The sequence below is a fragment of the Atractosteus spatula genome, chromosome 4 (assembly GCF_055471065.1).
Source record: "Atractosteus spatula isolate fAtrSpa1 chromosome 4, fAtrSpa1.hap1, whole genome shotgun sequence".
Classification (NCBI taxonomy): domain Eukaryota; kingdom Metazoa; phylum Chordata; class Actinopteri; order Semionotiformes; family Lepisosteidae; genus Atractosteus; species Atractosteus spatula.
Window position 1 is genome coordinate 47,630,169 of NC_142709.1, and position 72,089 is coordinate 47,702,257.

General features: G+C 42.9%; 1 protein-coding gene across 3 annotated transcripts; it reads left to right on the top strand.

Annotated features, from left to right (window-relative positions):
• The first annotated feature begins 432 nt into the window (after positions 1–432).
• traf3ip2l (TRAF3 interacting protein 2-like) lies at positions 433–39,825 on the top strand. Of its 3 annotated transcripts, none has more exons than XM_088914780.1 (10): positions 433–736; positions 17,593–17,690; positions 25,188–25,855; positions 28,225–28,267; positions 28,587–28,654; positions 29,459–29,556; positions 30,326–30,394; positions 31,183–31,299; positions 34,293–34,367; positions 37,724–39,825. In XM_088914780.1, exons 2-10 carry the CDS (start codon positions 17,650–17,652, stop codon positions 37,868–37,870), a joined length of 1,326 nt encoding a protein of 441 aa, XP_088770906.1. In that variant the 5' UTR covers positions 433–736; positions 17,593–17,649; the 3' UTR covers positions 37,871–39,825. The 3 variants fall into 3 exon arrangements, with proteins under 3 accessions (XP_088770906.1, XP_088770908.1, XP_088770905.1); XM_088914779.1 differs by lacking the exon at positions 433–736 and adding an exon at positions 8,383–8,447; XM_088914782.1 differs by lacking the exon at positions 17,593–17,690 and having other exon boundaries at positions 603–736.
• Positions 39,826–72,089: the final 32,264 nt, after the last annotated feature.

Genomic DNA, 72,089 nt, shown 5'->3' on the forward strand with positions numbered 1-72,089 from the left:
TTGCAATCGGTTGCAACAAGTTCGTCGACAACCCCAACACAGGGAGGAATGCCTTCTGTCCTGAAAAAAACGCGCTGCACGCAAAGCGAAATGAGTCGCTTTTTCCACCAGTCATTTGTATGGTCGGGTATTAGCGAAACCTTCTGGCACCATGGCACCCATGCCGTCTTCATGAAAGGCACAAATCTGCCTTAGTTATTAGATCTGGTTAGTATTTTTAAGAGTAACACTAACAGTTGTAATCTGCCACAATTAACAATGTTACATTTACGAAATTTGGGGAGGAACACTAATGATTTGGTGTCAGGTGTAAGACGGTTAAACTTCTCTAGCGCTCCGGGGAAATTCTGTCTAAAACGGTAGCTGTTGAGAAATCAACAAAGCACAGTCACGAAGGATGTGTATATTTGAGGGTGCACAGCTCTCACACGCCTAACACACTTGCACTGAGAGAGACGATTCACGGCGCTCGGAGGCCGGAGCAGTAAATCTCTCAGCTGAGTTTTTTTTTTATCTCTCAGCTGAGTTCCCAGCACAGTAGGTGTGGGCTTTACATAACTCCTCCCGCTGGTTGATAGTGATCTGACGGGCTCAAAGTCCTGTTGTCGACTAGGCTGGAGAGCGGTCACAAAGTACGGAGATCTGAAATCGGTGTGGCGCTTCACTAACCTGGACAACCGTATAAATTCGGACTTTAACCCCGGTTTCCCTTCTTGTCCTTTATCTACACGATGAAGTAAGTTTGTTTCTTTATATACACTTTTATTTAGAAAAATGGAATTATTTTGATGTACGCATGTTGCAGAAGTCTAGTCGGAGAAAGGCATTATCTACAACTCAAACAATACTTGATCTAGCGCGTCTGACATACAGCGAAACGCAAATACCTTTAGGTATTTCGATGCCAAAGGATCACAGAATTTAAACATACCTGCCTACCACAGTATCATACCTGCTCCTTTGCTACCGTAAATATCGAACCTTGTGTAGAAAGAAGTTGTGGCGCTATCGCATCCGTAGAGTTACATTATTGAGGTAAGGAGTCCAGAAGTTTTTATAAAGTATGTGATTTTCGAGTACTGGATGGGCATGAATGTACTGTATATACCTGCCTTGATTTCTGTTTTGCTGCTGATAAAGTTATTGCATTGGCAATAATTTTAACTTAGCAGGGAGGTCTGTGCGCTACAGCCCCGGAGTTGAAGACCCCGCAGGTTGGTAAATATGAAAACAAACTTCGGTTGCCGGCGAATAATAATAATAATAATAATAATAATAATAATAATTAGAGGCACAAATGCGAAACGTACTCTAGTTTCATGGAGAATTCTCTTGATTTTGATAGATTTTTGGTCACAGCGAATTTACGTAAAGAGGTACTATGACCCTGAGGATTTGACCACTTCAGTCCAGTTTTCTAATGAATTTTGAATATAAATACAATCGGAATATAGTAACTACCCGGGACTGAGTGAACGAGCAACCCAACACAGGAGACAGGTTAATGTTTGCCTGCTAAATGTTCAGCGTTATGTCTATTAGTAGTTTGTATAAATTAATGAATAAACAAATTTAATAGTTAAAAAAAAGTTATAAGCGACTGAACACCGCGGCCCCGAGGGCACACGAACAGGCGGGGACAGGCACAGTGCTCCGATTGACTGGCTCTGAAACCTGTTGGGTAACATTCTGAAAACCGCTCGAATACCTCGACTTCTCGCTCTCACTGTTTTCACAGTGTCTGGTTTGAACCAGTGTTTAGTGCTTACCGAGCGCTTGAAATTGGGTGCTCTCAAGTACAAAGTTTCGTTCTGTAATCGCCACAAACTCAATCACATCTCCTTTCACTTTATTCCCAGAACTTCCTGTGCATGAGGTTAGTCAACAGATTTGAGGTTAACACTAAAGCCTTTCCGTAATTTTGTATGATTTTAACTTTTAAATAGAAAGATTAACTGGAAGGGAACCCAGCACTGTGGTCAGAGGTTGCCGTTGTTGTGGTTGTCCTCTGTAAATAGCGCCTGGTTCATATTTAACCTGTCGGTTCTGTGTTTGTGTTTCTCTGGTGAGCTAACACCCCCTATTCGAACTAATCTCTTGCATTGAGGCACTTAATGTCCAATAGACCAGTGATTAAAGGGTGGAGTTCTTATGTGGTATAAGCTGTACAAATATTGCAATTACAAGTGATTACAGTTCACTGTGAGTTGCCAGGAAGTTTTTTTTGGAAAAATTGCATGAAGCTTAATGCATGGACATAACAATGTGTTCACTAATTCCTATTACAGGTCATATTGACTGACAACAATATTCAGTGGCCTGCTTATTAATATTTTGAGTGTTTCTGTGATTGTCTCTAGTACTGGAGTTATAATAACAGTCATTGTGTTGTGTGGTGTCAGGACAGAGGTTGTTGGGAAAATTGTGATTGACCTTGTCAAAGCACTGCTTCATTGCTTAAATAATCCTGGTGCTTATGAATGTTGATAATTCAGAATTAGCTGGAGTAAATACTTAAGAACGTGACAATGGCTGCCAACGATATCCAGCCCATCTAGCCCATTCGCTAGTTAGTGCTTAATTGATCCGTGAAACTCATCCTTTTAAGCCATTTTCTAAAAGAAACCAGGGTATCAGCTTTAACCACACATCTGGGTAACTTGTTCCATACTCCCACAACCCTCTGTGAAAAGGATAAGCCTCCCGCTCTCAGTTTTACGCATTTTCCTCTTGTGACCTCTGGTTAGTGTTTCAAGGTTCATTTGTAAGACGTCCGCTGGTCTGTCTCTGTCAGAGCCTTTGAGGATTGTGAATACTTGTATCGGGTCCCCTCGGAGTTGTTGCTGTTCCAGACTAAAGAGATCCCATTCCTTCAGCCTGCCAGTGTAGGAGCAGAAATGGAATGGAAAAGCCAAGGCTGATGCCTCATCTACAGTAGTTAGTAAAGAGAAAGGAATGTAGGGGGACAGAGGAGATTGGGGTTGAGGCAGAGACTGCTGACAGTACAAAGGAAGAGAGAGAAATCGAATACTCAGGTATGTCGCAACGGTCCTCTTTACAGGAACTGTATGAGGCACAAGAGCTTCACAGTTAGGCAATTTATTACCTCCCAGATCTTCCAAAAAACAAGTTCTTTTTGTGGAAGTAAGATTTAAAAAAAAATATTTGATTTGAATGAATCAAGGCCGCCACTTCTTTGACATTTACTGGGCTGGAGTGAAAGAAATTTGTGTTTTTTTTTTAATATTAGCAAATGGATTTGCTGTTTTTTTTTAAAGCAATTGAATTCAGTTGGGACAGACTCTAGTTGTGTTCACATGAGCACCAAGGGCAGGTTCATGTCTGTCCCAACACACCGCGGGCCAGGCTGTCATAGACTGCAGGCTGCCTCCCTCAGATTTAGAAACCTGATTTGCGGTTGCTGATGGTTATCCATACTGTGGGCGTAGAGAGAAAACTGGACACTTCTGTCCCTTTGAAAGGTTTTCTTTTTAAGGTGCCAGTCCTTTCTCCTTCTCACTCCGTCTCGCCACACTTGAACAGAACACTCCCTCTGAACTCCCTAACAGGGTTACAGTTTTTCAATCCAAAAAAATAATAATTTGATTTATCGATTTGTTAGGCAGACATCCGGATAGTGGGCAGCTTACTGTACATACATAGGTTACAGACGTGCGGTGCTGGGAAGAGCATTGATAATATGATAGTTGCAGGTATTTTATAATACAGTACCGTCCACGTAAGAGCACAGGGGCTCACCGTGCCTGATCTTAGCCTGCATGTAATCGCTTCCCTGTGTACGTGACTCTGGTCCGTCCATTGAACAAATCTCCCCCAGAAATGATGCTCCCCATTTAGCTCTCTCGAGGCACAACAGCAGTGTCTGGAGCAGGGACCCGGATCCACAGCCCACCAGTTACAGTATGAATCCAGAGGCTCACCATCTCCCGTGTGCCATCTCCAATTCACGCTCAATACAAAACAGTCACTTTTGGAAACGTCCCATCAGGGGAAATGCACAGTGAGGAATGAGGCTCGACGAGTCCAGAGGATTCAAATCGAAAGGTTGGCGCTGTAGCTGGTCAACATGAGGTAAAGCATGAGTTCTTGTTGACAGGGAAATTAGCTGGGGATCGTTGCTCTCAACCCTATTGAGAGGCGCTGCGATCCAGCAGTCCGCCGCTGAACAGCTCAGTCGTCTCTGGAAAGGTGCAGAGACGTGCAAGAGCCGGCTGTTTGTCAGCGATAACCATCTCAGCTGTTGATGTCAAGCAGGTTAAAAACCCTCAATTTGTGCTGCTGCAGCTGATCTGGTGTCAGATAAGGCCGGAGAGATCTGCTGTTAGGACTGCGTGTGTTGCGGAGGGGAGCGCTTTCGAACGGAGGGTGACCTAGCTTATGGAAAAAATGATCTTGCCTTCCTTTGCCTTTGATATGAGACTGCGTCTTCCGACACCCGGCTGGGCCTGCCAAAGACTGTGGGGGCCAGTTTTGAGCCATTCACTGGCTGTGCGCTCTGCGGACTAGGCCCAGTGAGAAAAAAAAGTGCTGACCATCTTAACCCCAAGGTGCACGGCCTTGCAGGAGATTCTATAGGTCACTTTGAATCAACAGTAGCCCATGGCCTTTGATCTTGCTTTCAGGTTTGGTATGCGGTAGGCTCCTATGTCTCATTTTTTATACAAATCTCTCCATTTGTGTTCTTTGTGAATTAGAATGGTGCAGATGCCTGCCCATAGCTGTCTATAATCGACTAGAATGATTGAAGGGAAATATTGCTCACTACTGATTTGTGCTTTTTACCTCAAAATTTATTTTTGCCACATTAAACGTGTTTAAAGGTGAGGGCATAGCTCACACTAGGTTGATACAGAGCTGACAGCTACTGTACTGTAGTTAAGATTTTTTACAGGACAGTGGAGTCACCTCTGTTGTTGACAACTGTGCAGGAGCTGATAACTGAGCCACTGACTTAGATGCCCAGTGAAACACGCAAACTGGCACACCCACACACACAGAGGCACCTGTGGGCGGTGCAGTTGGTGTTAAAATTAGCAAGCGGAGAGAAAACAAAGCCAAACGCGTTCTTCACCAGTTGCAGTCTGGGACAGAAGAAGAAATTTAAATTCTGAGAAGCCTTGTCAGCAATTTGATCCCAGGTGAATGTTTCAGACTGAAGAGTTAAGTTTTCTGATCTTTTTAGTAACAAGTTGCCCTCGAGACAGGTTCTGACACTTAACAAATTAAGCCGTTTGTTGTGAATTTTCTTGGCTCTTTTGCCACAATGGTCATTGATTAACAGAGTGCAGCTATTTGCTGACAAGTTAGCTGAACTGACATCAGCAATTGGTTTCCAAGAAAGACACCTAAGCTTTAAAAAAAACTGACACCGAAAAAGTGTTCTAGTTAAAATCTCAACAACGAGTGTGCAGGTCTGTGGTAGCGTACCGAGGGAGGTCTGCGTGTGATGAGGATGGCTGCTGGCTCAGTGGGGAATTCCGCTGTGGCAGCTGACGGTTTATTACAGTATGTTGTACTCAAAGCCTGCTTTTTCGGTTGGGCCCGGAGGCCGGTGATCCATAGTCACGGCTGGATGGCTTCACATGAAGGTCTGTGGATTTTTCCATTTAGTGCAACAACAGTACATTTTTTTTCCGACAATTGTGCACACACAAAAAAGTCTTTAGCCAGCTTTTCAGGGCATTTCTATGGTGTCATTTTTGAGCTTCAAAGGGGGAAAGGTCCTGTGGTCAGCCACGAAAGTGTTAGTCAGCGCTCGCAATGAAATCAGTGTTTGTTTGAGTATAAACTGTTGCTTTGGTATGTCATTCTGTTGCATCATGGGGATGAGGTGGGAAGGGGCTAATAATAAAATATATAGGGCTGATTCAGTGCTCGGAAAGGTTTTTATACCACCTCCTTCTTCTGTTCAGAGTGATCCCTAAGATTCTGTTTAGGAATAACCCATTGTGTGTTTTACATATCTAAGCTCACAGCTATTAACCCTGTGATTGCACACGGAGAGAAAATAAGGAAATGCAGACAGACTCCCCTTTGAGCCAATCGTCTTTCAACACATCACAGGTGTCACCGCCCAATGCAGGAGAGTCTGCGCTAATTGGAGGAGAGGCACAGCACTTGCCAACAGCACTGCGTGTCTGCAGGTGTGCAGGAGGCCAGAGGGGGCGCTGAGAGCTGAGAGCCCTGGCCAACTGATCCCACCCTAGTCCCCTCAGGGAAACCAAACGACAGCCGGCTAGTGAAGTGATCCAGGCTTGAGCCATAGAGCTCAGCCATGGCTTGAGTGAGTGTTTTTCCGTGTTCAGCCACGAGGACGGCGCCACTCTCCTTCTTTAAGAGACTGTTGGTGGCCACCCAGATTGACTCACACATGGACGCTTGCAAAAATTAATTAGAGCTGGTGACATCATGTTTAGTTTATTTTAAATGTTTCTTGCTTATCACAGTTAGTGACAGCCACACTGCAGAAAGAGCCCAGCCAGGCTGAGAGAACTGTTGAATGAGTTTGACTTGGCAGCATAAACTGAAACAGCATCAAAAGTCTTACATGTTGTCGACTGTGTTATCACCAAACATTATTCTTCAAGATAATTTCTGGTGATTTCATTCCTGCAGATAACCCCCCCCTCCCATTTATATATACATCTGCAAAAGCAATAAAAAAAGATGGATTTGTATCATGCTTAAGGATGATTTCTCTGTGCTTTACTGTTCTTTTGTGGGCTTTGACAGTGAATCTGGATATATTGTGCTGTCTTTTAGGGGGTAGTCTGCAAAAGATTCTGGGGTTGTGCGCTCTAGTTGAAAGATTGTTACTTGACCTGGCCTGATAGATCCTTTTATCCAGACTTTCCAGTAGGAGGGGCTTTAAAAAGCCCTGTGTGCTCTGTGCGGCCCTTGAAGAGTCTGGAGGGGCAGCCAGAAAAGCTTAATTAAACATTTAACCTGTTTTAAAACAGGGCTAACCTCTGTAAAATCAACACAGTTACAGGAGGATACAGGGAAGGTGTATTGAAAAATGCATGCAATTCCAGGTATACTAGTGCCTACAAAATATGTTCAAGACTTTGAACGGAAAGCTTTCCTAAAGATTCTGAATAATGAAATTTGTGACTGTCCAAGAATGAGACACCAACAAGACAGGTTATGAATTGATGAGGCTGTCTTGTTCAGTGGGTTTCTCTGTAGCTAATCCACGCAGGAAATCTCTTTTTCTTTTTCGCGTGTGTCTGTGAAATCCATCACTTAGTTTCATCATGATACAAGAGAGGCTGGTCTTGGGGAGCGCTCAAATGCTTGTGGTTCTTGAAGAATGTTTAATGAGTAACCCTTAGTTCATCACTGTCAGTTTACACCCTTCACAGGTGTTTCAGGTCCTAACCTGTAGAACGGGTTTAAATAAAAGCAGATTAAAAGCATGGTGTTTTTTTCTAATGATATTTGGTATGCAACAACGGGTATTATGGTTGGGCTACTTTAGGCTTGTTTTTGAAAAAGAGAGAGAAGTTTAAACAAATCAATAGGCAAATAATTCATGTTCGCTGGCTTAAATGGACCTATTGTTTCAGCACACTTGCTATGTACACTGATGAGTGAATGCGAGTCTCTTGCCTCCTCTTTGTGTTTTGGACTGAGGCGCCATTTACAGTATTTCCAAGGCTTCACTGATTGATTTCATGGACTGCTGTTCTCTGTGTCTCCCACCCTCCACCTCGATAAACTCTTTCAATTCTGAGCTGTGGTTGTGCTATTTCTGCTACTACTATTGAAGATCAAGAGGATACTGTCTTAAAGACAGTAATTTAAGATGGGCTAAGAGAAATTAAGTTAAAATAAACAGTAAAGAATAAAACCTAAATCAAGCAGCAAAAAAGACAACAGTTGTCTTTTTACTTTTTTGCAAAAGATCTATAATAGTAAGATAATACCCCTTATAATTCAGTGTAATATAAATGTGAAGGTTCCTCAAAGACAAAGCTCTGTGCTTTAATACAGAGTTTTGTTGTTTTGTAATGGGAAGGGTATTTGTTTTTGAAGAGGAGGTGTTTTGTTCACTGTACTTCCACAAGGGAAGGAAAAGGTTAATAGTTGTAAGTGTTGAGTAGACGCAGTGCCTCAATTAACATGTGGTGAAAAAGATGCCCCAAGTTATGAAAGAAAGTGCGCGTATTCTGAAACTACTCACTACACAACGCTGACAGAATATGAGTCAGTGGTTTGTGGTCCTCATTGAAGCTTCCATACTTTCTGTGCGGGAAACGTCAGAAATGTCCGTGTGTGGGATTCCAGCTTCTTGCTGCCACATGATCAACAGGATGGGTTCCTAGGAAGTGAGGTCACGGTGGTTCAGTCACAGAGATTGGTCAAGGAGGGCCAGGCTGTGCTCCATGGGCCGCTGTCCCTGTCCCGCCTTACTGCGACTGGAGGTAAGTGTGCACTGACAGACCGCAGACAATTGGAAAACAATACTAACACTAACAGGACATAATCCACAACAAAGTCCTCGACGCACCTCAGATGGCCTTTTGTCTACTCCTGTGTTGAAGACTCAGAAGGAGAGTTCTCATACAGGAGATAGGGCCGCTGTACCTTGAATATGAACTATGACCAACTTGTGAGCCAAATCTGTGCGCAGTGTGTCTGTCAGAGATGAGAATGAGTAAAGAACACTTTATTCATCTGGGGTGACAGGACAAAGCCTGTAGTTTCACTTTCCTGGAAGCAGTAGCGTCGGTGAAACAGCATGAAACTAGACTGAAATATGACACGTACTGTACACACGCCCAGTGCTGGCTGGACTTCTGTTTTTTTTCATCTTCTCATCAATGAGTGGCTCTGGCATTAGCTGAAGGGTGGGCGCGGGGAGCTGTGTGTGCCAATGGGTGTCGTGTGTACCCCAGGGTTGTGGCAGTGCTCGGTGCCCTGCGGTTATTCAATCCCCGGGTGTGAAACCGAAGCACTGTGGTGGAGGCAGGCGTGGGCTCACAAGCCTAAAGTGTTACATAGACTTCAGGAGGCGTTTTCACCCTAGACCTGAGTGTGTGCCGCCTCACAGAAGATCAGGAAACTCCTGCGTACATGCCCAGAAAAGTTTCTGCTTCATCAGATCAAGAAGCAGTCAGCTGATTTATTGGGCAGAGACGTCAGGCCTACAGTTTAAATGCGTTTTTAAATTGTACATAACTGGCAGCTTAAGGGGGGCCCGTTTCCCACTCTCCTGTGAGTCACAGGTGCAGAGCTGGAGCAGGTTAATGCCATGTAACTGTCGAGCTATTGAAGGATGTAAATCAAAGCAGAGGGGACAGGTACAGAGTCAAGTAGTCAAAGTGATGTTTGATAGCAGCAGTAGCTTTGATAGTTTCATTAGCTTTGGTGGAAATGTTGGCCAGATTTTATTTGGGGATGAAAAATGATAACAATCACTGGTGTGCCTGATTTGACCTGTCCTTTTTCTTTACTGTTGATTGATTGCTGAGTCAGACATGTTTTTTTTTAATGAGAGAGCTATACTGGTATACTGCTTTCACCCATTTTGTTCATTGACATATCTGCGCTTTCTTATTTTTAACAACTGTGAGAGACGCCTCCGCCAAAGCAACTTTCAGTATTATTTGGGTTAATTACCAAGTGGAGTGTGAAAGAAGTTGAGGCTAAAATATGTTTATTCTGCTGGCATTATAATGCAATTATAAACAGAAAAGTAAACCATTGGATCACCAATGCATAAGCAGAATCTATGAAATCCTAATTAATGGTGGATACAAACACAGTGTTGCCACAGCATGTATAATAACTCTGTGGAATAGATATTTTGTGTGTCTGTCAACAGTAGATTTAAAGAGTAGATAAACTGGATGTTTGTAATATACACACTAATGTACACTGGGAATGCTGTGAATAATAGCATAATGCTGTGAGATTCCTGTTCACACACCCATTATTCATGAAGAAATCTGCTGTTTAGGACAGAAAATGTACATTAGGAGCTAAACAATGGTGAAAAAAATTCCTCGAGTGTACATTATTGCTTCTGCTTTAGTTTCAGTCCCAGATGTACTTGCGTTGGTGTCATTACACCCCGATGCAACGTGTTTTATACAGAAAGGTTTTGTAAGGCTTTCAGTTCCAATAACCACAATGCCTCTTGAATCCAGAGAGAAAGTAGTGAGCCTTTGCTAGGAACAACCATGAATTTTTTCCTCCCTCTCAGCTAGCAAGTATTTTAGATAGTCCTAAATACATGACAGCACGGATAGTTTCACTGTGGGGTAGGGAATGTTTTTTTGCAACGTCGCTAGACTCTTTTTTTCGTTCGCATGTCTGGAAATGATTTTAAGAGACGGAATAGCTGAGATCATGTAATACACTTGCTGTTTCTGATTGAGTTAAAACACTTAGCCTACAAACTGGAATGATTTTGATTTCACTGGGACGTCTTGTAAGCTGGGCGGCACAGTGGCGCAGTGGTTATCAGCACTGCCTCTCAGCTCTGGGGCCCTGATTTCAGTTCCGTTCCTGGGATGCTGTCTGTGTGGAGTTTGTTTTGCCTGTGTTCATGCAGGTTTCCTCCATGTGCTCTGGTTTCCACCCACAGTTCATACTGGTAGGGTACCTGTCTTCTGGAAAAATCAGCCTTGGTATGAGTGTGTGGGTGTTTGTGTCTGGTGTGTACCTTATAATGTACTGTCTTGTCCAGGGTGAACCCTGCCTTGGGCCCATTGCTTTCTGGGATAGGCTCCAGCTAGGGCTGGGCGATATGGCCAAAAACATTATCACGATAAAAATGTTCATATCAGTCGATATCGATAATTATCACAATAAATGTCAAATCATTATTTCTTACAAGTTTAAAGGCAGATTTTTTCTCCTGAGTGAAAGTTGAAGAAACCAGACAGTTAATTGGTAAATTAAACAACTTTTTATTTTAAGAACACAACAAACACTTGCCAAACAGCAGAAACACTAAACAAATCTGTTAGCTGCTCGGTCTGCAACACGCACACGCACTCACGCAGTATTTTGTGCACATGCGCATATCATGCGCAAAGCATAAACATATATATCAAACATTTGTTAAAATTATATCGAGGAAAATTATATCACGATAATTATCGTTATCGAATTATCGCCCAGCTCTAGCTCCAGCTCCCCTGCAGTCCTGTAATGGATAAAGCAGATGGAAAATGGATGAACGGATCTATAACTCTACTAATGTCTCTGGTGGCAGGATTTGCTGTGCTCACATACTGGTGCTGCCTTCATGCGGCTCTTCAGAGATCACCAAAATAATCAGGAAAAGAAGTGAAAATCGTTTTCTGTATTTTCTGCATCTCACCTGGCTTTCTGTGATAACAATAGCGCAAACGACAATGACAAGTGCCAACGACAGCTTTTCAGATAGCCTTTAAAAAAAGGCATTGCATTAAAGTTATGTACAGTAAGAGGGAGGCCCTTCTGTGTACTCAAAGGGTAGTTGTGGGAGTGTGGAGCAAGTTGCCCAACCATGCCCACCTGAGATCCTTCAAAGAACATCATCAAAGGAATCAAATAGGATAGCCTGGTTTGCTGCTTTCTTTGTGTCTGTCCATATCTACAGGCAGCCCAGTCTTTAACTCTGGAAACAATGTGCCCCAGCTTCTTCTCTCTCTGTAGTACAATCCGTTCAGTGGTCATCAACTTCTAACACCTGGCTCGGTCACAAACATAAGTCAGATTCTCACTCTGCAATACAGGACAGATTCACTGGGATTTTCCATTGGCTTCTGGTTTTCTGTCTTTTGATGCCTCATCATCTACACAGATACCTGTCAGCACACAGAGGAAGCTACAGTCAAAACCACGAGTGAACAGGGCTTAGTGCCTGGTTACCCTTTAAAACAGTGGCTTGGGTTTTTTTTTCTCCTGAGTCATTTACAGAACCAGAGTAGAACCCAGGCTGCTTGAATCATTTTACAACTTTTTTTTCTTTTTAGGGTGAATATCCCCTTTAATGTCAAGCTAGTAAAATGATGCCTATCACTTCATCCCACCAACACGACCACTCATTTAGTTGTCCTTGAGAAAATGACCCATGTGCCTTCAACACGTTTCTGCTGATGCGCTGTGGAAAATGTTTAACGGTGTTTTGTACACAATAGTTTTTTTTTCTTTGCAAAACCCCCCCCTCCCCCACTTTATTCTGAATACTGTGGCAGGTTGGAAATGTCCGTGGCTGATGATGAAGGAAATCTCGTCATCTGGTACAAAGATGCTTCTTAGCTTATTAGATCCTTCTGTTTCTCTACTCCTTAAAGCTTCTTTCACTAAGAAGCTTTAGGGAGCAGAGAAACAGAAGGAAGAAGAGGGGAATGGGACATACGAAAGACCTTTTCGAACCTGAGCAGAAGTTCTGCTCTTGTTTTGCAGCAAGTCTTAGGTAGGCGCTCTGGTTTTGTGTATCCTAGACTCTCTGTCTGTAAGTGGGCCTGTGCGGCTCCAGTGTTCCTGCTTCCTGAGCGATGGGTTAGATGGGCCACTGTCCTCCTCTTGTCCTTGCGCTGTTCTGGAGCTGGGGTGACACTTCTGTATTTGCAGGCATGGTTCCTCCACTGACTCTGAGCTTGTGGATCAACATCGACCTGTCTGACAGTGCTGGGGTCCTGCATTCAGTTCCGGACCTGGGGTGCTATTTGCGTGGAGTTTGTACTGTATGTGCTCCCCATGTTCACGTGAGTTTCCTCTAGGTGCTCCGGTTTCCTCTCACAGTGGAAATGCCCCAGAGACAAACTGGTACAGTAGGTTAGTTGGCTCCTGGGAAAAATGAACCCTGGTGTGAGTGAGTGTGTGGCTGTGTCTGTCCTGCTGTGAACTGGCATCCCCATTCAGGAAGTACCCGGTCTTGCGCCCTTTGCTTGCCAGGTTAGGCTCCGGCTCCCCCGCGACCCTGAATTGGGAGAAGCAGTTAGAAAAAGGATGGATGGAGAAATGTAAAAGAACAGGGCCGCCCTTAAAAGCCACAGTGGCTAACATTTTGAGAAAACTCCGCACGGTTTTTCAGTTTAAAGGGAGTTCGTTTTTTTGTGTGCTGTTGTGTTTTAGAAAGTAGAATTTAGAGCCGCTTAATATTCAGTGCCAAACGTTTCATTTCTCTGAAATCACCACGCCCTTGACAGTCAACGTGCTGTGATTGAATATCTAAGGTTCTCAATTTGTGGTGTTTTGAAGAGACTTGAAAAGCAGCAGGCCCACCTAGTCTTCCAGAACCTGCACTGGAGATCCCTCTGGTCTAAACAGAGACTCCTGACCAGGGCTCTGAAGGGCTTCAGGCGGCGGTTCATTCCACCCTGAGGGGCAAGAAAGAAACAGGGGGTTACAGACAGCCTGGAGAAAGGAGACGAGGAGGGAGGGAAGAAGGTAGGGAGAGGCAATGAGAACAATGGTAGGCGAGATCAGAATGTGTGAATGAAGAGAAGATGGCAAATGAGTGCTTTTAATGTGTAATCAATTATTTTATTAGTTTATGATCAAAGTCAATACCTAAACCCAAATTTATTTTTTCTGTGCGCATAGCATTTATTGGGGCGTCTGTCCTGTGTTTTACTGAGTCTGATTGAAATTAGTAGTCACACCACAGCTTCTGAGCCACTGCACGACAAGAGTTTCAGATGTACTCCCAGTGTGTGCGTAAGAGAGAGGGTGTTTGAAAGTGAGCTTCCTGTGCAGATAGTTTTTCATCTTTCACCTTCTGCCTGGGTCACAGATTATGTCACTGTATTTTGTCTCCACTGGAAAATGTATTGGGTTGCTATAAAACTGACCTTTAAAGAGCAAAAATAAAGCTTTGTCGGTGGCAAAGGTGGTGGGTGTCTTCTCCAGTACCTTGTTTCCTCTTGGCTGGTCGTTTTCATGGCCTTCATTTTCGATCTGCGATTCTTGCTGATGAGTTCCGTCAGGTTGGTTCACAGAAAGCGTGTCTCATCTCTGACCGAAAGCTGTCCTGGATTAGAAATTGCTCTGTTTTTGTTTTGTGTAGTAAATTCAGGTTGACATTTGACAAATTTGACTCCTTTCACCACTCTTAAAAAGATTACTGAGCTGTGTCATGGAGAAAATATGGCAGCCCCTGCTGAAATGCAGTAATATCAACTGGGAGAAACTGTAGAACACTTTTACATTACTGGTCTGGGGTCATGGGAAAACAGACAAGTTTTAAAAGTGTGGGTCACGTTTCTATGGAAACCCATTCACCATAAGAAGAGTGCTTGTCATCTTACACAGGCAGTTCTCAGGTGTCACTTGTACAGGATTCAGCAGAAAGAATTATGCAAAATTAATTTTGGAGACAGCTCATGACATCCTTCATTAAAAAAAAACCTTAAAAGGCACTTAAAACTTTTACGAGTCATAACAAAAGGAGTTGGCAAAATCACATCACTGTATTCCCTCAATTATTGATTAGCTGAAGTGAAGTGTAAAAGTAGAGAAATTTGAAATGAAGACCGACTTTTTGATTGGTGGCATTTGAAACAGACTAATTGCCTCTTTGTGAAAGGAATTAGACTATGATGTGTTCACGTTCCTTATAGAGCTGTATTACAGCCAATTGAAATCCCAGTTCCTCGCAGTCTGATCCAGTCCAGGCTTCACAATGTTACCTATGCCAGTCAGACTCCTGACAAGAGCTGCATCCTTTGGTATGGGCTCAGTATGACTCACATGGAAGTGTGCCTGACTGGGGCTTTTTTCACACAACCAGGTTATCTGACTTTTAGGTTAGATGTAGCTCTTTAAATTTGGAACATACAGTGGACGCACAGAAGCCAGATTCCTTCTTGAGAGAAAACCCCGAGAACGAGGGAAAGTCTGTGGAAACAGATTGAGCAGACAAAAAAGTGACATGAAATGGGTGGGTGAGTGGAACATATTAGCAGTTCTTACTGGTAACAAGTCAACCTCTGTCCTTCAGTGTACAGTCCGATTGTAAAAGACTGAGGGCTCTGTGTTTAAATATGGAAACTACTTTTGCCAACAGAAATGCAAAAAGGAATACCAACTCCTTCCACCTTATGAGTTCTCAGTCTGGAGTTTATTTGTGAAATCAGCTTGTTTCATTTCTGTGTAAACACAAACACATTGTGATAGTTTGACTGATAAGGATTCCATCAAGGATCTTGTTAAAAGTCCCATGGGAGTCAGATTTGACATCATGGCTAAGGAGTTGTTTATGAACTCCTACAGTTCTCTGTGTTCAGAAGCATGTCCTGGATTCTGAATAATCCTTGTCTTAATTTGCACCTTCCATGTGTATTGATACTGGTCTTGAGAAGGTCTCATCTGTACTGACCAGGTCACTGACATTCAGGACTGGGAATGCCTAAATCAGTTCCCCCTGTAATCCTCTTTTCCAGGCTGAAGAGATTGAGTTCCCTTAATATGACTGAGTATTACTTTCCCTTTAAACAATAAATTAAGTGCAAGACGTATCCATACTGCCTAGTCTTAAATGACTTGCACTGGATTGGGCAGCCCCCTCTCCTGTTTTTGTGCTCCTTAATAAACATTGTCTAGATGTTCACAAGGTTTAATCACTAACAGGATAAAATGTGTTCTTGTTTTTCTTTCAGACAATGCAAAAACATTAAGGTGCACAGCTAGCCAAAAGTCATACAGGCTTGGTAGGGGAGATATTTGTTTTTTTCATTTTCATGGAATTCGGGAATTTTAGCCACTATTTTACAGTTGAGGCGGATACGGTCGGTCAAGAGCCTGCCTTCTCGCTGGCTCATGCAAAAATCAAACCGTGCGAGGGGCGAACTCTCGAGTCATCATCTTGATGGTCACGTACCATAGTAAAAGTAAAGTAATGAGCTGGAAAGGAGGGGGAAAATGTGGATTAACTCGTTAAGAATGACACCAAGTATTAAGCATGAGACAACCAAAGGGCTTTGATTAGACTATCCAGTTTTTATTTTTTGGAGACAGTGGCAGTTTTTAACTGAGACTCAAAAGCAACACCATCAACCTCACAACTTTTCTTGTTGAAGAGATTTCCATTCTCTTTGTCCACTATCGACTGCGAGTTTGATTGCTAGAATGAGAGCGAGTATTGATTTCTACTGGGATGCCATGGAGAAATGTGTCTGGGATCGGTCAGGAACACATGGTTACAGCCCTTAGTAAAACTGTCAGAATACAGTGTAAATCATCTTCTGTAAACTCAGAAAATGTTTGGATGCAACTGATACATCAGACTGTTTCTGCATGCCTCAACAAGAGACTTCAAGATCAGGGAATGTGGGGCTGGCTGACAATGATGGCAGGAAATTAAGAACACATTAGACTGCATTTTGAAAGTCCTTTCTTGCCTTAATGTGTCACCACTCTATGGCAGCAGTGGATATTTATTACTGTTGTTTATTCTTCTTTCTGAGTGAGGAGTACAAATGCACCTCATCAGTCCTGCTTTGAGTAAGTTTGAAACTACTCTGGTGTCATCAATAAATACCGAAGCTCCACCACACAACCCTCAGACCATTACCACAGGTAACGAGTGCTCACAGACGAGGAAAAAAAAAAAGAAAAACAAAAGATGTGTTGCTAAGCTATAAACTCTGCTGAAGGGCCTTATGCCCAAAACTTGCGTTCCTGGTTGAATTATGCCAAAAAAAACATTTGAAAACTTCTGCCATGTCCATTACAATCTACACTATGCTAGGTGCTATTGTAAAGTAGGTTGGTGGGACTTAACTGTAATTAATGGAAGCTTTTATATTTTACTTCCTTCTGTGGGTGTTAGGGGCTGAAGCCTTTCTTTGGAAACTGCTGAGCGTCATGTTTCCAATCCTGCTCTTGACTTTTTGACAGACCACCTTGCTGTTCTCAGTTCTGTATCAGCTGTGCTCCGACTCTTCTCATACTCAGCTCATACTGATTGTTTCTTTATCCTGCTGTCGGGTTTATCTTGTTATGCTCTCTTGAGTACATTCTGTTTCCCAGATAGTCTTACCCTCAGTGATGTTGTGGTTGGAAGAAACATTTTGGGCTTGAAAGGGCTTATCATACTGCACCATCTATTTGAAAGGCTGTGGAATCATAAAAAAAGGAATTTTCTCAAAGAAAAAATTGAAATCGTTGCAGATTTCTACCAAAAAGCACTGGGTTCCATTCTGGCGTGTAATGGTTTGGGTCAGGTCCAGGTTTGTGTTTGGTTCCTGTCCCGAGGAAGAAATCCAGAACTAGCAACTGCTCTGATGTGTTGTGAGCTCTGCTTTCTGTGTTGTTCCAAGCCAGGAAAGAAAACCTTAACTGCTTAACCTTTCACCTGCTTAATGGTGAAATCCCTCACACTGGAATCCACTGGAAACCCAGCCTTTGGTGTGAAACATGAACCTGAAACAAGAGCCACTGCTGTTGCAAATCCCTTTGCTTATTGTTAGTAAACACTCTGACGGAACCGTGATCTCGTTACAGTGCCAGCAGAAGCATCTCAGAGAAAGTGCAGGGCAGGGACTGCAAGAGGGTTAAACTGTGTCATGTGCCAAAACTGAGAGAAAAAATGGATTTCAGCCAGTTCTGCCCTTCTGTGTGTTGCAGGCCTCAGACTGTCCCCAGGGAGTAACGGTGACGGTGAGGGTTTCTGTGCAGTGGGCCATGATGATGTTACCCTCCCTTCAGCAGAGGACAGCAGAAAGGTAGTCCCCTTGTCCATTTTGTTGCCGAGACGGCACCGGTCTTCTCGCAAATCTGTCTTTACTCTCTGGAGGTCTCATTTCCAAAGGTGGGAGATTTTAAGGAAAACAGTGCCCAGAAAAAGTTTGCAGATTCCTTAGGTTGGTCTCTATTCCTGTATATTTTATTCTGGAAGGATTTTTGGGTTATTTAATTTACAGAAAGATCCAACAGTAAATATCCTTGTGTGAATAAATATGAAAGCCCGTAGATTCAGTAACTGATGGCACCTCCTGGAGCAGCAGTGACTTAAACCAGAACTGTCCCGTAACTGTTTATCAGTCTCTTGCATTGACTTTTATTAATTTTGGCCAATTCTACCTCACTGAATCATTTCAAGTCGATGATATTTGAGGGTTTTCTTGCATGAACAGCTTGCTTCAGGTTCTGTCAGAACATTTCAATGGGGTTCAGGTCCGGACTTTGACTTGCCAATCCAAAATGAGAAATTTCTTCTACTTCAGGTATTTTGTTATGGATCTGTTTGTATTTTTAGGATCACTGTCAGAAAAGCAGCCCCAAACCATGATCCCCCCACCAGCATGCTTGACAGTTAGGATGAGGTTCTTCTTGGAAAGTAGAGTTTGGCTTTTGACACACAAACCTTTTCTCTTTGTGGCCAAAAAGTTCCAGTTCTGATTTATCATTCCCAAGAACCTTCCTCCAGTAGTTTTGAGGATTTGTCCAGGTGCTCTTTAGTGAACACAAAACTTTTCTTTGACACTAAGTAGTATTTATGCATGTGGAGAAAACCACCCATTGTACTTAAGTGTTGTTTAAACATACAGTGTACAGAAAAAACAATACTAGATCTAGAGGCAGGTCTGGACTGGTTTGTTTTTTGTTTGATGACTCTAAAATATAATGCTGTCAGACAGCTGACATATCTAATTTAAATTGATTTAATGTGATTTAGTATAGAATAAGGTGGACATATTGACAGACCATGTTTCAGGGTGTTTGGAATCTTTACCAAAACAAATTGCATAACTATAGTTCATAATATTGACTGGTAAAAGAACACGTACCTCTCTCCACCTTAAATAGTTGTGGATAATAGTTATGCTATTAACTATAGTTAAGTAGTTAAATTTAAGTATATAGATACTGTGCAAAGCCTTAAAAATAGGACTCCAGTACAGTTCTTACCAGAAATAAGCAGTTTTCTGATCATGGACAAATAAATGCATACTCATAAATACACCTACTATCTAGAAATTAAAGGTTTTTATTAGACTTAAAAGGAGGAGCCATATATTTAAAGCCATATATTTAAAATAGGCTTATGGCACTACTACTACTACTACTACTACTACTACTACTACTACTAATAATAATAATATAGTATGTGTACTTTTCTGTCACCCTGTTTGGAGAAATTTATAAAAAATAAAGTGAAATCACACCTACAGTAGATTTTGCCCCAGTTGTCTCTGCTGTGTTTACTTTGGATTTGGCTGATTTTCCGGCCTGCAGGTTTGTAAGTTTGTGTTATCCTGTTTGCCCAACAAGAGCAAGAGTGCTCTCTCTGTCAGCTTGGGGTGAAGCTCGGCGCTAGGTTGCGCAACGCTCTGTAACATCAGTTGCACACACACAGGCGCTTGTGAAACAGAGCTACAGTGTGCGGCCTGTGTCTCGGGTCAGCCACGGTGGGGGTGCAGAGCGCACAGAGGAGCTTGACGGTAAAGTTAGTGAGAAATTGCTGTAATCTGTCGGTTTTTGGGTCTAGAATTACATTTCCTTTTCAGTTTAACCCGTCCTCCCTCCTTCTCCTTTCTTAAACAGTAAGACATGTTGCTCCACTATTTAGCAATCTTTTCTACTAGAAGAAAAACAGTTCATCGTTCCCATGAAGCTGTAGATGGTGCTTCACTGGTTCTGGCTAGTCTGGCTATTCTACATAATGCAGTGGCATGATGGCATTCTCCTGAACTGTACCCATCTTTTGCAGTCTGGTTCCTTTCTCCTTTTCTATCTGGTTCATTCCTCCTTTGCTATATTTCATTTATTAATTTACATAGATAGATAGATACTTTATTGATCCCGTGAGGGAAATTGCAGTGCAACAGCAGCTTAACACACACAACACAGCTACAGTGTAACGAATTATATAATAATAGTACAATACATACAATACAATACAAGAGTTACTCACAGTCCGACACACAAGAACAAACTAGAACAGAACAGTACACAGAAAATCGTATCACACATATGAATATAAATATAGATGTAACTATAGATATAAATATAAATGTATTGCACAGGTCCCTGGCATATATTGCACAAAAAGTGGTTGTAAACGGGAAAAAGAAAAAGAAAAAGAAAGAGAACAGATGTAGCAGTAGATGTGTAGATGCGTTTAGTCCAGAAACAGGTCACTGTCGATGTTGCCTCTGCCAAGACGCAAGGTGGATGCGTTGTACAGTCTTATGGCAGACGGCAAGAATGACCTCCTGTAGCGCTCCCTGTCGCACCGTGGATGAATCAGTCTATTGCTGAACGTGCTCTTCATTCCTGCAAGCCTGTCATAGAGGGGATGGGAGAAGTTGTCCATGATGGCCTCTAGTTTGGACATCATTCTCCTCTCAGCCACTACCTCCAAGGAGTCCAGGTCAGACCCAATGACAGAGCTTGCTCTCCTGATGAGCTTGTTCAGCCTTTTGGAATCTACTGCTCTAATCCCAGAGCCCCAGCACACCACAGCGCAGAAAATGGCACTCGCTACCACCGACTGATAGAACATGTGTAGCATCTTACTACACACATTGAAGGACCTGAGCCTCCTCAAGAAGTAGAGTCGGCTCTGTCCCTTCTTATACATGGCCTCGATGTTCTTAGACCATTCCAGTCTATCGTCGATGTGCACTCCCAGGTACTTGTACGAGTCCACCATCTCCACGCCACTCCCATGGATGTAGACAGGAGTAGGTTTGACCTTTTTCTTCCTGAAATCTACCACCAGTTCCTTTGTCTTTGTAACATTCAGTTCCAAGTGGTTCACCCCACACCACTCCACAAAGCTGCTGACCAGTCCTCTGTACTCCTCCTCCTGCCCACCCTTGATACATCCCACAATTGCAGAGTCATCTGAGAACTTCTGCAAGTGGCATGACTTTGAGTTGTACTTAAAGTCCGAAGTAAATTAATACTTAATAATAATAATAATAATAATAATAATAATAATAATAATTTAATAATACTTAAATTAGTTTAATGTGGAACTTTGCGTGTTCATTGTTATTAATAAAAGTATAAATTTAGTATGATGGTGAAAGTTCCATTTGGCTCCTATTTTCACAGCTGTGCTTTTGCATTGAGCAGATACAGGATCTGTTTGCTCTTAAGGCCTCCCTGAATTCAGACACTTAAAGCCAAGCTATAAGGAGATAAATGCTCGAACACTATTTTTATGTGCATGATCTTTTTATCTGTCTTTATCTGGACAGTTTGGTGCGCATTTAGGAACAGTAAGCAGTTTTCTGATCTCTGGCAGAGCAACACCTTTGAACCAATCATCTTTTAACACATCACAGGCGTCACCGCCCCATGTTGGAGGTTGAGTGCTGATTGGAGGAGAAGTGCGTCATTCATTAATAGTACCCAAGAGGCCTAAGTGGGTCCTGTGTCACTGAGAGCGGAGAGAGACCTGATGAGCTAGTACCACCCTACCCTTGCCAGCATGAAGATAACTGTGCGGCCAGCTAGTGGCATAAAGCAGGCTCAAACACGAAACTCCAGGATCGAAGAGCTCAATAGCCTGTTTGCAACAGAGCCACTTGGGAGGCCCTCAGTGAACTAATTTTACTCATGTTTATGTTACAACAGGGTGGGGGACTGAATCGTGTGTTCTGTAGGGATTAGATATTAATTAAAGAGAAACACTGTGTGATTATTGTGTCTGTGGTTAATGTTCATGGGTCCTGGGTGGGAAGCTATTCTTTTGTGCCTGGTGGTTTTTATGTTTTTTTTTTCTTTACAATCCTGTAGGGTCAATGGAGCAGTGTGTTACACAGATGTCATGTTATGTGGCAGGCTGTTTGAAAGAGCTGCTGTGTGATGTATCATAAAACCTATGAACAAATATGTGTTAGAACAGTATTAACACCAGCTACTCCACTACCTTATCAGTGTTAATATCCTGTGCCATGTGTTTGGTTTTCTGCGGTTTGGAGCTCGACTTTTAATTAATAACAGATATTTAGAGCTGAGACACTATTGTTCGCACCTCACACCTGTTCGCATGCCGTGATGGGGGGACTCAGTCTGACCCCCCTCCACAGGAAACATAATCATAAAACGTAAAACAAGGATCCTGCTAACACTGAGATCCCTCCATTTTCTAACCACTTCATCCAATTCAGGGTCTCGGGGGAGCAAGCTCCTATCCCAGCAAGCAACAGGTATAACACACACACCAGTCCCTCACAGGGCACGCTTGGGGAGAACATACAAACTCCACACAGACAGCAACCCCAGGTCCAGAATTGAACCCAGGGCCCCAGCACTGCAGATAGCAATGCTAACCAGTGCACTGCCGCCCAGCACTGAGAATCATTAGAGCAAAAGAATAGCCAAATTGATAGTAAATGAACAGATTTGTACAATGCAGAAAGGAGAAGAAAAGAGACACAACTCTTTCGGCTGTGGAGCCTTCTTCAGGTCTTCTTCTTTTCCTTTCAGCATGGAATAAACCTTTACCTGTTCCTTTGCAGCCTACGCATGCTGACACAGCTCCCTACTTGAACACGTTGATACAGTAGTAGCAGGTTTCACCTTTGTTTTGTACTTTGTCTGTAGGAAGAGAGATCCCTTTATCGGTGGAAGGGCAAAAAGGGTTAACGTGCATTTTGACACATTGTTTTCCTATTTGAGATGATACAATCCTTCCAGAGCTCTGACAAGAGTTTATTAGCAACCGGAACACACCCTTTTCCGACTTGGCACATTGTGTCATGACACTGAGCTCCAGAGCACGTCACAGCCCCCATAAACAAGAGGTATTGAACCTGATAAGAAAATGGAGAGGATTGTGTTCATACTTAAAGTTTATCTGATACAGTCTGGCACTCTGTAACCCCTTCAGTAGATTTGGGCTAGTCCATTTTTAGCCCTTGGCTCAAAAGGTTCCTAATTTCTTACCATGACACACCCTGTGACAAATAAAGGAAATGATCTGCGGGCTGGAAAAATAGATAAGACAAGACTTTATTGATCCCGAAGGGAAACTGATGTGAGAAAAACAAGAATTTTCTTGAAGTGCCTAAAGTACTAAAGTATCTCTTTAGCAAAACTGGTGTCAAATAGCAAACCAAATGGAATAAGGCTAATTATCTCGAAAATAAGAAATTGTTTATTTTCACAACAAAGCAAAAGAACATTCCTACCCTTAATTTAGGACCATGTTGTGTCAAACTCCAAATTTAGATTTCGTTAAGATTTCACATGCCAAAGACAAGTCATTGCTTGTGTTAGTTTTTCACATTAAAATCCTGAATTTCTTATCCAGTGGTTCTCATTTCCTCCCTGTCAGTTGATTGATTTTTTTTCACAATGTTTTGCTTACATTGTGACTTCCTCAGGTTTGTATTGTGAACTTGTGATTTCTTAACACACCCTGAAGGGTCAGATTTATGTTCTCAATGATGTCAGACTACCGGGGCTGTGTTGAATACTTTCCCCTTTCCCCCCCAACACCGTCTGACAACAGGTGTTCAGCAGGTGTGGTTCTAAGGGGTGGCTTATTTTTTAGCCTTTTTTCTTTTTTTAAATCTCATTAGTCTCCTTTTTCCCCATTTGGGAAAAAAAAACAAAATAACATCCCTGTGCATGAACAGCAGAACCTAAGCTGTGTCGTCAGATCTGAGCTTTGGAAAAATATTGCTGGAGACTTACGTATAAGATGTATTCCTGGTAGAAGTTCCTTCATCATTATCCTCTCATCAATCAAAGCATGATGGTTAATTCTTCTGCATTAGTCCAATCCATTCTTAATTTACATTCTGTGACTGTCAATTCCTTTCTGATGCATCCTTCAAAAATGAGCAATCTACATACTTGAACCACAAAGTGACTCATTTTCTTACTATTCTTCTGTAAGAAAAAGCGATATTAATAAATCATGCACAGGCCATGCACAGTGTCAGCGTATGGTATGATAGTCTAGTTAACTGATGAGGTTGTCTTAAAATAACTAAAACTGCTTGTTTTTTGTCTGCTTTTTGTTTTGTTGATGTGCTTTTGGCGACACAATACTGAGAAAACCTCAACCTACTACTGTATGTAGACTGGTGTGTGGACTAAAGTTTTTTTTAACAGGAGGTGTGTACTGTAGTTTGAGTTTCCAAAATGAAAGATCAAGCAATTAAGACATTCAGGTCTGTGTTTCGAGAAAAGACTGAGTTGCACTGAGTGGATGTTTGGCTTTGTGTAATATGCAGCACTAACTGTGGCCAAACTCTGCTCCTGAAAAGCAGTTCTGCAAAGAGAGGTGACTGTGGGGGTTAGTGGCAAACCTCTGTGGTTTTGGGACTTTTTGTTTTGAGACAAGCCTACCTCTCTGCAAGAGGCTCGTCAGACCTGAGCTCATGGAAAATTACGATGCACCGCAAAGATGCAAGGAGTCTTTATTTTATAAAACTCTTCACTCTATATGCATAAAGACTTACTCTAAACCCAACAAGCCTCAGCTACCACCATTTGTTAACACTGTCAGCTACAGTATATCACCCTGCAGGTCATAACTGGCAACATAGTGAAGCTAAGCAGGTGTGAGCCTGGTCAGTACCTGGATGGGAGACCTCCTGGGAATAATTAAGGTTGCTGCTGGAAGAGGTGTTAGTGGAATCAGTAGGGGGTGCTCATCCTGCAGCCTGTGTGGGTCCTAATGCCCCAATATACTGACAGAGGCACTTTACTGTAAGAAGGCGACATCATTCGGATGAGACATAAAACCGAAGTCCTGACTCTCATGTGGTCAATAAAAATTCCAAGGCATGTCTTGAAAAGCATAGGGGTGTTACCCTGGTGTCCTGGCCAAATTTCCCATTGGCCTTTACCAGTCATGTAAAGACTAATAATAATCCCCATCCCCATCTATGAATTGTCTTCATCACTCTGTTCCCCTCCCCACTGATAGCTGATGTGTGGTGAGCGTTCTGGAGCACTATGACTCTCGTCGCATCATCCAGGTGGCATTATTCATTGGTGGTGGTGGAGGGGAGTCCCCGTGTAAGGAATTATTAATTATCTGAAACCGTGTATTAATTAGTCAATTAATGCACCACAGGAGAACTTGCATACAGAAAACTGTCCTCGCTTCTGCTGCTCTGACACGGTGTGTTAGCGTTGCCAGGTTACCCAGCAGCACTTCTTGAGAAACGCAAAACAGGGAGAGGGCGCAATTCAAGTTCCTGCGGCGCCTGGGCTCACTTGCCGCTTTTTTCCTGCCCTGTTCCCAGGTACATGACTAACCTGAATGGCCACGGCCTCCCGGGGTTGGCGAACCGCCCCGAAGAGAACGACGAGACCGTGAGTGACGACTCCCTGCCCAGCACGCACTCGGACCCCTACGCCAGCCCTCAGAGCCACTCCCCCCTCAGCAGCCTGACGGGGATGGCGGAGGTGGGCCCGTGCAGGACAGCCGACGCGCTGCGGTGCCTCGGGCCCTGCCAGCAGCAGGACAGCCTGCCATCTGGGTACGACCAGCCGACCCCTTTCCCTAGCCAGGCCGGCGACCCCCATATGGGACACTGGTATCAGCCCAGCTTCACCAGCAGTGGGTGCTGCTCCGGCGGGGGATACCCCAACAGCCTGGCCTCCTGCCCGCCCTCTGGAGAATACCTCAGCTACTACAGGCAAGACTGCTATCCCCTCAGCGGGCATTCACCCTACTCATTTACCCCAGGCCGGCACAGCCCCAGCCCCAGCCTCAGCTGCCTGGAGCCACCCCAGTCGCTACGCTCTGTTCCTCCGCCATTGGCTGGGCACGGCCCTTTCTTGACCCCGTACCCCTGCTGGCCTGGGGGTGCTGGCTGCTGTCAGCAGTGCCCTAATGACAGGTATGGGATGGCCGCAGCACCTCACCATAGTCCGCGAGCTGGATACCCTCTGCCCTGCCACCCCCCAGGTGAGTGCATTCAGAGGCAGGGACTGGTCTCACTGGGGATGGGGAGGACGTGTCTTGGATTTCAGGGCTTGACTTGAGGAGGAACACGTGGGATAAGAGGCAAAGTCTAGATTCTTAACAAAGGAAAGAGGCACATTGTTTTCTAGGGCTTGCTTAAAGCAGTAAAAATGGGGAAAAAATTATTCCTAAAGCATCCGTACATAGAACACGAGTTGGCAGATCTTCCGCCACCCTCTTCTTTAAATTATGATTTAATTATGAGTCTTGTTAAACCCTTTTCTCAGTAAACCACATGACTCTGGTAGATCAAGCTGGAGATTTCTTTATTGCAATAAAAAAGTTAATTGTCGAAGTTACCTCATGTCTCACTCAATTTCCTAAGGACATTAACAGGCTTTTGTTCTTGAAGATGAGCAAAATTTCCACATAAAACACATACATTTGGTCAGTAGCAGTTTGTTACCATATAAGGTATAAACAAGGTCAGAAAGTTGGCAGTTAGGTCACCTTTGGGCAGTTAAGTCCCTAATTAGCTCAAACCCTGTTTCCTTTCACATTGCAGAGTTAAGCGTAGGATACATGAGTTATGCCTCCACTTGAAAGAAAAGACCTTGAAGAAACTTAGGCCAGCTGGGAAGGCACAAAATAGTTTTTGAGGGCCCTAATTGGTAACTCCTAACAGGCATAGGATCCTCCAGTCTCTACTATACACAGCTCATCTATCCATTTTCTAACTGCTTTCTGTGTTGCTGGGGAGGCGGAGGCTATCCTGGCAAGCAAAAGCCACAAGGCGGGATACACCCTGGACAGGACGCCAGTCCATCACAGGGCCACACACAGACACAGACACTCACCCCAGTTTTCCCAGAAGCCAATTAACCCACCAGTATGTTTTTGGACTGTGGGAGGAAACTGGAGCACGCTGAGAAAACACACGTGAACAATGGGGGAGAACATGCAAACTCCACACAGATTGCACCCTAGGGTGTAGAGCTGGTCTCAGTGCCCCAGTGCTGCGAGGCAGCAATGCTAACCACTGCGCATGTTGCAGCATTAAAAAAACCCTCTGGGTGTCTGTGTTTCAAGACAAGTTGGGGCTGCTGCTTTTGGGCCTCGCCTTCACTGATCAAACAGCTGTCCTCAGGTGACAATGCGTGGCTGTGGGAGCACTGCCAAAAACCACTGCCAGGGTATTAATTGGGCATTGTTAGTCCATGCCTACTTTGTCTCTTTGTTCTGTGTGTTTGTTGTTTTTGGAGGGTAGTTTATACACCAGTCAAACCTTTTCTGAGACCATAAAAATTACAGTTCGTTAAGGAGAAGAGAAACATGTAATGTAGATATATTTAAATACAATATGTGTAAGGACTTACATGGTATAATAATATTTTTAACACTAACACAGAATGTAGTTGCCACAGTTTTTGTTGCTCAGTTATATAAGTTATATAAGATCTTTGTTCGTCTAAAGTATACAGAAAGAAAGTGGGACATGCTGTCTGAGAGAGAACTTGTGTGATTTATGCAATGCAGATCTGATTGCTTGAGATTATAAACTGAACAGTTTTGTAGCAAAAAGTTGAAAATGCCACAGGCTGATTACCTCATTTTATAATTTCTAATAGCCATAGAAGATGTAAACATTGGATTAAACGTTTTCTCAAGTGCTGCACTTATTTTAAAATATACAGCACTTTGCAGAAGTCTTCAGCACCATCTGGAGTTCCCATATCTGTGTTTTATGAGCGTCAACAATTTCCTCAAAACCCCCGCTAAAATTGGAACATGTTTGTCTGTGCTTAATACAAAATCATTTGGCAGAGAAAACGACATGCTTGTCACTTGTCACAACTCAGGACAAGCTATACAGCAATAGTCGATATAAAGTATTATAGTAGCTAATTGATCACGTAAAGCAATCTAATCCAGTTAATTTATTATCCGATATTTGTTATAAATGTCACTTTTTCTTCTCTATATAAGCTTTATAATGAAAAGACTACTTTTGTTGTTCACAATTTGATGTATTACAGCAAGGGTCCCCGGCTCCTCAGCTGGCCCAGGTTAAGAGCCAGTTGGTGCGGCTGCTTTAAAGAGACTTAGAAACCCTGCAGATACACTGGCCCTCAGGGGCCCTGACATCACTCAAGCCTGTAGGCTCTTGGCAGGTTGCAAGAGTCTACAGGCTTTGCCTGAAAATCTAAATGATCCCTGACCGTCTTATATCAACCCCTGCTGGAGGAGCTTAGCCAATCATTTTGTTTCTTTTCAGAGGGGTGCAGTGAACCTTGCGTGTAATGCGCACTGTGCACCCACCCAGCTATGTGGCACTCATCTTCTCTCTCGCCTTCCTTCTCCCCCCTCGACAGGTCTTGCTGGCTGCACCCGACCTGGTACCAACTCCACGCAGAGGTATGCGAGCATGCTGGGCTCCTCTTTGACATCTGCTACTGTTTCGGAAGACAAGACATCTGAGGTTTAATCATTGGTGTTGATCCATCCATCCATTTTGGAACAGCTTCTTCCAATTCAGGGACTGGTGGCCTCTCCAGGGTGTTTCCTGCCTTGAGCCTGTTGCTTGCTGGGATAGGCTCCGGCTCCCCCCATATGACCCTGGGCTGGATGGATAAATGCTTGGATGGATAGTACAGTGCATTTTGGTTCTCCTGTAACAGTGCACCTAACATGCTGTAGATGTTTCAACTCACTTGATTTCCCTTTGTGATTTTAGCGCTTACACCCCCACAGACCCACGGAAGAGAAGTGTAACGAGTAGCTCCCCCCTGCCCCTGGAACAGCGTGAGTATATAGTCAGAATGACCCAGCTGAAGAGGGAAAAGATGGTTAATTGCCTCAGGGTTGTTTCTAGTTGTTGTGACAATGCACTCAAAAGTCTCCTGCATTTCACTTCCAAGTTCAATGTCTTCAAGAGTTTATCTCTGTGTGTATGCAATGGAGAAGCGACCTGCCTAAAATACCCTTTCATTTCCATGCAGAGGCCTGCCTTGGGTTGTAATGATATACATCAGGGCCTCATGTGACAGGACAGGATTTGGGGAAATGAAAAAGAGGATTTGAGTTTGTATTTATTAACCTGTTGGATCAATATTTAGGTCAGTGAAATAATCACAGAAACAGGCTTGCTTATCTGGGGGGTTTGGAGCTCTTTGTTTTGTGTTCATCTTATTCTAAAAGAAACAGTGTATTTGCTGACCTATATACAATGGTGGATATTGTTAAAAATCAACGTTGGAGCAGCAACAGCCTGTACATGCTGTGATGGCACATATCTTAGCTGGCACATATATTAGTTTTCATGTGCTTGTCATGCTCCTAGCTACCGTATACAGTATTTAAGAGGTGTTTCAGAGTAATAGTCCCTTATCAAGTAATGGTTTTATCTTCATGAATAAAAAGGCCTTTTGTAATGACAGCTAATGCAGCAATGTTCAGCTCAAATAAGATCAAGAGCTGTGGACAGCTGGTGTTCAGTTCGGAGATAAAAGGTGAACGCTGCCCTGACTGGAAGGAGGTGGGACTAACATCTGCCCTAACACCTAACATCCCTGCGCCGGGCTGAGGTTACTCCCTTGTCTCTTGCAGGCAAGGTGTTTGTCACGTATGAAGCCGACAGCGACAAGCACGTTCACGAGATCATCCAGTTTGTGGCCTTGCTGCGGCGCAATGGATTTGACACGCGCGTAAGTCGGCCTGCCCTGCTCTTGTCACCTCTTGTTCACAGTGTGGTCGGTGGCTTTCAGCGGTGACTGCGGAAGGGAAGCCGTTGTTGAAGGGTTTGCGAAAGTCGCTGAGGTTTTTATTTTCTGAGAACCTTCTTCTATTGTGTTGCTCATCGACTCCTCAACGTCGCCACTGCTTCTGGGTTCTGATCCTTAAATAGCACTGGGAAGACACAACTGGGCCATATCGATGCGTCTTTTTAAGACCGGAAACCACAGCTTCCTGGTGACATGAGCCGTCTTGATGCCACTGTCTCTGCTGGTTCACATTCCATCTGGGCTCTATATCACCAGTGCCAATTCATGACTTAATTGATCTGCTTGCTTGTTTAGGCCTTTATCTGCAGTCCTGAGCATGAAAAATACCTGATTTCAAGCATAGTGTTTCTCAAGAACTTCAGCACACAGAGCCTCTTCTCAGCTTGCTTATTTTACAACTTGCTCTCCTCAACTAGCCCTCATTTTTCACTAAACAGCTCTTACGATTCATTACGATTCATTTCATGATGAAGAGTCACAGATAGGAATGATGTTGTCTCAGACACTGGTAAAGTTTTATCCTGATGCAGGGATCAAAGTGATTATATTTCAGGCCACACAGCAGCCTGAGGGCAGTTCTCAAACTCAGAAATCTGTACAGCACTGATTCACCTGATTCACCTCTCCTACGCACTTCTCTTCTGCGTCCTCCTCAGCATACCAATCGTTTTTGTTCGTTTTTGTTTTTCAGATTGACGTGTTCGAGCAGCAGTTCAAAAGCATCAGCAAAATCGATTTCATGGAGAAGTATATCAGCGAGGTGCGGGCCGCCGGCAGCGCGCTGCTGTTTCTTTTGTTTGAAGAGTCGTGGGAGTTGTGTTTGATGGGCACATTTCACTTTGGTAGTGTTTGCACAGCCTTCGTGCTACAACCCAAAGAGCAGAAGGTTGCTGCTGTGCATAGATGTGGGCTAAGACATATAGGCCTTGTTTGCTGATAGGCCAGTTGTTATCTCATTATCGGGTGATCCCCAAATACCGATGGTGAAGCCTAGAGGGAAGATGGAAACAAGTAATAAGGTCACGCTTAACTAATGTTAGCCCCTTTTCTCAGTAAACCACATGACTCTGGTAAATCAAGCTGGCGATTTCTTTCTTGCACTAAAGAAAGGAGAACAGGCGAAGTTAACAGGTTGACCTCGTCTCTCACACACTTTCCTAAGACAAGCAACAGGTTTTTATTCTTGAAGATGAGCAAGACTTTCATACAAAAACATACATTTACTGTATGATTGCTCAGTAGCAGTGTCTTGCCATATAAGGTGTAAACAAGGTCTTAAAGTTGGCAGTTAGGTCACCCTTAGGCAGTTAACCAAAACCCCTGTTCCCATTCATGTTGCTAACTCATGCATAGAATACATGAGTTACACCTCCACTCGAAAGACCACTCGAGAAACTCAGGCCAGTTGCAAATGCACAAAACAGTAAAACAGTTCTTGAGGACCTAATTGTTAAATCTTTACAGGCATAGGTTCCTTCACTAACCCTGTGTGTTTTTTTCACCCTGCAGTCATTTAGTATCCATATTTGATCTTTTCCCTTATTGCAGAAAGACTACTTGATCATCATAGTCATCAGCCCCAAGTATTACGAGACAGTCACGCATTCTCACATTAGTATGGAAAATGACGAAAACACTTTGAACACGGTTTACATCCACAAGCAGGTAAGTTGCATTTGTAACGGGGCTCATTTGGCACTTAATCTATTACAGACGATGGCATCTCCTCACTTTGAACCTGAACAGAGGTGAATTCCCTCATGATGATGGTGGAAGTAGTCGTGGAGGGTGCGCCCTTTGGCATAGGGGAATTCACCACTGTCTGAGACATTGCTCTGTGTGGCTTTGCAGCTGGAGCTGCCCTTGAGCTGATGCGATTGAATCCTAGCAAGGACAGAGACACATTTGTCACACACTGGTTGCCCTGAGACATGTTTGGATGTGGGTGTTAGCTGTAAATAAACTGATGATTTAGGGCAAAGTATTGTGGCGTGTTGTGTTGTATAGGCTGAAACTAATGTTTCTGTTTTTGCTGAAATACAAAGGAAAGGCCGTAATAAAACATAATCTGTTTAATATAAGGGAATTTGCTCATATTACTATCTAAAACATGACTTATTAGCAAAAACATTATTATATACAATAAGATTATATTCAATGTTATGTTTACATCTGAACATTTTTAACAGGAGCAAAACATTAACATTTGGTAACAATTTCGGGAAAATTAGATAACTGCCATCTTTTCTCAAAATTAAAAATTAAAAACAGCTTTAATGTTAGGGTTAAGATAAACAAGGAAAATCAGACAGCTAGGTGATTGTCAGTAATTTGTAGAAGGATAAGATCCCAGACCTTTTGCAGAAGAATGCTTTTAGCAGGTGTCAAAGTAAGATGAAGTAAAAAAAAATTAAAATATTCAGATGAAAAGCCCTATAAATTGTAGTTGTAATTGTTTGTAATTGTACATCTTTCTGCTCCAGTGGTGTAAATACTGTATCAGTTTCTTTTGTATGAAGACCTGTACCAGAGTCACAAGGCCTGTTACAAGGCACAGGTTTTTGTTTGCTGATTTGTTTTATTGCAGGTGTGTTATCTCTCAGTCAGGCACCTCAGGGTTCTGTTTTCATTATTTACATTTTTCAAAACTACGTTTGGAATTTCTTTAATCCTCCTGTTTGTTCACTTGACAGAGAGGATTAAGAGGTCATTTCCCTGTTGTGACAGTGTTGACTGGAGGCTGGAAAACAAGATGGCTGTAGTAAACATTTTCCACCAGTGCTTGTAGAAAAAGAGCATTTCACTTTTTTTTTTTGGTCAGCCTTGAGTGCAGCAAAGATGGTGGTGGTTGCGTCATAAGACAGGCCCAGGCTTCAAGGACTTGGGCGTGTGTGCTTTTAACTGACAGCTGCTTCCTCTCTGTCAGGCCTCCTTGGCTCTTTCTGCTCTTTGGAAAGTTTCTTCACATTTCTAAAGCATGTGCTAATCTCCGTCATAGCAAATGTCCTTCAACTTCCAGCTCGCTTGGTAGTTCTGTCCATTCAGGGTAAATAATCATGCTCATGACCCCAGGCAGCTGCCAGAACAGATGAACAGTTGCCATGGAGATGGTGACCAGGACCATGGTTGACATTACTTTTTGCTAGGCTCACTCTTCTGACTAGTAAAAACAGGAGCTTCACAGGCCTGGGTTTCCAATTGGGCCAATTCGCATCAAGATTAACATGAACTCAAAAAGTTTCTCTTACCTGACAGAAAGTGAGTCATGATGAGAAACATCTGTTCCCATTTTGAAGAAACCTAGATATTTCAAATCTGTCTGAAGTCTGATAGATCTTTCGCTCGGCAGAAAAGTCGATGCTGGAAACCATACCCACAGATCTCTTCGTTTGTGAAATGCAAGAAATTGTAATAAACATAAAACAATAAACATAGGACAACTCTCAGAACTCTTCCATTTAAAATGCTCTGCTTTATCACATAACATGAGCCAATAAAAATTATTTGCTACTAAATTTGTATTTTAGCTGTTACAACAGTTGTACCAGTTTTGCAAGGGTAAAAGCCATGGAGAAGAGAAATATGTGTGAAGTTTTTCAGCGTGGCTGTTTTTTTAAGTTTGAAGCAAAGAGCGTTGAAGGTCTGCTGAGCAGCAGGTGAATGGGGAAGTTAAATGAGGGCGACCACTTGAGATCTTAACTCTCAAGGAAAAAGGGAAGTGAGTTTTGTCATGGGGCCCAACCAACAGCAACCTTTGGCAATCCCCTTGCCATGTTGAGACTCTTGTTTCCAAGCTTGAGGTTGCCTGGTTACGTCTTATGCCATGTTTCAATCGCAGCCCTCGACCTTTTGTGCCGAAGAGTGAGCACACAAGGACAGCCTGTCAGATAAAGCTATGGCAGTGGTTGGCAAACTTTTTAACCATACCCTGCTTCATGTTTTTCATCCTAAGAATGGATGGAGGAATTAATATTGCACATGTTTGTCCATGTGACTGTGACAGGCATGAAAAAGCCCCTCACACACAAGCTTTCCTGTTGACTGGTCGTTTCTATGCAAGATTTAGAGTATGTACATGTGCCCCGACGTCACTGACATCTGTCAGGGTGCTGTGCACAAAGCCGTTTATCACTTAACAGGACAAGGCTCCACTGCTATCGAGTCCACCTGCTGCATTGCTACAATCTATCAACGTCACCAACGTGTTGGTCTCTTGATAAAAGGGGCATGTCGGTTGCTTTCTGTGTTTTTTCATGTTTGATGTTTCCTGGTTCGATATTCAACAAGTCAGTGCACCTCATTCACCTGTACGCAGGCAACTGTTTGATTGACTCGTGATAATTTAGTTTCTGCAGCAGCCAATCTTGAATGATCAGTTAATCAAAATGAGGCCAGAAGCATTTAATCAATTTCCAAAATCTGCATACTTTATTTTTCTTAAAACGTAAATGCATAAATATATGCAGAAATGTATTTTGCTGCTCAGTATATGATACTACAATATTCAAAGATTATGTCCAAGGTCAAATATAACAGCTGCAGGGTAACTGCTCTTTCTTGGTTGTTGTACTGACTGGGAAAGCTGAGATTTGTAGGGAATTTGGATGGTTGAACTGTTTTGCAAATAGGCAGCTTTTCTCTTTCTCATCTTCCTACAGTTGCAGAATGAGTTCATCCAGAATGGGAGCAAGAATTTTCGCTTCATCCCCATTCTGTTTCCGGGGGCAAGAAAGGTGAGTTTTGAAGCCCCGCTTAAGGGTTTGTTTGTCACTGTTCACCTGTAAACACCGAAAAAATATACACATTAGGCCCTGGGCCACAGTCAGGTCATGGTTAATTTGGAAGGAAACATTTGCTTGTGTTTTTTTTAACCTGTGCTTTTGCCAGTGCAAGTTGTTCTTGTTGCTCGTCCTGCCTTTGGCCTAATTTTATCCCTCTTTCACTTGCCTCAGCAGTTCTTCACTCAGAGCTTCCCACAAGCCTCAACTCGGCCTTGCAGTAAGGCTTTCAGTTACTCTGACGCCGATACCTCCAGTTTCACGTGGGCCTTTCTCCCATCCATGTGCGTAACTAGCACAGGATTTTGCTGCAGTGTCGCAGGACTACTGCACTTTACCCTGCTTGCAAACTATGCAACTGAGCAAAGAAACTGCTTGCAACTCACATCTCATGCACTGAGGGTTTCTCACCCTGGCACTCTGCCCGGTTAATGATCTCATGGAGTCCTTCTAGGCTTAAACAAATTGGAAAAGGGGTTCAATTTAATGAGGGTTTTATGGATGGGAAAAATGGGCGGCTTCTCTTCAGTTTTTCTTTTTTTGCATGTTGTTTGCCTGAGAGATGTGCTCCAGGCCTGGGACACGGTGTGGGTGCTGGGCTGGGTGTAATTTCAGGACTGGCTGCATGCCTGAGTTATATATTACCTTCTCTTTCGGCTGTTCACCCAGAGAGCCGGTAGGAGCAGCACTGAAAGCACAACAGCATGAGGTTATGGCCTTTGAGGTATAAGGCTTGTGAAAACAACAGCAACCCTATTTGTGTAATACCTTGTTCTGGCACACAGGTTTTACCATTTTTACAGTCTTTTTTTGTGTGTTTTTAGTTTATCCATCCATTTTCTGGTTGCTATCCAGTACTGGGATGCAGGGAAGCCAGAGCCTATCCCAGCGGTCGGGGTACACTCCAGACCAGATGCCAGTCCGTCATAGGGCACACACACACACAGACATGCACACACTCACACCAGGGCCAATTTTCCCCAAAAGGAAATTAACCCACCAGTATGCCTTTTAACTGGGGCTTACTGTGAGGAAACCAGAACACCCCTGAGCAAACTCATGTGAACATGGGAAGAACATACAAACTCCACACAAATAGCACCCCAGGAATTGATAATTCCTGCAATAACCGCACAGGAGAATAAATCTCGTGATGAACCTGGAGGCTTGTTCTAGCAACCAGTCACAAGGAAGTTCATGCCAAGCGAGATGGCGTTTCTTTCCAAAGATAGGAATTAACACACCACACCATAAATGACTGCCAAATTCAACTGGTGCCCAACCACGGCAGCCAAGATGGAAGTAATTCTGCTTTCTTCACTGACTTCACTGCTTTCTTCTTCTTGCCTTCACTGACTTTACCAGTTCCATGTGGCGAATTCAGCTACAGCTAATCGGGGACAGCTAATCGGGGACTTTTTGAACACCAAAAAAAAATTGCCTCACAGGAACACTGTTGCAAAGGTCAATCATTTTGCAATAGACAACAGTGAAAACAAAATTGAAAGTACAAGCCATTGTTCACTTAAATAACTCAATGCCGAGTCTGACGAGGCGGCCGAACAGTTGAAGATCCCTGTTGACCATGCGGGTTGAGCCTCATGGTTCTGGTGTCTCTGGGCCGGGTCTGAGCTGTCTTCAGTCCAGAGGCAGGGACTACCTAGGGGATGTTCTGCCATTAGTGGACCAAACCCCAGGATTCTGGCAGTCAGTGTTAACTGTCCTGTCACACACTGTGGTGGCGCACTTGGAGGAGTATGATACTCCCACGTTTTCCTGTCAGGACTCTAGATTTGGATTGGCTGCTATATAATTGTACTTTAAAAGCAGAATACCACTCTCCCAGTCCCAGAACCGTGAACATACAGTAAGGCCAAGGAGAGTCACTTGGTCCTGGTATGAAATTGTTAATTATCGGTAGCCAGAAGGACTTTCGTGGTCGTTTCTTTGTTGAAAAAGAGGACATGTCCCGTGTTTCTGTCAGGAAAATTTCATGGGACCTTTGCTGAAAAACCCAGAGCACAAAGTATGACAAACACAATTGTTTGGAATACCAGCTGTTGTGGAACAGAGTGTGGGGCAGTCTTGATCCTGGACTCCTGATTAGATTACTGTAACCCCTTTCTTACTGGAGTGTCTCATCTAAACCGGCACCAATATGCCCCATTGCCCTGAAGCAGGTTTTCTGGTCTCTTTAAGGCAGCAGCACCCGAAGAGATGGAAGGAAAAGATTAAAGCCACTATGGAGCACATTTTAGCCATTAAGACCCAAGTTGGAATAAACACTTGTAGGATGGTCTGGCTGTTAGGCTATTTAGCATTGCAAAAATAGTAGCACTTTGTAGTAAGTGTATTTTTAAGATGTTTACATACAAAGTGATGCATAATCGGCAGTATTTATATGAAATGCCCCTTGAGTCACAAAGTGTTCATGGGCTATTCATATGACTTCCCAAATTCCCCATTAATTCATCCTGAACAGAAAACAGCACTCCCAGAGTGAAAATAGAGCAATACAAAGGCAGGACTGCAAGTCAAGACATACACCACAAGAAATAATAATACAAATGGATTTTTTTAAATTTTAGCAAGGAAAAAAATATTCATAATTATTGCATTGTCAGGGTCTAATGACGAAAGACTTAGAGAAACAGAGCAAGTTCACCCAGTTGCCACAGAATATGATTTTTTTTAATGGCAAGCGCAAGACAACCTTTAAAAGTGGTTTTTAAAACATGATCTGTATAACACAATCTTTTTAACTGTTTGGGCCGTTCATCCACGGCCTGGAAATATTTCAGAGGATCAGTCTGAATTCGAAACAGAAAAGATCTATGAAGCGGGGAAGTAACATGCTTATTCTCTTGTGAGAGAAAAATCTCACTTAAAAGTTCACAGTGAATGCATAATAAAAAGACAAGTTTGTGTCCAGAATCTATTAATAGTACATGAAGTAGTTCAGGAAATTCAGCAGAGGCTAGGAATTCTTCAGTTTGTATCATTTTTTACCTTGAGGGCAGTAGTAGACTTCATTGCATCTGTTGTCATTAAGTCATTAAGTGGGGGAGCTTGAGTTACTTATAAATTCTGCAGGGAAATGAACCCCCAGGATGAGGAGTGAACATCTTGGCTGCAGAGGATTAACTCCTGGCTGTATCATAACGTTGCAGTAGCCTTTGGGCGATTATAGGGGCATACGTGCAGACTTGCTGGCCAAATGGCATCACTTGGCATTCATTAAGAGTTTGCGGGTTGTTGTCGAAGCCCAGACTGGGGGATCTCATTGTCTTGATGTCTTTTCCTCCACCCAGTGTCACGTCCCCACCTGGCTGCAGAACACCCACATCTACTGGTGGCCCAAGGACCGTGACGACATTCTCCGCCGGCTGATGAGAGTGGAGAAGTACAACCCCCCACCCATCGGCGAGCTCCCCACCATCGTGTCCATCCCTATCTAAAGAGTGTGTGTGGGGGGGGGCGGGGGGGTGGGGCAGGTGTGTAAGGCAGCCTGTGTCTGAGCTCTTGGAGTAGGGTATGTGCGTACCCAGAGTGGTTAGGGAGGGGTACTGTACCTCACCTCTCCTCACCCTCTTTCCTCTACTGCGCCCACCCCTCCATTAGGACTGACAGCTAAAAAGTGCCAGGACGCCCACACAGACTGACCCAAGGGCCTCAGTAGACATGGACACTCACACACCTCTGCAGGTTTGCACAAAGGCAAAAGGCATCATGGGATGGGTCCCAGGAGACGGCACTCTTTGACTGTTCTGACTCGTTATGCGGTCCTATAGACGATGGCTATACTGCGGATACCACCAAACTGAAAACCCCATCAGCACAAGATCTGGATTGTCCTTCCAGATTTGTATTTTAAACAGAATGGGATGAACTGATAAACTGAATAGCCTGTAAATCTTCTCCCTAAGTGCTCTTAGGTTTGGGGTGTTTCTGTTTCCAGGTGAGAATTTCCTACTTGACTTACTGAAACAGAAATAATATTTTATCGATTTTATTTGAACTTTACATTATAATTGGATGTGGAATTTTTCTGTGTTTTTTTCATTGGAAAAGAGGGGGATTATTAATTTAAATTATTGAAAACTTTAAGAAATATTGAAAAATCTATTCGCATTATGCTGTATCTTGCGTGGATGGTGCAGATTGATGTAGAAAGTCTGTATCTTACCTTTGCATTGGGACTGTTAACTGCTCGCGCAACAGGATCACGTGCAAGAAACAGTTTTGTACATTACACTTTGTGAAACGGGAGTGAACTTGGAAATAAAACGTGTTTTGTTCAAGGACAAATAAGAGTATCAGAGGGCAAAGGGGTGAACCTTTTCTTCCTGTAGAAAATAATTTATCAGCTGGATGTAATAAAGTTGGGTCTTTTCATCACACCTCAGATCTGGAGAGTTCACTTGACACCTGGTCAAAGCTTGTTGATGGAGATGCAAGTATTTTTTAAACAATTTCTTTATTTTGTAACAAAACCCAACTTACAAAAAGTGAAAAAATGGATGAAGGGGTGAGGATCTGCCACCCATTAAAAGAAATAAGGAATAATTAAAGAAATCCTCAAATGGGAAAACACCCGACTGCACTGTGTGGGGATTTTCACGGGCTAAATATAATAGAGTCATGCAGTACTTCTTTCCACAAGACAAGTTTCTGTAAATGAAAACCACCAAGTCAGATTTAAGGGTGTATTGGTCTGGATCTGACCTGGGGAGATATAAATTATTTGTTTTGAGCTGGCTTGCTTGGTAAACGAGCCCCAACAGTCCCCCTCTCTTTGAAAGTTACTAAGGTCTCCTCTGACCAGGATTATAGTCACCCAGGCCTGTTGGGTTTGTATACAATCACAACAGATATTTTGGTTTTACTGTACATCTTGCAGAAAACTAGCAGGTGTGTGGTCATCAAGACCCGGGATTGGGAATTCCTGCAGTAGAACTTTGTAGAACAGCCCAGAGACAGGATTAAGCTGTCATTGCGGTATTTTAGAGATCAAAACTGCCGAAGTTCTATTCAGTGAATACATTGTTTTCCTTGAAAGAGCCGTGATGTGATTTTCTCACTGTTTTTGGCCTCTGAAAAGCAATAAAAGCACGTGCCCGTGCGTGTGACCCAGCTTGTGGAAATTCCACGGTTCTGCTGTGTGGAGGTTGTGGAAGGACCCTTTCTTCTGGGAGACTGCTTTCAGTTTCTGCAATGTTCTGCATTTTCATTTCAGTCGCAAAATCGGGTTTAGAGTTTTACTGTCCTAGTTTAGTGGGTCGGTTGTGCATTTGCAGACCAGTTAAAGGAGACACCTTATAGAACCGATACTGAAACCAGGTGCTGGAACCCACTCATTAAAAGATTTCTGTTTTGTATTTATTAACATTTCAATAAAGAGTTATTTTTTTAATTGAAAGCTTCATCTGCCTACTCATTGGACTTCGTCTGCCGCCCTTACTAACCTTGAAAGCAAGCACTCACAAACGCAGGTGAATATCACGTACAGTCAACATTTCTCTCATTGTTAAAATAAAACGAGTGAAATGTGAACAGTGTGTTTGGTTTGAGTCCGGGTTTCTGAAAGTAATGCAGAGTCAGCTGAAAAAGGAAAGATTTTTTTTGAGTGTTGCAAAGATCTGTGAGATGCAAACTGAAAGTGAAAACGCTGTGTGGAAAGTTTTCAGATTAATCAGATAGGATGATCGGAAGAGCTTCTGCCTGAAAGTGAGTTTTACTAATTTTGTGTGGAAAGAGCGGGCATTTTCTGGCCAATGTGCCTTGCTCTTTTCCATCTTCGTCGTTCCAGATGAAGCAAATTTCTGTGTAGCTGACACTGCAGAGCTGCTGAATGCGGATGCAGGTGTCTGTGTGGTGCTGTGGTGACTGAGCTGCTTTGCCTGTTGTGGAGGGAGAAGGCTGTGGTTTTCCCCTGACCCAGCCATTACTGACTCACTGTCACCGTGACAGTTTCCTGCAGTGATCGCAGAGGCATTTCGAAAAAGTGGGATAAAGGCACATGAGAAAAAAGCACCTTACCATGTGTTCCTATAGACAGCTTTACAGTACAAATCGAGTAAGAGAGATATCAGTCCTTAGGCTACCTTGCCTTGCTAAAAAATGTTAAAGCATCAAAGCTTTGGCTCCCTAAGCAAAGCTGGCTCTTCTTGTGAAAGCTTGGCAAAAAGTCATGAGACGCTTTTGGTGAGGAAGAGAGAAATGAGAGGGGTTTGGCTTGACTTAAAGCACAGTTTGAATGTAAAGTAGATTTTGTAGTCACTAGGAAGAGTTTTCCAAGTGTGTCCACTCTGGTAAGATGGCCTCAAGGTAGGACGGTCACAGAAAGACATTCTTTACTAGAGGAGCTGTGTAAAGAAATAGGCAAATAAATAAAGACTGGTGAGAGTTAATATGGGAGGTCGCTGGTCGCTACACAGATTTTGAATTGCTATAAATTAAAAAGTTTATAACAATTCTTTTTTGTGGAATATGATCAGTTTATGATATTCCTCAGTTATAGCAGGAACCTCCAAACCTGATCCTGAAGAGCCCCAGTCCAGTTAGTGTAAAAGGTCACCGTGAATTAGGGCTCTCTAACCCTGATCCTGGGGAGCCCCAGTTCAGCAAGTTACATAGGTTTGCCTAACATGCATTACAGCTCTGGACTTCTATCCCTAAGGATGTCAGAGAGTCACTGATTTTTTTGAGAATTTTTGTTTTCTGTAAAGAGCTTTGAGAAGCCAGTTTTAAAGGTGCGTTATTGAATATAGTTTATTATATTATGATTATTTCATTATTTCAATAAGGTACTGTAATGTTATAGGTTATATCTTGATGCGGTTATCCCTGCCTTTCAGGTTTTTTTTCAATATCACAGGCATATGTAAATTCAGAATGCACTCAAGTCAGAAATGAACCAGAGTCAGGTCGTTCAATGCAGCTCCCAGCCAAGGTGTGTTTGTAAAGGTGTGCTGTGTCCATCCATCCATTTTCTCACCGCTGTATCCATTACAGAGCTGAGGCGGAGCCGGAGTCTATCCTGGCAAGCACAAGGCGCGAGGCACACTGGATGGGACGCCAGTCCAAAGACACGCACACACTTTTCCCAGAAGCCAATTAACCTACCAAGTTTGACCAAGTCTTTGGACTGTGGGAGGAAACCGGAGCACCCAGGGAAAACCCACAGAAACACAGAGAACATACAAGCTCCATGCAGATAGCACCCTATCAGAATTGGAACACAGGGTGCCAACACTACAAGGCACCCATGCTCACCACTGTGCTGCCCAAGGGCGTGCTGTGTGTTAATTTGAAGTGCAGCTTTGGTTCAGGTGGGAGGAAGCAGGGGGTGGTGGATGGAACTTTATTTGAATTCTAGAGAATTTATGAATAACGGGTCCTGGTGAGCTGTAAGCAGCCTTAAACTGTGATTGACAGTGAGCACAGTGAGTGCAAGTGTAGGTGTGAGGGGGAAGTCCCTCCAGTTTGCCACCTGACGAGACAGTAAAGTCAGAACTGTAGCTTACTCACCCCGTTTAAAAACAAAAAATAAGAATTCCAGGCAGACAAGTGCTGCTTGCCACCAGGAGACATGTCATGCACACACACATTGAGGCCTTTGCCATAAGAACCATCTATCCATGTACTAACCACTTATTCCAATTTAGGGTCACAGGGGAGCTGGAGCCGATCCTGGTAAGCAAGGCAGGGTACACCCCGCACAAGACAGCAACCCATCCTGGGGCACACAACGACACAGACACACACAAGCTCACACCAGGACCAATTGTTTCAGAAGCCAATGAATCAATCATTTGGATTGTGGGAGGCAACTGGAGCACCTAGAGGAAATCCATGAGAACACAGGAGAACATACAAACTCCACACAGATAGCGCCCCAGAGCCAAAATTGAAAACAAGGCCCCAGCTCCACATATGGTTTTAGTTTATATGAAGTCAAAGAACAAAAGCGTCAGCTTCTGAAGCATTTCCCCCATGCACTTTGCTGTAAGGTGACAGACTTTCCATGTTCCGAGATCAAAACAAAGCATTTAAGCTTCCTTTTGACAGGTGTCCTCAAAAGGTCTGTTCTCTGCTATAATTGCTTTGTTTGTAGGAGTCAGAACAGAACACTTAGTGATTTTTATTTATGATCATAATGCAGTGTGCCAGAATTTCAGTTTCGAGTCTTACGTAAGGTTACAGCAACATGTCTGAACTGGAGTATGGTCTTTACATTTTGCTGATTTTAGTGAGAATCTTCCATCTCCAGCCCACTGAGCAGGGCAATGTGAACTGGCACAAGAACCAGTACTCTGTAAAGTATTTCTAGTAGGGAGCTGCGTCAGCATGTGTAGGCTGCAAAGGAACAAGTAAAGGTTTATTCTATGCTGAAAAGAGAAGAAAAGAAACCCAATGTTTCACACCTCGTGTCACACCTGAAGAAGACTCCACAGCTGAAACGTTGTTTCTTTTTTCTCTTTTCAGCATGGAATTAACCTTTACTTGTTCCTCTGTAAAGTATGTACAGTGAGGCCAAAGGGTTGAACTTCACTATCCTTGGCTGTTCCCTTGGATACAGTATTTGTAGTAATACTGCTGAGTATGACTTGAGGGGGTGACAATCTTTCACAGTCTTGCACACCTCCCAGTCCTGGCGTGCACAGAGAAGCATATTCTACAAGGTTGCTATGTCATAACAAGCCCATTACTGGGAGAAGGTAAACTAAATGTTCCAGTAAAGTTGAACCAAACCAGCTCCTCCCTTATCCACAGCATTATGACTAATGATGTAGAGATACTGTAGAAAACCTGCTGATTTCTGGGCCTTTAGGACTTTTAGTTCGGTACCTCAGGTCCACATTGTGGCTGATAACCTCCATGCATTTGACTTAAAGACTAATCGTCATAAAACTGTGTTTTCACATTCAAGTAGAAAATGCAATAAATTTAATAAAAGGCTTCTCTACTCTAAATATGTTTACTGTAAATATACAGAACTCGGCATTATAATGGAGTAGTTGTTTTTTTTGCTTTTCCTGGCCAAGAGGATAATATATAGCCTAACGTCATAAAAAATCTCCATATACATTTAACTTTTCAACTATATAACTACTGCATTTAATAAAGTGTTCTCTTGCTCTTGAGAAGTCAGTAAGACTCCATAGTTTTATTTGTCTGATTCGCAGCTAAGGAAACATTACTCTGAAAGTGCTACACAGTGCAAATAAGCCACAGATCCTGTTTGTCTAATGCAGTCATCTTTGATCGTTATCTGAGGAATTTACTCGAAGTGTGTGAATGGAAGAACAGCTTGTCAGAAATATGAAGAAATATCTGCACTGCTTTCATTCCAAATACTACGACCGGCTTCTGATCCAAACGGCACTTGACGGCTTCTTGTAACAACTTGTTTTGATTCGCATTTAATATAATAAACTAATGATCCAGGGACGGAATACTATGACGTCCGGTACAATTTTATATCCATATTTTTTTTCTTGTAGAGGTTTATATTCTGTAAAAGCTAATGGTTAATTAGATTGTGTGTTTTGTGTTTAATTGCCCTAGTGGTGGTGGATATTTCCATTTGTATTGAAGATGCCTCAATTCTGGATGACACAGTGACGCCGAATTTAGCATTGTTGCCTCAAAGCGCTGGGGCCCTGGGCTCAATTCTGAACCTAGGGTGCTATCTGTGTGGAGTTTGTACGTCTTGTGTTTGTGTGGGTGTCCTATGGGTGCTTCGGTTTCCTCCTGCAGTTCAAAGACATACTGGTATTTTAATTGTCTTCTGGGAAAATTGGCCCAAGTGTTAGTGTTCTACCATGCTGATCGAATATCCTTCACTTGCAACCAAAACTTAACAAAGACTGGCAGCTCCAACATGAGCGACAGGGAATCACAGCCCCTCTGAGGGACAGAGGTGTGTCAGGGTTTGTAACCTGAGGAACAGGAGAGGCACAGACAGAACAACAAGCTCAGCCACAAGCCACAGCTGGCGTCCTGGCCAAATTTCAAATTGGCCCTTACCAGTCATGGCCTCCTAATAATCCCCATCTATGAATTGGCTTCATTACTCTGCTCTCCTCCCCACTGATAGCTGATGTGTGGTGAGCGTTCTGGCGCACTATGGCTGCCGTCGCATCATCCAAGTGGATGCTGCACATTGGTGGTGGTGGAGGGGAGTCCCCATTACCTGTAAAGCGCTTTGAGTGGAGTGTCCAGAAAAGTGCTATATACAGTAAGTGTAAGCAATTCTTAATTATTATTATAAGAATCATTGTGGATCCACAGCAACAGGCGACAGGAAAAGCACGGCAACAAAATATTCAATATAATTAGGAATAAGAGCAATCTAATAACAACACGGAGGAGAGTATTAATAATGTGGTTTTCTTTGTACAGCATCTACTGTGGGATGATGGACAATGATGCATCAGCAATATGAAACAGGTAAGTAAACTTTAAATGTGAATGGTCTCATAGGAGGTGAAGTGACGCAGACATGATACAACCCTTTGGTAACTGACGGCGTTGCATCAGTCAATCAATCAAGGTTTATTTATCAATGCACGAACAGTACAGCATACAGCGGTGTTGTTACAAAAACAATTTACAGATTGTGTCGAAAAGATCTGTCTTGTGCAGTTCCACTGATCCATGTCGTCATTTAGACATCTTTGTTCTCTGTTGTCAAGTTGTCTGTCACCACTCTAACTCTTTTAAACTGAAAACAGGTTATTTAAAAGCATTGGAATTCCAAGCCAAAAGAATTAAGCTCTTTTGATGAGTAGTATATTATTAGTAGTATAATTAGTATTATATTAAGAGTTATCAAAATATTCTTATAGGATTCCAGCGATAATGGTGTATGATTTCATTGCTTAACTGATATACTGTGGTTTTAGACAACTTCCCCTTCTTAATTAAAGCCTTAAAGTAGGTTCACACATGCTGGCTTATTTGTTACAAAATGGTCTGAATGTGATGATACTATTTACCAATGTGATCAGGCAGGTGTCTTTGCAGATTCCTGGTCCAATTTAATGCCTGCGACAAATATGACAAATATGCAATCCTGCACAAACAAATGATCAGTGTCACATTTCTGATACTTCTGAGGTAGTGCTGCTGTCACCTGATATGTTTATAGTGCAGTTACAACAGGGCTCACTGGATCCCACACTGAGCCTGTGATAAAAGGTAATGTCACTCTCCTTGAGTGCTGGATAGCAATGGCATTAAATTCTTCCTCAACAGGAGGCTTGGTCCTTCTGCATCTGCAGACAGAAACTGATAAAGTCTGGTAAAGTCTTTATTGATAAAGTCAAGCACTAATTATACATATTCAGCCTGTTCAGGTTTAAGGAAAACACTCTTTCATGAGTGTGAAAATCAGCTAGAATATACTTGTATGTTCCCGTAACAAAATTCAGCATTTTTTAACTATTTTTGAAAAATGAATCTCATACGTGTTCAAATTTGTAATTGTCCTATGTTACCTAGTAGCTATACACTGCATTTCAATCACGTTAATATTTTTGAGGCCACTAACACTACAGTAAATGCATGTATCATTTTTAGTTGCTTTTCAGAATTTTCTATCTTTGGCTAGAATGCTTAGAATAGATTTTATGCTAAAAGGCACAGAATGTTTTTTAAATCTTTTTGTGTGAATACATTTGACATCTTTCACCATTTTATCATCTACAATGGCTTGAATTAAAGCGTGAATAGAAGTTAAACACCAAAAGGTCCAATCCTTTGTTATATCATTTTTGTATATTTGGTCAAAGTGATTTACGGACTTGGAATTGGGGATTTTTTTTAATATTCAGATTCAAAGAGCTTTATTGGCATGACCGATGAATTACAGTGCTGTCAAAGCAGAAACTATTAAATAACAGTTTACAGTAAAGACATAGTACTGGGCATTTACAGACATCACATAAACCACTATCGTGAGACAGGCTCAATGGCGGTTTCTCAGGCTGTTTTAACCTCCTGTCTCATAGCAACGACCCCTGTAACCACAAAGAGAAAATAAGAGATGTACTGTAGGTGGGCTTCTCTGCAGCAATGTACAGGTGATCCAGTGCTGATTGAAGGACAATCACGGAAGTCATGGTAATCACTCTTACACCAGAAGACGACACACAAAGTTTCTGCTGCTGAACCTTCTTTCTTAGGCTTTTCACACCAGAAGACTCTACAGTCAAAATGTTGTTCATCCTTTCTACTTTTTTAGTGGGGAATTAACCTTTGTTCCTTTAACTGTCATTATGATCACTTTTCCTGTGGGCTTTTCAAACGGTTTCGAAGATGATAAGGTGTTATTTCTTTGAATTTCAACGCAAAACCACAGTAGAGCACCCTGAGAAGACTCAAAAAGACAGAGCCAAGAGATGGCACGGTGAGAGACGCGTCACGTCTGGTTAAAAAAGACTGAAAATGCCTAGTGTGCAGTAGCTCTCAAGAGTCTATAATCAAAATACAGCTATTTGAAATGGAAATCAAAGCCGCGAATAATTAGCAGAAAGTTATCAAAAGGTTGGATGAATACTGAAGCATTTGTCAGTTCTACAGATCTTGTTTTGATATGTGATTACTATTTGATAAACAGCCGTTTTAAAATACCCAGAGGCATCTCTTCAGGTGGATTTAGGTCAGCCATGCGCTTCTTACGAAGTTACATAAAAATAAAATACCTGCACGAAATAACACAGTCATAAAATAGCAGAACTTTGTTTATCGTGACGCGGCCAGCAGAGTAAGGCACATGACGGCCGATAACTTCGATGGCTGTTGCTACCCATCAATCCGATGCATAGGAAAATAAACAACAGATCTTAAATTCAAAGGGGGTTATGTGCCAAGTAATCTTAATTTCCTCGCTTAACCTAATTTCGCTTTCTTGTAACTCTCTGCTGCAGTTACGTGGAAATGTGTCTACTGCATCACACCAGCCTGCACGAGTTTTACCACATGGCATTATTCCAAGAAACTGAAAATTACAGCAATATCGCCAGGTCGCACTCTACCCTATAGTGTGTGTTCCCAGGTTCACCAAATTAGCGTTGCGCTTGATATGCGAAAAAATATTACACCACAGAAGGAAAGTCACGAAGGGTTCTGGAGAAGGTACTGTAACCTTGGTTCCAAGATAAAGGCCGTACAAAACACTGACATTTTTAATAACAATTGTGCTCTTCAATGACTGATCTGATTGATTTCCCACTTACAGTAAAGAGGTGTCAAGAGTGTCTTTGCAGTGCAAATGATGTGTTTGAAGTGAGGATAAATAGCTTCGGATATTTCACAACTTCGAGTCTACATCAAATTCACGTTTTCACTACGTTCGCTCGCTGAGAAACAGACCTAAAAAACTGATTTCAACTCCTAATAACTACTGAGATGCGTTTTAAATTAATGGACACTTTAGACCTGACCACGCTTGAGTTAACTTTAACGCTCTGCTTAAAAAGCAGTCTGCTACTGAGCTCAGATTCAAAATAGCTTGTAATCTTTGACTGAAACTTGGCATCGTCAAAATCATTGTTTCATATTTAAATCGGGTAGATTGGTTGAGTTTCGCTTAGATTGAAAAAAGCGCTACACCGTTGGAACTTTACTAAGACGGTTTTGTGAATAAGACTGCTGCTTTCTATCCTATCTGTACCTGCTACCGAGAAAACCACTGCATGAATAAATTTGGAGTCTGTAAGTTCAATGTGTTTCTTTATATGTTTTATTTTCCTGGAATTACAGTAGGTGTTAGCATTCGTTTTGTTTTTTCTCGGTGTCCAAAAACCGGAGTCGGGTATCTTCGTCTATCACACCGTCACCGACTTAAACAAATTAGGACTTTCATTAAACGTACTCCATTTAAGTATTGTGAAAGTGCTGGGAAAAATCAACAAGTTTTAAGTTGCAATAGACCATATAAACATACTGGACGTGTAGAAGAAACGATTATGTGCATATTTGTTTGTTTATGTACATTGTATGTTTATTTTTGTGAAACTAGATATACACAAAATGTAGTTTTATTTGCATTTTATTCAAATTGAAGAGGCATAAACACCAAAGGTGCAGTGCGGTAAAAGAGGACATGCTAGCTAATACACCATCTGCCTTTGTAGGATCAGCGTTGACTGTTAAAATGCTCGCAAACATACATCCGACCACACAAACTGAATACCTCGGTATTTATATTAAACAGTTTTACCACTGCACATAATTTCAGATTATAATAAGTGTGAGAGTTTAACATTAAACAGGCGCATAAAATGAAGAAAAGTAAACTGCCAGTTAGGTGGAGATTTTCAATAGTAAAGTGGGGCATCACCTGTGTGTGAAATGGTTTGGAATGACCAACTATATTTCACTAGGGACAACAACTTCCAAGGACTGAATGCTTGGAAATCTTGGTGAGAAAATTGGGCTCAACCCACTTGGTTAATGGACAGCCTTCTGGCCACAGGACGAGGAGGCCAGAACCCCATTCGCCTGAGTGAACCAGGGGGCAACCGTGGGGGAGATGGGGTGGAGGAGGGATGCTTGAGATGAATGAGAAGAAGGGAGATGTTTGAGTTCAGTTCGTATACTGTATCTAGTTTTGTGGTGATGGTGACAAGGTGCAGCTGTGTAAGATAGACTTGTCATTGTTATTTCTCCAGTACTTCAGTTAAAAGCTCCCGTTCAAAAACAATTCATTTTTGTTATTACACAGTGGATGTTTTTCCAAGGTATTTGATTTTCAGTCAACAGATTAATTGCTTAATAATGAATTAGGCTGATGGATTCATTATCTAGTATCTTGTAAACAGTGAGTAGCCCATCTGTTATTATCCTTTAATTTTTTGATGTACAGTATGCATGAAAAGGGTGTGTTTCTAGAGCTGCGTGGGTTTTGCATGTTTCTAGGATGTGTGTGGCTCTAGAACTTTTTGTTGGTGTTCTAGGTGTCTCTGGGGGTGATTGAGGGCAATACAAGCCTCTTGCCAATGTACTGGCTGAATCAAGGCCCTGGCAGCCCTGTGAAAGGCCTGACTGGCATAATGCCCGCACTCATATCTGCCCATTATGCCTCCATGGTATCCTACAGTAGCTCTGTAGAATCACGGGAACCATTGATTTTTTCGAAATGCTGATGGGTTGTGTGTTCTCAACATGGAAGAAGTTTCTTTCTCAGTTAAGATAATGCCAGTTTTTAAATGAGCTGGAACTCCTCTGTACACTTTACCAACATGAGAAAGTTGCAAATGAAAGAAGGAAATTCAGCCTGTTTGGGGGTTAGTAGTTAATTGATACCAGGATCTCATCCAGCCTTTTCTTGAAATAAAACACAACACGTCCATTTCTAGGTCTTATCAGTTCCTGTTCTGAGCTGATGTCTGTCTTTATCGGAAGAGTCCTGTTTTCTGAGAGAAGCCAGCCACCAGTCCTTTCCGTTTTCTGAAGCCTTTGCATTGACAACGCCGATGTTGAAACCAGTGAAGAAAGCTCTCGGAAATGCAGGCAACTTCTCGTTTTATTTCTGACAGCAGAAGGCTCAGCAGTGCAGCTTCTGAATTCTGCTTCCCTCCCAAGTCTTGCTGCCTCTGGGCCAAAGGTATCTGGGTTTCTTACAGGCCCTGAGCTAAGAAATGGTCATTCAAACCACCCAAGGCACTTTCAAATGAAATGCCATGCCACAGTTAGTACCATTTTTATGAATTTAAGCAGTCACAACTTTTAAACATTGACTCACTGTTGTGATTCATTTTTTTGGATATAAAAGTATTAGCCTTCTTTAGTTTCCACATGATTTTTTAATAAAACTATTTATTGGCATTACACACCTAATTGACAGGCCGAGTAACAATTTCCACGTTTGTTATATTGTAAGAACGGATGTTAACACAGGCCTAATGTGTGTCATTGAGCCCGAAAAGAGCTAGAAACAGGTGTTCAATTTGAAACACCTCAGCTCTGAATGCTTTGATGTACAGGTACAGTTCTGCATGGTTTCCAAGAATATATTCCAAATGGAGTATTCAAATAAGTAGCTACTGTACGTCAGCATGTGTGGGCTGCAAAGGAACAAGTAAAAGGTTTATTCCATGCTGAAAAGAGAAGAAAGGAAACATAACGTTTCGGCTGTGGAGCCTTCTTTGGGTGGTAGCTCACATCTGAAGAAGGCTCTACAGCCGTAACGTTGCATTTCCTTTCTTCTGTTTTCAGCATGGAGTAAATCTTTACTTGTTCTGTTCCAAATGGAGTCCATTTGAGATAGGGCTCTAACAGGAGATTAACAAGCTATAAAACCGGTTGCTGGTGTAATAGGAGTGCCCATGTTGGGGATGGAGTGGTGTCCTTGAGCAAAAGGGATCAGCCGGGAGGGAGAGGCAGTTGAGGTGTATTGGACTGGAACACAGGCCTGTGAAACTCCGCAAGCTCCGTGGTACATTGAGAAGATCAAGCAAAAGAAGCTGGACTGAGGTTCATCACAGGTTCTGAACAGGCAGGTTGCTTGGTAGCTCAGTTGCCAGTCCAAGTGGTAAAGAAGAGTTTAACTGAGCCAGTTTAACAGCAGAATTGTCATATTTTTGACCAGACCTCAAAGTTTTTTGGAGGTAACGGTACATTAAGTGAAAGGGAACTCTTTGAGTTATCACCTGTACAATCGTCATCTTTATGTCAAAGAAAATCCAGATAGTCTCATATTGTGAAACAAGCCAAGCATCACTTTTGGTTGGACTTTGAGTGCCTTTGGAGACTTCTGTTACTTGAATCATATCCCTTCATCTTCTTCTCTACTTAAGCTGAAAACTAACGTTTTTAGTCAGGTTGGTAAAGAACACCAGAGCGGTGATAACTTTTTGTAATGTAGCGCAAATTGTACACAGTCTTTTAGGGGATTGCTCAGTGTAATACATCATTTTAACATACTGTACCACTCCGTATTTTAAAGTCTACATGTTTAAGTACATATCTAACACTATTGGCCTTTTGCCTTGCTTCCCCTCACTGTTTAGATATAAATGTCAACATACTGTACGCCTACATCAAAGTCAATATTTATCTAGAGTTTTTGCAGCCTGGATGTAATACTCTGCACTTGTCTGCATTTAAGCTTCTGCCAGGTGTTTGGACAGGCTAATCCTCTTCGCTTTGTCTACAAATGTGACTAGTTTGCTGACTTTTCCCCAGTCTAGATCAATATAAAGGGGGAAGGTAATGGACCAAATACACATCTTGTTCACTTATCACCTAGCGCACTACCACCTAAAACAAAGTACACCCCTAATAAAACCACTGTATTGCACAGCAGTTCTGCTAAAGTAAAAATTTAAAATGCCACAGAATTCAGAACCTGTACTACTGGTTACTCCGGCCAGAGTTTCACACAGATGAAAATGCAATTATCTCTCCTGGCATGAGGGCTGTGGATTTTGTGAGAATGCAATCATATATCCTGTGGGTTTCCGACAACAACAGTTAGCTTCAGGAAGTAATTCCTTATTGTTAACGAGAAGAGAGATTGTCAATACAACCTGCTTGTTTTAGACAGCGATTGGCTCCTGTGGCAGAGAACCAGAAGAGTTCGTTTTAAAGCTTCAGTAATATACAGGTCCTTTTGTCAAACAACACCTGCACCACCCTTCTCTGCTGCTTTCATGAAATTCTCCCTGACATGGAGTGATTGGAGTCCTAGTGTCATCCTTGAGTGAGGTGGGACCAGTGTTTCCTGGAAGCAGAAAAGATTGTGGAAGATGGGTTATTGAACCGGTTAATGAACTAGTCAATTGAGGAATAGTGGCCAGAGGCAGGAGCCCAACAGTTCTGTTTGGGATTAATTATGTTAATGGTGTTAATTACCAGGTTGTTCCTGATGAGGGGGTTTCATTTCAGAAGTGTACGCTAAGCCGAATCCCATTACCTGATCTGCCTTCGGGCCTGCTTAGTATTTTCGAGAGTCAAGCACCATTTTCTCAGGGAAGAATTAAGGGAAAATTCACAGGCCAAGTTTTTTTTTTTGAAAAGGGGGTTACTTGGTGTGCAAAACTGTTAACCAGCATTTTAAAGACTTTGTTGGGTGTCACAGGATTAGTCTTGGCAGGATTTGTTCATAAGTGTGGTCTGGCAAGTTTTAGCTCAGCATTTCCAGTGGATAAACAAGTGCAGAGCCACTGTCTGACAGCATTAAAGGGCCACCCTTGACTCCTCAGTTTCGAAACACTGGTGATAAATGAGTTTTGATCACTTATGCAGATGATTTTTCAGTAAGAGAAATGAATTGAAAGCACTTACACACCATAGATCTCAAGGACCTGAGTTTGTTATTCAGGGCTTAACCAAACCTTTTTAAGTTTTTAAATCACCCAAAACCCATGTGTTCCTAGTCTTTACAGGCTGATGAGTTATGGATCAAATACATTGGTTAATTCCATGCTGAAAAGGGGAGACAGCCCTTTCCTTTCTTTACTCTTTTGTCTTATACTTCTGTTGAAATAACTGGAGTAATTAGCCCTGTAGCTGAGGTTTTCCTGGATCGGCCACCTTGGGCCCAAGTGTTCTGGGTTCTGATGTCACGGGCCGTCGAGACCCGTATGGTCAGTGTCTGATCCCAGAAAGTGGGAAAATAAAAAGATGAGGAAATGTGTGGAAGATCACATTATAAGGTGGATAACATTATACTGTATAACATCCTCTGAATGTTGGAAGCCCTATTAAAATAAAGGCTAAAGAAAACAAAGACTAAAGAAAAAGGTCTTATGATAATAATAATAAATGCTTACACTTATATAGCGTTTTCTTGGACACTCCACTGAAACCGCTTTACAGGTAATGGGGACTCCCCTCCACCACCACCAATGTGCAGCATCCACCTTGATGATGCGATGGCAGCCATAGTGTCATAGCCAGAACGCTCACCACACATCAGCTATCAGTCGGGAGGAGAGCAGGGAAATGAAGTCAATTTGGCCTGACTTTAAACACTGATACCATGGGGGCATCTCCTACATTTAGGAGGTCATTCCATGATTAAATTTTATAGATGTACTTACCTTTTAAGAGACAAAAAATAGAGAAACACTGAGGACAATGAAGTAAAAGCATACAACTCTGTTATGCTGCTTATTTTTGTTAAAAGTCGCACGTATTTTTGACTGACCCAAGGTCTTCAGCTGCTGCACAAAGACAAGTAATTCTGCTCCTGTCACCCAGCCTTTCAGAAGCTGGTGTTCTGCAAGTTGTCCAGGAGGTGGTACTACAAGCTAAAACTTGGATACTTTGTACTGGGCAGACTAGGGGCTACATCACTGAACATATCATTGACCAGTTCCTGTAGTGAAACTGCAAATAATCCATAATTAATGTAGCTCCCTTGGAAGTATTCTTGTGTATTTAATTTAAATTACATCTTGATATTTTTTCTAACGCCAGGTCCCTATAAATTATTCCCCTTTCTGGATGTGCACAATTTCAGACAAAACAGCTCATAAGGAAAGTCTGTATGCGGCACATATATTGTGTTGATTTGTGTGATCTCTGGTGAGTGCAGGACATGTGGTAAAAGAGAGGTAAAATAGACCTTGTTTAAACCCTTTGTGGGTCTATAAAGGTTTTCAAATGCTCCCTCTGTACTGCCCCTTTTCCTAGCACCACTGATATGCTACCAACTATAGTCTACAGTGTTCCCACCTGCTCTAAACTGACCCCCATGTCAGTGCTTGTTTGGTAAAAGGAGAAAAACCCATCCATTTAAATCATCTGATTTTTATTATCTCAAAGCAGACTGTATTTTTCCTGTATTACCTTTGTCTTATACCAATAACCTTCTGTTTTCTTGTATGGTTTACTTTTTTATCCATTTGACACCTGATCTTTGAAAGTGACAGACACACACTCCTGATTCCATTGCCTGTGACTGCTAACCTGGGGCTGTGCTTTTCACCATTAGTTACAGTTTGCTGTTCATTACTGCGACTGACCCTTCACTTGTGCTATCGTTGAGCCTCATTATTCAGCTGATGTTAATGCCTCCGTCCAGCCCTCTTCCTCATTCCTGCTGGTCTGCTTCTCATTGGCTTAATTCAAGAGCTGGTTTATTAAAGTAATTTGCTTAATGTGGCGCAGTTTCATGAAAAAGGCTTTCACTTTGGAAAAAGCTGCCCTTTTGAGTTATTTAAAAATTTGAGTACTTTTAATCGCCAGCACTAGTACTTTAATCGCATAGAAAACCAGACAATCTGGTGTCGGAACCAGTCGAGAAGTGTTTGTGTCTGGTGTGTTTCTTGCTATTTCAGATGTGTTTTATTGTGTAGTGTGCTTCTGTCCATTGATCTTTGTGAGCCCATGGTGTCTTCTCAGTTAAGAATATTTTGAAAAAATCAGTTCCCTCTGTGGGGCAGCATGGTGGTTCAGTGGTTAGCAGTACTGCCTCATAGCCCTGGATTCACTTCCAGATCTGGGGTGCTGTCTGTGTGGAGTTTGTATGTTTTCCATATTTTTACTTGGGTTTCCACTGGGTGCTATGGCTTCCTCCCACAGTCCAAAGACTTACTGGTACGTTAATTGGATACTGTATTACTGTATGTGCCTGTGGGCCCTGCACTGCTTGCTGGGATAGTCTGTGGTTCCCCCTCAACCCTGAAGTGGAGGAAAATGGATGGATGAATGCAGTTCCCTTGGTCTGTAACAGAACCTGATTAGGCTTCTAGGTTTGCAGTTGAAAGGTTGTGGGTTTAAAAGGTGAGTAACTGCTGTGGGATTCTTGAAGGTATTTTAAATGGATTGCTTCAGGAAAAATACATGCTTGGCTATCTAAACAATTGTATCTTTAAGGTGCTTTTGGTAAAGACAATTTGTGTGTTCTTGTGTTTTAAAAAATAACTTTGGCTTTAATTACTAGTGCATTTCTGTAGCTGTGTTAAACGCTGAGAATATTGCCTGCACCACAGAGAAGGGCACAGTGTCATACAGTGAGAAACTGTCCATTTTCTGCTGGAGACCAGGACACTGTCTCATAGAGAGAGAAACTGTTCTCTCCCTGCTGGAGACAGGACACTGTCCCATAGAGAGAGAAACTGTTCTGTCCCTGCTGGAGACAGGACACTGTCCCATAGAGAGAGACACTGTTCTCTCCCTGCTGGAGACAGGACACTGTCCCATAGAGAGAGAAACTGTTCTGTCCCTGCTGGAGACAGGACACTGTCCCATAGAGAGAGACACTGTTCTCTCCCTGCTGGAGACAGGACACTGTCCCATAGAGAGAGAAACTGTTCTGTCCCTGCTGGAGACAGGACACTGTCCCATAGAGAGAGACACTGTTCTCTCCCTGCCAAAGACCAGGACAATAAGACTTCCTGTTCCATGAATTTTATTCTAATCTTAGTGTTTCCTTTAAAGGAAAAAAAAAAGCCTGATTCAGATGTGTCTTTATTCCTTTTGTAGTGGAGGAATATGTTTCTTTGCATTTTCCTCATCCAGTCTTTAAAGATGTGAACTCTTTCTGCAGCTGTGTTAACTGTTGCCTCACACTCATGGAGAATGAGGAATAAGTGAAAGGTGTCGTTGCAGAGTTTTTGCCAACAGGGCACTGAAAATCACTGCTGATGACAAATACAAGACGCATTTGGATGCACTGAGAAAAAGGAATCGTGCAATCCTGTAAATGAAAGGTCTGATTGTGTTTTAGAATCCTGAGGAGTACTCCACAGGGATGTCTAAACATATTTCATGTCAGAACACGTGTTCTTGTCATGCTTTGTGATCTGACAGGATAGAGGCCGCCTCAAGTCCCGCTACCATTCACCAGTTGTACACAGCTTTGTAATGTGAGCACTGCAGGAGGGCGAGATTTGTCTGTCAGGGTTAATACACAGAGCCAGGGCAACTGCAGCTTCTCTTTGCAGGAGACGCAACCATTCCCTGCGACGCTCAGGGATTTGGATCTAATGAGTCCCGTTTAAAATCCAGTCCTGACGCCTGGCGGCCATTAATCATTCCTGATGCAGGAGCTGGGCCAGCCCGAAGGCAGTGAGCCGGAGCCGTCTCCAGCTCCACCGAGCGCCGCCAGCCGCGGCCTGGACTCCCGCGGTCTCGTCCGCACGCAGAACCACATCGGGCGGGTCGCGCGGTTCAGTCAGCGGTGCCGCCGAGCTGGGACGTCCCACAGGAAGCAGTCTGGATGAAGGATGGTTGAGGTTTCAGGTCACTGACGCCCTGCTTTCTTAGCCTTGCATCGCTGAATGCCCAAATTAATTAGTTTCCCCGTGCACTTGAAATCTTCTTTTCAAATCTGTTGGTTACAAGCAAAGGGGACTGAGGAGGGGGGTTTCACTCAACTGTTCAAAATTCCCAATTGTGCTGACAAAGTCAATCCAAGAGATTGACTTCAGGCTCTACAATGGAAGGAGGAGACAGAATTCCTAGTGATATGAAGAGATTTTAGCCCTTCTTGAAAGTTATCCATCTATCCATTTTCTAAACGCTTCTTCTAATTCTGGGTCGCCGGGGATCCAGAGCCTATCCCAGCAAGCAGTGGGCACAAGGCAGGGTACACCCTGGATGGGACGCTAGCCCATCACAGGGTAGACTCACAGCCATGCACATATTCACACCTCGGACTAATTTTCCCAGAAGCAAATTAACCTGCCTGTATGTTTTTTGGACTGTGGGAGGAAACTGGAATCAGCTGTAGGGAACCCGCATGGGGAGATCATACAAACTCCACTCAGATTGCACCCCAGGAATGGAACCCAGGGTCCCATTGCTGCAAAGCACCAATGGTAATAACTGTGTCACCACACCGCCCAGTTCTTGAAGGTTATGGGGTATGATAATAAGAACCAAACATGACTGGAATCTTGAGGACAATCTGTAAGGATTTAGGAAAATTCTGCTCAACTTGTTAACAACTAACAGCAATAATGGATATACAGTAAACAGAGCTTTTGATATGGAGAGTTTGGATCAGTGGAAGGCTTTGAGTTTCCTCCGGCTGCTCCTGTCTCCTGCCACAGTCCAAAGACATACTGGTAGGATAATTAGCTCCTGGAAAGATTGGCCCTGCTGTGTGTGCCCTGTGATGGACTGGCATTCTGTCCAGGGTATATCCTGCCTTGGGCCTGTTGCTTGCCAGGATTGGCTCTGGCTCCTCTGTGACCCTGTATTTGAGAAAGTGGTTAGAAAACGGATGGATTTTAAAATGAGCATCAGCTTGTAAATAGTGAAATTCTTTATGTTGTCCTTCGTGTCCTGTAATTCTTTTTACCAGAAATGTGTGGGTGTAGGTTATGGGGCAGGCTAAAGAGGAAGGGGCGATAGCCCTTAGACATGTGACCTAAAATAAAGCCTTTGATGTGAAGAGGGGTAGGGATTGCCAGTATCTGTTGAAGGAGATACTTAGTTATGGTAACTATGGAGCATCAGATAGAGGTAATGTTTCCCCCAGTCTGAGCTAAATTAATTGACCCAGAATCTTTATTGCTTTTTCATACTGCTCGCACGTATTAATAACTCGGAGAAGACATCATTGACAAGCAAGTACTGTGTCTTAAACTAAAAGAACTAATGTCATTCTTTCAAATGAAGGGTCCCATCACATTAATTTTAAACTTCTTTAGAGAGGCAGTGCTATTTGTGGCTGATGTCCCCTCTTACATTCTAATTGCACTGGCTTTGGGAGCCATACCTGGAGAGTGGGACACGTTCCTGATCCTGTTCCAGGAATTTCAGCCTTCATGTGAAACTCTTCTCCTACTGGGACACATACAGTAACTGCTTCTCTGGAGGCCTTACAAAGACCCTTCCAGGTCTGACAAGAGTGACAAGTCAGCACACGCACAGTTTAGACCTTCTAATTAAGATCTTCTCAGCTAGCTCATTTAATTTAATTAACGAGTTGGGGAAAACATAATGCGAAACCTTGTACATTGCTGATGGACTGTATGTCACCATAGTGTATGAAACCTAGCAGGCCGAGAGAGAAAAGTCCTGACTTAAATAAGAAAAGGCTAGCGTTACTCGTTATCCAGTGAAAGCGCTTCAGTGATAGCACCTTACATTTCTGAAGGAGAAAAAGTGTGTGATACTGAACCACATTTCCAATCTGTGCGCCAAAATTGGTGTTCAGGTGCTTCTCCACCACAGTTACAGGTGCTGGTTTTCTCCGTCCCGATGCAGTCTGAGATAATGAGATACTTCATCCTCTTTATTGCGCTGCGGTCCGTGGGTCAGTCTGTTATCAGGTGCTGCGTGTGGGCAAGGGCTCGCTGTGAGCTGTGCTTGCTCCTGCTGGCGGTGGTAATTTGAAATGGAGCAGCCCGTACTAACCCTGAATTAGATTACGATGTGCTGCCTGAGCAGAGGGTGCAGCTGGAGAAGTGTCTCTCTCTTGCAGGGCTTCCGGTAGGCAGAGTGGACCCTAGGCCGGGCTAATTGCTCGCCCAGGGGCGATGCGAGCTGTGTGATTGAGGCCCAGAGACTCCATCACTCTTATTTGCTGAGGGCTGGCACGCTGGTCCACACAGAGCTCTCTAGCTTTTCCACGGCGTGACCCTTCCACAGCTCGATTAGCCCGTCAGCCTTAATTGCTCCTGACGGCTCTCCTACACTGGGGGAGTAGGGATCCCCCATAGAGTGTGGGTGCCCTGTGTCGCTCGGTGTAATGTCTTAGCCACTGGCAATGGCTGACTTTGGGAGCTGTTCAGACTCTCCCTGCAAGAAGGGGAATTTTTTTTTTCATGTCTACACTCAGTGATTCTGTACATAGTTAGAGAAATTATATATAATACATGTGTTTAGTACTTATTCTCTATGGACTCAAATGCCTTTTTAATGCTAAGAATTCTGGTGTCTAGCTCCTGGTTATTCTCTGAAGTGGTAATTATTCGAAATTTAAGGATATTCCAAACATCACCTGGGGAGCTTTTAATGAATCGTAATCCGAAGAATATTGACCATTTAAGGCTTGAGTGTGTGTGTGTGTATATCCATTAATGTGCTCGTGTATGTATATCTGTGTATTTTAGTGTGTCTGTGCACTGTGTTGATGACCCTGGTCAGGTGAGGTTCTGGGCTGCTCTGACCTCCCTTAAAGGTGTACCTGGCCACTGCTAAGTCACTCAGCAGCACAGTCTCTTAATGAGGCTAACTAAAATTGATGCTACTTGCTCAGCTAAAGAGTTTCTTGTGGTTCTACGGGTTCTGCTAGTCTATTGCTCTTTAGAATGAAATTGTGCAATCTCCCTCATGTTGCTTGAATAAACCGTGGTGTTTAACTTTTTGAGGGGTGGGTCACAATTAGTTTTAAACTGGTGATTTTTATATCTTTTTTATCAGGGATGGGCCCATGTATCCATGAATATTTCTGGGACTAAGGGAAGTGCGGGCGTTAAAGGATCCTGATACCCAGAATTCCCTAAGTTTGGGGTCAAAGGCCGAAGGGGAATCTTGGGAAATCCATTAGGCTTATCAAGTGTCCTCAAGGGCTACAGTCCAGCAGGCTTTATACAGTAGGTCTCTCTATTTCTCCAGTTTGTGAAGATCAAGGAAAGGAAACATGACCACTCAGCAAATAATGAGTTCAATTAGGCAATTAAGGGCTTGGATGGAAAGACAACCAGAAACCTTCTGACCCTCCTGTCCCACACAGTGAAGGTGTAATGATTCCAGATGTAAAAATCACAAAACTCTGCCATGCTCTCTGTATCCAAGTGTGATTGAAGGCATCTGTTGCACATATATGATCCCCTGTTATCTTTTGCTGAGCGGTTTCTGGAGTGGATTTCTCAGTGCAAGGCACTCTTTGACCTGCTAGCGAGGTGTTAGGGACCCTCACTGCTTGTGGCTTCAACCAGCCTCTCCAAACGCCAGCTGTCTGTAACGTAGGATGGGGAGCCTCCGGCCCCCCACGTTCCTGGCAGAACGCTGCCCGTACCACATCTTCCGTTCTTCAGAGCAGAAGGTTGGGCCCAGTCCGTGATCCTCCTTGCTTGTTCATCCCATTCCACCTGAGCTCTTGCACCCGAGTCCAGCTGAGCAAGTATCAGTTGTGTCTGCAGTTGTCTGTCCCACTGAGCTTGGTGTCCCAGCTGATACATATATCCATTGTACCTGTATTAATTCATGTCTTTCCCCCAGTTCCTTTGGCAATGTTCATAGTAAGTGAACTACAAGGCCTATTGGACTACACACCTCTGACTGGTGGTTGGTGTGAATTGGTATTAATCATCAATACACTCCAGATTTTAGGCCCCTAAGGACTTTAAGATATCTAGGAAAACTGCAGCACTAGAACCAGGAGGAAGTGTCACTGCTCTCAAACTTGTCACGTATGTCCGAAAGGACGAACCGTGGAATGGCAGGAGAGCGACAAAAAGACCCTATGCGTAGCGGCAAGACGGGGGTTAGCCCGGGCTCAGCTGTTCAGGAGAAGCCGTATAGAAACCTATGCCCTCAGGCCAAGGACAGGAGTGACCTGGTGCTAGGCAGGTCTCAGGGCAACTGAACATCAATGCTGAGCAAGTAGCAGAGCAGAAGCAGGAAGTAAATAGGCTACACAACAAGACACACCAGAAAGACATGAATAATCACAGGGAACTAGGAACAGGAGAGAAGTAGAGTGCCCTCTAGGTGTACTGGGCGTGACAAAACTGTCCCGTTACAAAAACACATTCTGTCTCCCTAAATCACAGCCCTTTGTCTCCCCTTAATGTCTAGAACTAGAGTGGCTTTTGCTTAATGAAAAGTATGCTGCAGTTAAGTGTCACCTCGTCTTGCCCTGCAGATCTTTCACACAGAGATTCATTTGCATTGCCCCCCTTGTCTTGCCCGAGCAGCTGAATGTGGATTTCATCACTTTCAGTAAGGATGATGTGAGAAACGGGAAGCAGTTTGTTCCTGTAATTGACTGGTTGAGTCACCTCCCTTCGAATGGGATAGAGAGAAGTGTGTATACTCGGTCCCTGCAGAAGGTGGCAGCATTGAACAGCACAGAGGGCTGCTGCCCTCGACTCTCCCTAGTGTCTGAACCCATCCCAGGAAGAGTGGAAACTGTGAAAGTGCATTTAAAATTGAGTAGCACTTCATTACTCAAGGCTGATAGCCTGGATTCTTTCAAAAACTGTCTGGATAGATTCTTGGATCAATTAGCTCTTAACTATCATAGAAGCCAGACGGCTAAATACCCGCTCCTTTTTTGTGACTTTTCTTTTCTTAACAATGACTCCTACAGAATCTACAGTACAATCTGGTTGTGTTCCCCTTCTATCTTCATCATGCAGTTAGTATTGGGGAAAGTACTGCAGAGGGTGGTGAAGTCAGCGCAGCTCATTACCGGCTGTGAGCTACCAAACATCCAGGATGTCTACTCAGCTAGATGTCTTAAGAAGGCCAGGTACCGAAGCATTCGGTCTAAGTCCAACAGATTACGGAACATCTTCTACCTCCAGACAATAAGACTGCTAAACAGCCAACATGCAGCTCCTTTAGCAAATCACCTGTAATGGCTACATGGACATACAGTTTTCACTGTATTTAGCATACTGCACTATTTGGACATAATATATTGCATACACCATGGACACATAGCAGCTCTATTCATATTGAGTTTTATTCAATTTCTATTACATTATTATCTCTTATTATGTAACCTTAATTTTATTATTTTTGTGATTTTTGTGAGCTCGCAGAAAAGACATTTCATTGCCAGCAACTACTGCTGCACGCTGTATTGTTGTGCATTAGATAAATAAACTTTGATTTGATTTGATTTTGATTTGAAGAAGAAAGAAACACAATTTACAATTCAGTGACTTCAGGTCAGACAGTGGCGCAGGGGTTTGCATTGCTGCCTCACAGCACCAGGTTCAGTTCCTGGGGTGCTATCTGTGTGGAGTCTGCATGTTCTCTCCATGTTTATATACAGTAGGTCGGCTTCAGGTGCTCCGGTTTCCTCTCACAGTCCACTGACATGCTGGTAGGTTCATTGGCTTCTGGGAAAATTGGCCCTGGTGTGACTCAGAGCGAATGAGTGTGTTTGTGTCCGTGTGTGCCCTGTAAAGGACTGACATCAAATCCAGGGTGTACCACTCCGTGAGACCGCGTACGGAGATCATCTCTGGCTCCCTCATGTCCCTGAATCGGGTGAAGTGGTTAGAAAATGGATGGATGTACAGTATACGAGACGACTGCCCTTGGTCAGTTAGGTATGAGTCAGAGAGTAGCAGATGGGTCAGGCTGACATTGAAGGACACACTGTCTGCCATACCTAAGAGTCTCCTGTGGGTGGTCTCCAGTGGTGTAAAACTAGGAAGACTGTACGGGCTCTCTCTCCCTTCCTGTGCCACATGAAAGAAAGAGCAAGGATCTTTAAACCATCTCACATCACCCCTGGCCCACTGCCACCCTGCTGTGACCACCACGCTTTACTTAACGAGCCCACGCTGGCTATAATTACCCTAATTATTACACCGCCGATAACAAGGAATTGCGCACCTCATAAAACCAGAACCCCTGGGTACTATCAGCTCGGGTGTTGGGCTGGTGTGAAGAAGCTGATTTTTTTTAAACTTCACCGTTCGTGTAATTAGTAGACATTACTCAAAAAAAATCAATTAGTGCAAATTTAATTCAGAGTGTGGAATTCGTCTCGCACTGGCATTTCAAATGCTGCTTCTGTCTTCTTGATGGCTCTTTTTAAAACCCCAGCTCCCAGAGACAGTTAGACTCTAGCAAACTGCAGCAGGGAGCCACTCAGGGAGATCCTGGACTTGTCCTAAGAGTGACGCAGTTGTGCACTCTGGTGATCTCCTGTTTTTTTTCCCTCTCACTGTAGCCTGCTGGAAGCCCATCTGGTCACAACTGACCACAGAATCAGAATCCACCAAGGGGCTTTTTTTAATTTGAGTTAATGTGCCCAAACCACCTGAAAGTACACCGAGGGGGGCAGAAGGAGAAGTCATAAAAAACACGGACCAAAAAATTGTGCAAAGAGGTTTGTTTAATGTCAGTGCTCCTTGCCAAAACATATTTACAAAACCGGATAAAAAAACTCAGTTGACACAAGCTGTAAACTGTAGTCTGTCAAGGATTTGGCAAATGCCCAACTAACACACAGGCCAGGTGTAGACAAAGATTAAATACAAAAAAAATCATCTTTGCTACACAATGATGGCCAGGTTAAATACTACAAGGCTTCACCCTTGGCTCAGCCTGATGGACAGGAGGCCTCCATTTAAAATAGGAGTGAGACAGGCTATGTAATCTGACACAACATGATGGAACAAAACGTCAAAGACAGGATGAATAATCCACAACAGGTAAGACAGATCCAAAAAAAAAAACAATCCATAGATTTACAATAATGTACAGTAATGTGCAAAAAGAAGGATTTTTTGTTTTTGTTGGGGGATGAGAACAACAGGTGAACAAGAGAAAGGGAATTTTGAGATTGACCTCAACTAGGTCCTGTGATGAGGGTGTGCATTAGCCCTTCATCACAGTTCACGCTAATCCATTTATCCAGAAATGTGCTGGGTATTGAAATCCACAGAAGCATTAAAGTCTGAATTCTGCATGTTCTGTCGAGAAATCATGCCAAAGAAAACCTGTTTCAGCCCTTCTATATGTAAGCGAGTTACACAGCTCTTGTAATTCAACTTTCTGTGATGTGCCAGTATCTTGTTATAAGTGATCTGGAGAAACTGTAGGATCACTGTGTTGTTATTGGATCTCTGGAGAAGCTGTAGGACCCCTGTCTTGTTACAGGAGCTCTCAGGGAGCTGTAGGACCCCTGTCTTGTTATAGGAGCTCTGGAGAAGCTGTAGGACCCCTGTCTTGTTACAGGAGCTCTCGGGGAGCTGTAGGACCCTTGTCTTGTTATAGGAGCTCTGGAGAAGCTATAGGACTCCTGTCTTGTTATAAGAGCTTTGGAGAAGCTGAAGGACCCCTGTCTTGTTATAGGAGCTCTGGAGAAGCTGTAGGACCCCTGTCTTGTTACAGTAGCTCTCAGGGAGCTGTAGGGCCTCTGTCTTGTTACAGTAGCTCTCGGGGAGCTGTAGGACCCCTGTCTTGTTATAGGAGCTCTGGAGAAGCTGAAGGACCTCTGCTATGTTATAGGAGCTCTGGAGAAGCTGTAGGACCTCTGTCTTGTTATAGGAGCTCTGGAGAAGCTGTAGGACCCCTGTCTTGTTACAGTAGCTCTCGGGAGCTGTAGGGCCCCTGTCTTGTTATAGGAGATCTGGAGAAGCTGTAGGACCCCTGTCTTGTTACAGGAGCTCTTGAGGAGCTGTAGGACCCTTGTCTTGTTATAGGAGCTCTGGAGAAGCTTAGGAGCTCTGTCTTGTTATAAGAGCTCTGGAGGTAGCTTTAGGACCCCTGTCTTGTTATAGGAGCTCTGGGGAGTTGAAGGGGCCTTGTCTTGTTGTAGGAGCTCTGAGATAATTTGCAGAGGGAAGAGCACCAAAGACCTACAGTATACTGCTTCCCATTTCCGAACCAGTTCCACAGCATGGTAACTGTGGACTCTGTGTTGTGGTATGTGCTTCTCTTCAATGAGACATTTACCCAAGATTCTGACTATTTGGCCATAAAAGGTTCCATGGCACTATTCATAAGAGCAGGGGTGATATCTGACTCGTCCTGGCTAGAATTTCACTCTGGGCTTGTACAATCTGTCCCTCTTAAATTTGCCCCTTATTTTTACTAGTGAATCAATTTCTCACTTCTCTGCCTGATCTGCTGTGTAGTGGAGCTGCACTTTGATAGAGGATGAAGTGAATCATTTTCTATGTATAAAGCACTTTGGAATCTTGACATGAAAAATGCTAAAGGAAAGCAAGAAATTATTACGAATGATCGTCCTGTAAGGTAACTCTGGTTATCCTGTTCTTCAAGGACAATTTAATCAGTGCAGTGTGCCGCTGAAAGCACTTGTTTCTGTCTTCTGTTCATCAGATCTCAGATGGTGTGGAGGCTGATAGCTTTGTTACTGAGGTGCCTACAGAAGGAAGAATGCAGTTTAAATATGACTTGTGCTGCTGACTTCAACATGATGGGCTTGAAACAGATATGAACATAAATAGGATTGTAAATGGGAATAGGCTACGTGACTTCACTTACTTACAAATGTCCTGGAAACATCTTGAAGAGCCTTATCGGACTGTTACTTGAAGTGAATTGGCTACAACAACATGATTAGTCAGCTTTCTGTGCACACCCTTAAGTGAGTTATCCTCCAGCAAGTTCATCTGAGGCCTTGTATGTGACAGGGGGTGTATTAGCTTTCATGCAGCCTGGTGATGGAGGTAGTAGGGAGACTCAGTTGCTCTGCTAGACAGTCCACTGTAGAGTACCTAAGACAGGGACTGAGTAGAGACAAAGACAGGCAGGAGAGTGTTCTGTGGAGTTACTGAGTCAGTAATTGACTAGTTACCAAGGCAGGCAAGAGACACAGTTGTTTTGCTGTACAGTCCACTGTAACGTACCTGAAGCAGGGACTTGAAGCCCTGGGGAACTGTGAAAATCTCTTAGCTCTCAGGCCCTGCTCTGCCCTCAGAAAAGCCCTCTGTGGCAGAATTGTAGATCACCCCGGTGTAAACCCAGAAGGGTTTGTCACTTAGAACTTGCATTTTAAAGGTGTTTAAAAAGTAAAATTCACAGGTACAGAAGCAAGAATTCTGTGCCTTCCTGGAAGACAGGGACTGTCCAGAGAGAGCAGAGAAGTAGCAAAAAGCAAAACAATACGGGAAGGGCTTTGGGAGAGCATCCTAGTCAAATTATTAATTCCACTGTTGGGATTTAAATTATTTTCCATCCGGGTGCCTTCTGGAAAGTTTTGCTTGTCAGTGCAGTTTCTCAAATAACCGAGTTGACTTTCATAATGAAAACATTGAAAATTGGAGGCAGCGCCCTGTCTCTCCACATCTGTTATACCATTTAAGAATGTGTAGAACAGTGTGCGTGTTTTTGATAATTCAATTAGGATGGTTTACAGACTCCAGCTTTGCCCTGGCTGGGGAGTCGTGTGGTCAGACCTGCTCTTGCACACTTCTCCAGATGGTCAGCAATCTGATCACTTCTGCAGAGGCTCGGTGTACTGAGAGCGAACTCTGAGGACTGATTCCACTGAGCAGCCTTGCCACCTATGCCATCATTTCTTTAATTAATTAATACGTTCCATTAGGCATCAATTAAACAACTAACTGATTCTAAACAAATTAGTTCAGTGGGCTGGATTGAAAGACTTCCAGCATCTAGTAGCAGAAATGTTTTCTAGAATCAGGATTCATAATGAATTCCGCTCTATGTGTTATTTTGTAGACATCTGACATGGAGTTGTCTGAGCTCTCCAGGATCCTGGGTTGTATTTTGAGTATGGCTGCCTGTCTGTGTGGAGTTTGTATGTTCTCTCCCACTTTTTGTTGGTTTCTGCTGGGGACTCTGGTTTCCCATCTCTCCAAGCTACACAAGTTATACAGTATTTGATTGGCTATTCACACCTTTTCTGGAATGGGACTGTTGCTCCCAGAATGTACCTGTATTGAGTGCTCCCCTACGCTTATCCGAAACACACAGTATTTATTTCTGTCACTTGTCGCAAAAACCTGAAGCCCACCCCAGAAGCAGAAGTTACAAGACTGACAACACACAATAATAATAATAATAATAATAATAATAATAATAATTAATTCCTTATATAGCATTTTTCTGGACACTCCACCCAAAGCGCTTCACAGGTAATGGCGATCCCCCTCCACCACCACCACCAATGTACAGTATATTCCCCACCTGGATGATAAGATGGCAGCCAAATTACGCCAGTACGCTCACCACACACCAGTGGGGAGAAGAACAGAGTGATAAAACAGTTCGAAGATGGGGATTATTAGGAGGCCGTGATTGGTAAGGGCCAATGGGAAATATGGCCAGGACACCAGGGTAAGACCCCTACTCTTTTCAAGAAATGCCCTGGGACTTTAAATAACAACAGTGAGTCAGGAACTCAGTTTACGGCTCATCTGAAGGTCGGCACTTTTTTACAATATAGTGCCCCTGTCACTATACTGGGGCATTAGGACCAACAAAGGCTGCAGGATAAGCACCCCCTACTGGTCCCACTAATACATCTTCCAGCAGCAACCTTAGTTTTTCCCAGGAGGTCTCCCATCCAGGTACTGACTAGGCTCTTACCTGCTGAGCTTCAGTTGGCTGCTGGGTGATATAGCTGCTGGAGATGGGGGTACAATGAAGCACCTGGAGAGAGCCTGTTTAAATGACAGAGAGAGAGAGAGAACATGCAAACTCCACACAGAAGAGAGAACACAGAAATGGGGCAGGGGCTACTACTACATTTTGACCCAGTGGGTTTCCACTGCACGGAATCAAAAAACTTGTCAGACAAACCCTATGAGTGACCATTTGGTGGACATTAAACTCAGTCCTAAAACTAAATAAAAAACATTGCTGACAAGTAGAGAGAAAAATGATTATCCTAACAGTCCATTTTAAGAACAAATCGCTCTGCCATGTAGCAAGTTAATGGGTCTCCTGCGACGCGGAAGGCAGAACACTCTGTCAAGAGCAGAGAAAATAACTTGTGTATGTTTTTGAAGGGGATGATGAAAGAATAAGCTAAAGGTGTCTATTTATAAACTTGAGAAAGTGTTGCTTAACGACCTCATTATTATATATGTTGGTCAGGACAGTGCAGTGGGAAATATGCCCACGTTCGTTTGTCCGATTTTCTCTCCAGCGAGGAAGAGGATTATACGGACGTGCAAACGTTATTGCCCTGGACAACACCTGAACTGGGTTTGTTTACGTTCCCTTTCCCCGCTCTCGGTGCAGCCGTCTTGAGCGATGTAAACAGGAAGGCACCAATTAATTCATAAGTGCGTTAAGTGTTTTGATATCAGGGCTCAGGACAGGCTGCGTAAGCGTGCAGCAGGTGTTCAGACAGCATTGCAGTCGAGAGGTAAACCTAAGGCAAAGTTGGGTTACTTTGTTTCCTAGCAACACGCCGTCAACACTTGACTGTATATGACGCATTTTCCAATAATGCGATTCGGCTGCAATGTTGTATTGGAATTGGGCTCATCCAGAATAAACCATCAGGAAAAGGAGTTAGCGGGGTTTTCAGTTGTTTTTTTTTCATTTTTCGAGAAATCAATTTAGTGAGTGCACAAACCTGCTAATGAGATGCAGACGTGCATCTTCAGTTTTGTGCCAATAACTAAACGTTAACTGGACATTCTCTCGTTTTTCTGCTTGTTTCTGTATTATTTATATTAATAAAACGTTTTATTGAGTTTTTATATTATTTATATTATACTATACGTTTTATATTATTTTTTATTTTTTTGTCATTATCTTTGCACCGTTTTAATCCCTTTAGGCTGCATAAGATGGTTTTGTTCATGGAGCCTTTTCACAGCGCGTTATACTGTATTTGCTAAACACTTATAGTGTCCTCCAAAAAATAATTTGTATCAGTGACCTGATAAGTACGATAAACTGTAATGCAGTGAACGGCCCTAAACTCCGGTTCAGCAGCTGGACGGCTGCATACAGTAGGTTGGAGACAGGAGTTCAGTTCCGACTAAAAGGGGGTTTATTTTACTACCGTAGTCTCCCCCTAGCGCCTAGCAGGACATGTGGCGAAAGAGAAGATGGGGTACCCCGTTATACAGTGTAATGCAGGAGGATGAGAGGGTACAGGGGTGCAGTCCAACACAGAGATGGGGGGGCGGAACGAATATTTTATATTGTTACATATTTCTGTATTGTTTGTTATTTTTATTTTTGAGTAAGACGTGACAAAAAAATCATTTGATCATATTAGCCAACATTTTATGTTTAAACTCCGTGATTTCAGGTTACCATAAGTACTGGGACATGTTCAGTTTAAGTCAATTTCAGAGTGTAAAGTCAGTATTTGGTTACATATTCCTTTTGTAGTAATAACTCCATGAGGTGTGCAACCCAGTTTTGACTTTGCGGTCCCTGTATTTGGTATAAAGAGCTTCCCTGCTAGAAGATGAACTACCACACTGAAAGTTCCATGGAGGCATCCAAAAGAAGCTGAAAACACAGCTGAAATAGAATTTCTTTCAGGGAATTTATATGCATTTTTTCTGTACAGTTAGTGTCACACAGAACTTCATCATTCAATGATTGTGCTTGCTGGTTCAAAAAGATTTTATTTTTCCAGCCTTCATCATAATGTTTTTTCCAGTAGCGCTTATGGAAAAAATGATATTTGTACTACATTACCCACCTCCCCTTTGTCTTTCCCCCAAATACATGTGCTCTGGGATGATTGAGAACAGTTGAGTTAGGCCCTAATCAGCTCCATTTCTCATTTAAGGATTCCATGCTGTGAAATTTATTGCCAGTGCCTGCTCGACAGGAAGGATTAAGACCAGGTTTATTTCTCAGCAGAGTGGCTAAGCTGCTCTGTGGCTGAGGCATTTGTTTTTCTCATTGGCTGAGCTACAGAAAGACCCTGAAATACTGAAAATGGAGACCCACGTTATTCACCACTCTTCCTTGACCATTGACAAAAGCCATGACCTTTGACCTGCACTTGATCTGCACTCAAGTCTTTGTGCACTCTGTGACAGACATCTGACAGACAGGAGAGCCAGAGATACTCTCTATTCTTCTACAATTTCAGAATCATCTCCATGGCTTGCCACAGTGACACAGTTCAGGGACCTGGACTTGTGGAACTACTTGGTGGCGTAGATGGTGATAGAGTGCCTCCTGCTGGAAGATTTTTGAACTAACAGGTTTGATGTCTGGTGGGTGCACCTGGATCTTAGTTGGTCGTTTTTTAAATGTACCCACAGATTAAGTGAGTTTGTGTACTTTTTTTTCCGCAGGATGTGCTTGTATCCATATGGATCCAAGTTGTCAATATTGTCAATAAAGCCAAGCTGACCGATACTGCCATGCTGTTGTTGACTAAAGTGTGCATTTGCTCTCGCACCTAGTGGCTCCACCTTTCAGAAAGCATGCACAGCCAACACAAAACACTGTACCAACACTGGGGCGATACTGCTGGAATACTGAGGCTTGTTAATGCCACACGTAATGTTGCAGTGCTCTGTTAACTTCCCGTGGTGTGACTGTGCCAATACTGCAAACAAAATCCTCTGGATTTCCACAGACAGCATTTATATAAACATTTATTTTGGAAACTTTCTTTAGTTTTCTTGGGAGGGATTATATTAATGTACCATTACCCCCCACTTATACAGTTGGATGGACTGGAGTAACAGAGTTTAAATACCTCACTAAGCAGGGACTTGAACCCACAACCTCTCAGTCTATAGGCTAACCTATTACACTACACTGCCCCACTTTTGTTAGAGGACTGTCCTACTGTATATGGACAAGTATGGGAAGATATATTCAGTCTAGGAAAGTGGGAATTGAGAGGAGATTTCTATAACTTGAGTATATAAAATCCTAAAGGCATGTAAACGGGGTCAACCAGCAGGGCTATTTTGTACTCAGTTGTTAAACAAGGACAGAGAGTCACTGAAAAGGAATTAATTAATTAATTTACAATGGAGATTAGGAAACGTGTCCTTTCACAGAGAGTAGCAGGTGTCTGGAACACAGTTCCCTGCCAAGAGGTTGAGACCCAAGCTTTGCACTCTTTTAAGAAATGGCAGGATGAAATTTTAGATTCATTTAGCTACTGCCATCTACCAAACTACCAGATAAGCAGATGGGTCAAATAACCTCCTGACATTTACAACCTTAGTTCTTAAACATTTTAATAAGCTTTGTTAATGTTAGATTTCTGCCTGCAGATATTTTTTCACCTTCATATGCATAGGATCTGAATCTATCCCATCTGTAAACTGTGTAATTAGTCTGCTGTAGGGTTGGGTTACTTCAGATTTAGCACAACGTATCCCCATACACTTTCTGTAGTGCTCACAGCTGGATAGGAGATCAGAATGTTAATTGTGTAAATCCGTGAATATAATGTTTAACAGCAGTCAAAGCATATTTGGAAGGTACTAGAGTTTAAATCTGGTAACCGTCCTATCCTTCACTGCTATCAGCTTGTGCAGCTAAGACCCAGTTATTAAATGAGACACTGTTTATTATTCATGTAGCATATGCCAGGCTGCTTTTCATATTTCATCAACTCCAGTTTATCTCTGTGTAGCGTTTCCAATTTTTTTCGGGACCCGAGCCAGGTGGTTGAAGTGCCAGATACAGGCATTGTTCTCTTTTATATCAACATCTGAGAAAACTGCAGCTTTCACGATATGCAGAAAACAGCCCCTGATTCATAAACTATTTGGAATTAATGTTTAAGTGTATATAGTTGTCTGGTCTCAGATGTACCCTGAGTATCTATTCTGTAAAGAAAAACAATTGATGGTGTGGGCTGGCCACCGGGTGGTGCAATAGTGAAGAGAAAGAATGCTCAGATGCTGCTCATTACATTCCACATAAACATCCATGACTCTCAGAACTGTCTAAGCATGGTCTTTCTCTGCAGTAAAAATGAACATGTGCTGCATGGGGTGGCACAATGGTGCAGTGGTTAGCATTGCTGGAGTCCTGAATTCAATTCCTCGGGTGCTATCGGTGTGGAGCTTGTTAGATCTACCCAAGATCGTGTGAGATTCATCTGGGTGCTCCGGTTGGCTTCTG

Excerpts from the sequence above, each read along its gene's own strand:
- traf3ip2l (XM_088914779.1), top strand. The coding sequence starts at position 8,409 with ATGGGCCGCTGTCCCTGTCCCGCCTTACTGCGACTGGAG. Across the intron at positions 8,448-17,592 it reads CCGCCTTACTGCGACTGGAG|GCCTCAGACTGTCCCCAGGG; the intron begins GTAAGTGTGCAC and ends TGTGTGTTGCAG. Across the intron at positions 28,268-28,586 it reads GGTACCAACTCCACGCAGAG|CGCTTACACCCCCACAGACC; the intron begins GTATGCGAGCAT and ends TTGTGATTTTAG.